This window comes from Phragmites australis, chromosome 5 (assembly GCF_958298935.1).
Source record: "Phragmites australis chromosome 5, lpPhrAust1.1, whole genome shotgun sequence".
Classification (NCBI taxonomy): domain Eukaryota; kingdom Viridiplantae; phylum Streptophyta; class Magnoliopsida; order Poales; family Poaceae; genus Phragmites; species Phragmites australis.
The window spans coordinates 34,088,239-34,149,186 of NC_084925.1; the positions used below are offsets into that span (position 1 = coordinate 34,088,239).

General features: G+C 43.8%; 2 protein-coding genes across 2 annotated transcripts; both read left to right on the forward strand.

The window, feature by feature from the left end:
* The first annotated feature begins 17,243 nt into the window (after positions 1-17,243).
* LOC133919357 (protein CNGC15b-like) lies at positions 17,244-20,459 on the forward strand. Its single transcript, XM_062363734.1, has 7 exons — positions 17,244-17,385; positions 17,869-18,436; positions 18,551-18,763; positions 18,837-19,126; positions 19,205-19,316; positions 19,410-19,646; positions 19,763-20,459. The coding sequence occupies exons 1-7, from the start codon at positions 17,357-17,359 to the stop codon at positions 20,372-20,374; spliced, it is 2,061 nt and encodes a 686-aa protein (XP_062219718.1). The 5' UTR covers positions 17,244-17,356; the 3' UTR covers positions 20,375-20,459.
* A 13,385-nt stretch (positions 20,460-33,844) lies between these two features.
* On the forward strand, positions 33,845-38,172 carry LOC133919358 (UDP-xylose transporter 1-like). The gene is made up of 8 exons (XM_062363735.1): positions 33,845-34,076; positions 35,700-35,876; positions 36,072-36,256; positions 36,338-36,405; positions 36,758-36,890; positions 37,132-37,293; positions 37,448-37,720; positions 37,815-38,172. The coding sequence occupies exons 2-8, from the start codon at positions 35,762-35,764 to the stop codon at positions 37,899-37,901; spliced, it is 1,023 nt and encodes a 340-aa protein (XP_062219719.1). The 5' UTR covers positions 33,845-34,076; positions 35,700-35,761; the 3' UTR covers positions 37,902-38,172.
* Positions 38,173-60,948: the final 22,776 nt, after the last annotated feature.

The window sequence follows — 60,948 nt, forward strand, 5'->3', positions numbered from 1 at the left end:
ACCCATGATGATCTAGTAAGCATGTGTACATGATTTCTATAATTATTTGGACTATAACAGTCAGTAGAAAGTCAATGGGTAACATGAATATATCCAATGATAGAGAAGCAGCCTGAATATAATAGAGCTTGGCGAAAAATGGTCCTGAATATTACATTCTGTTTTAACTTCTCATCATTTTAGTAGTATCTCAACAAGTAGATGATAGTAAACTTATCAGGCAAATATGCTGCTTATATCCAAATACCATTGAGTTCTGTATTCTGAGACAAACCATGCACTAAGGGCAAACTTATTTGAGTAAATATGTATTGGAGGACTTTTTTGCCCTTTTTGAAAACTCATATTACAAATGGACCCCCTCAAAACTTTTTCTGAAAATGGACCATTTTTACGACGCCCTAAGCTTTGGCGTCATAGGTTCATGGCATGGCGCCACATCAATTAACGTCATCCTGCTGTCACGTAGGTTGTGTTTTCAATTGTGGATGTTGAAGCTGATTTGGCTGCACACGGTGCAGCCATCGTTATCACCATTGGTCCAAGGCACAATGTCATGCCCTAGGCACTTATAGCCGTGTGTGGGGGCTCCCATCTCTTGTCCCTCTATTTCCTATGCCCATACCACCAGAGAGGAGACCGAGCCCATTCCCTCTCCCCTCACCTCCCCCACACCTATTCCCCTTAAATCCTTTCGTGGAGTGGCTTTTCATGTGGATTAAACGGATCAAGGTACTCTCCCTCCCTTCCCTCCTTAGTACCAATTGGATTTGAGTGATTTGGTTGGCATTGCAAAAAAAACCCTAGGTTTGAGGTGAATCCTAGATGATGGATTATCATAGTTAATTTGGAGGGAGTTCTTTAAGTATGAGGAGTTGTTACTTGGCTTTGTTGTGCTGTAAGAGACCTTAGGTTATTGGATGTTGAAACTAGGCAATGCTTGATGTAGTGGTTACATGTGGTATTGTAATAATGCCCTATTGTGTTTGTACATGTTGTTGATGTAATTAGATGCTTTCATGTGTTAGGTTGCATGACCTTTTCCCTTGGAGATCCTCCCTATGGTGTTGTGCGGTTATTTTTCTTGTGTAGTGATAGGTACAAAGTGGCAAGGTTCGATGCTTTGAGCATGTGCAGTAAGAGGTATTGGATGTGTCCCAACTATGAGTTTGATCTGCGAGAGCGCATTGTTTAGATTGGCCATATGGTATGAAACTAAAAAACTTGTTTCTCTGTAATTTCAATTTTATTTGATGACCTAACAATTTGTGTATCCTTGTAGCCGCCCCCTTCACTATATGAATTTGAGGAGTTGATTGGTACCAAGATCAGTGAATTTGACAATCAATACCTTGAGATAAAAAAGAAGTGGCAGGAAGAGGCCCACGAGAACAATGCAAAGATAAGTATGGAGGAGGAGGCCGAGAAGTGTATGACGATCGCAGCGAAGCGAGAGGAAGCACGAGAGGGCACATTGTGCGAGGGAAGCCCCTCCAAAGGGAAGCGGAACTAGCCTCAGTGCACGTAGCAGAGGCTATGTGCTTGTTGGAACAATTTGTGTTGTGTCATGCTAGTTGAATTTCATTGTGAAACTTAAGGATCACCTGTTGAACTTTATGATCTCTAGCTTGTGAACTCATAGTTTCGGTGCCTATCGATGCACCTATTGGTAATGGAGTGTAATATGAATTTTTATGTCATGTGTTATGTCGAATGGTCGATTTTGTTTTTATGGTTCGGCATATTGTATGTTAAATGTAGTTTGTCGATTGATGCTCACGCATTTGTCCAATTGAGAAAAAAAAATCATGGTTGCACTAGAATAAAGGTTGACGATAATCGATTGCAACACGGTTACACAACACTTAGGCATAATAATATGAGCTAGGAAAAACCCCTTGGAGCCCATTTGGTAACGGAGTTGTTAAGGTCGAAAGGCATACTCGTCGGGCAGAGCCCTCAACAACTTATGTTGCTCTTCTCTACCAAGTCCAGAACTCTTACTTCTGAATCCATCATGATTTTTATGTAAGCTTCTCATTCATTCTCACTAATGATTGGGGCCATCATCTTGATGTGTGGTCCATTCAACGAACCCACATCAATCCTCCCTTCAAAACCAACACTAGCCCCCTCTTATATCCATCTCAAACGCTCTTTCACTCGAACACCCAAACTTAAGAGGTATTTTCAACAAAAAGCAACACCTCCTCTCTCATGTCAACAAATTGCAGACTATCATTATCGGCCCTCATCACAATACCTCCATGGTGCAACCCCACAAACCTAGCCATCTATATCCATACAAAATCACATAATCTCTATCAATTCAAATAAGCATTACAAAAAATGCAAACATTATGTGTTACCGTAAATACTTCAATATTTTACCAAATTTTTAGAACCACTATAAATAACCACCTAAAATAGCTCAATTTCATCTACAATTTTGCAACCACATTCATTAAAAAAAAAACAAGACCCATGACCACCCTTGCCTACAACCATGCCATACTTTGGTTCCATCAAAACTGGTAATTCTAAGGGCTACAAATAGCAACATAAAATTACCTACATCAAAGACTAATTCGCTCCATTCAACAGCAAAAACAACACAAATCCAAGCTACAACTCTTACATTTCACCAAAACCTAACAATTCGGGTTCACTCCAAATTACACAAAACCGAGCAAATCTATTGGACAAAATTGTAGGAGGGGGAGGAGATTACCTTTTTGAACCAAATCCTCAAAAAGACGGCTTCAAATCATGTGGATCTGGGGGATCTTGAGTAGGGGAGGAGAGACGAGGCCGAGCGCCCCTGTTCTGTTCTTCGTGCAATTGGGGTGGGGAAAGGAGGGAGGGGAAAGAGAGGAAGAGGGGCTGCATATTTAATGCCTAGATCACGTCGTCATAATCTTTCACGACGTGTCAGTTAACAAAGACGCTAAAGGGTATGTTGTCATGCTTTGCCACATCACCCACAACATCCATGGCACAGACTATATGGCAACCCAAGGCCCCTTGCTACGAACCTACGGAGCCAAAGGTTAGAGGCACCTTAAAAGGGTTCATTTGCAAAAAAATTTCCTAAGGGATCTATTTGTAAAATAAGTTTTCAAAAAGGGCAAAAAAGTAAAAAAAAAATTGACTATGTATTGAATATATTATCTGGAATGCAAAACGAGAAGGTTGCAATATGGTATCACTATCACAATGTCACTATGCAAGAATGCTATACAAAAGGTGAAGGGTGTAGTAGTACTTGAGCACAATAGTTTGGGACATGTGACACAATCCAAAATTTCTGGCTCGATGAACCAAATACAGAACTATTTCTTATTGAACCAACAGAAATTCTTATTGCAAACCTTAAAACCTTGGGGTAGATTCATGTGATGGATAGATGCTATGAAACAGACATGTAAGCTAGGGCGGCTTGCAGATGCCATGAAAAACAAATCTTTCTTCAATTGGAATCGATAGGGGGTTTCAACCTATTTTGTACGAATCAAATATGGCAAGAAGGTTACCTGCCAAATTGAAAAACCTTCCTAGAAATTAGGCTCAAAGTAACTTCGCTAGCCCCTCTTTTCTTACATAGTATAAAAGGTAGTATCTCACAGCAGTGCGGTCTAAATGGAAACCTTTCCTTCGGGGTGAATCTTCCCCTGGTGTATAAATCCATGGGTGATCACACCTAATTTTGCAAAAAAAAAATCCCAAAAACATATTGAAATGTTATGTAAACAATAGTTGCATGGAAAATAATATTTGACCTCACATGAAAAATGGAGCGCTACATTTAACCCTTTTTTTACGTGGCGCTACATTTAACCTTGATTTCAGACTCTTGGACGACAAGACAACAACTACATGATAGCTGTAGTAAACCCTAACAATAAAAGAGAAGCTACAAACATAATTTTCACCAACATACAACTCTTAATAATAGGAATGCAAAAAAAAAAATCAAATACAGATGCATAATACTCTTTCAATATCCTATCCACATTTTCTCTAAACAACGAGCCAAATATGAATACCATTTGATCAAGTACAAAATTCAGAAGGTGTTGAATATAAATCCAAAGAATTCAGATGATATGGGTTGGCCAAATCTGACATGGGGTAAAGAGACTTGAAGGAACAGAATGTATCCAAAGAATTATATTTGGATAGGAGCACATGGAAATTAGCAATCCACATACCAGAACCACGACCTATGGAATCGATATTCTCTTTACTATTGTTACTACTACTCATACATACATACATATACATACATACATACATACATACATACATACATACATACATACATATATGTATGTATCCTTTTTTTTTAGCTCTTGTTAGGTTTCATCTCTAGCCTACCTCAACTTGCATGGAAAAAATAAAGGCTTTTCCCAAGAAAGTTGTTGTTGTTGAATATGAATATGATTTTGAGAAGAATGCTAGTCGAATGCATGCAATAAGATGTATATATAGTTACATTTTACAGAAAAAAGGCTTTGTATAATAATTGTGCATCCAGAACATTGGTAAGGTTTAGCTATTGGGCCTATATTGTTTCGGAATTCAAATCTAATAAGATATTTTATGATGTTGCATTTTTTTTCCTTTCACGTGGATATACCACAAATACTTTCTAAATCCCAATTACAGTTACAACCTAGAAGTTTGATATTAGGATTCAATTCATTATACCAAAAGAACTTGTGCCAGAATACCCACATGCAACAAAACAATAAAAAAATTTACATGGAAAGAGCAAAACATCTAAAAAGGCAAAAATAAAAGGCTTTATGAATCTAAATGTTGCTCCCTAGCACCATATTTATAATCTGTTTGCCCGAACCAAATGGGTTGTAAAGATAATCTTCAAAGATACACGTTTGCTCACTCACTCTAGTATATTATCATCTGATAGCTAACAAAGCAGGACGCGACTATATGGATGAGGTGCTAAGCAGACAGAGATGTTCAATACAATCCATATTTACAAATCCCCGTATACTCATTATGTTGCAATAGCGTTACAACGGTATACTTCCTTCCACAAGATATTATCCAACATGCGACATTATATTCTTCAGGTGACTGCAGGAAAGAAAGATCAATGGAACAGGTGTCACTTTGAGGAGATTTTAGGGGAACTGTATAAAACTAGCAATGTTTTTAAATATTCATATAGGTGACGTAAGAACTTCAAGCTTTTATTTGTTGGAACACTAGTTTCTATATAGTATTTCTATTTTCATCTATTCAAAAATAAATAACAAACCGTCTCTTTGTCTTGTCGAGTTTATTTATTGTACATGTGCATTTAAATGATCATATAATACAGCTAATGAATGTTGTATCATATAAAAAAAAAGGGGGTAAAAACTGAAACCAGATAGTATTTCACAACAGTTAGCGACAATGTTCAATAGAAAAAGGGTGACCTCTGAAGAAACCCAAGAGGATAACTGATAGTTCTGCAGGGGTGAACAAACATCACCTTGACCATTTGTGGTAACTTCCCGTTTTCCAAAAATAAGGAAAGAGAAATCCTACATGATTCTCGACTTTTGAATAACTATGCAAAGACGAATCACTTTCAGAAAAGATGATGTAACATACATCTCTTGTGACTAATGCGAAATAACCAAATTACTTGGAAAGTTGTTAATCTAGTTAGTACTTTATCTAAAAAAGTCAGTACACGAGTTCCAAAATATTAGAAAGAATATGTAATGAGAGTCCATATGTAATATAGTCAAAACCCAATAGACCAACAATTTGACACATTTTGAAATTCGCTACACTTCATGAGAAAGCAAAGCAAACATAGCAGCACAGTTCGGAAGGAGGACAAAACATGTCAGAGGGTGAACTCCTCAAGCGGGGATCCAGAGAGACCCCCTTTGAGATTCGGCCAGGGGGATGATTCTGAATCCGTTTTTGCGGGTGAAATAAATAGGCGTAAATGCGATGCAGGTGGAATGGAAGGATCGGATGCAGGAAGTAGTAAATGCTCAGGAGGTTTTTAGACAGGTTCGGGCCGCACTGAGTGTAACACCCTACTCTTGTGTGTATGCTATAAATGCTCTGAGAATGTCTCTCTGAGTGTTTGCTGTGTACAAGAATGTTTGTCTAGTCTCGAGCTTCGTGCTCCTTGTTCTTGGGTGCTCATCGGGCTTGTTTGTGCTTCACTAAGTCTGGCCTTTGGTTGTACTGAACCTGCCTTCTCCGGGGTGCCCGCCCAGCTTAAATACCCGCCAGGGCGGTAGCGTGCCCAGAAATGGATGTCGCAAGTTCCAAAGCACCATAAATGGAAAGCAACCATTATGGGCTGCTGCGGGAGGTGACGGGGAGGGTTGAAAATGCGCCCCCGTCCGGTCTTGTATTGTTGGTGATATGCCCTAGAGGCGATTGAGTTTGCGGATTGGATCTGCTAATGGGTTTTAATATTGATTAAAGGACCATTAGGGTTTAGAGTCATAATGGGCTTTAATGTTGATTAAAGGCCCATTAGCGTGCTCTATATAAGAATAGGCAGGGGCCAAGGCGCATTGAGTTTTTTAAGAAACCCTAGCCGCCTCCTATTCCTGAACTCCCTTCGAAACCCTAGCCGGGCGCGCGGTGCTAGCACACCGGCGCACGGCGATTCCATCCTTGTACGTGTGGATACCGTAGAGGCGCTGCTACTATTGCAGTGCTGATCTACTCGGGACGTACTCGCGAGTACTCGGAAGGTGCTCGGGACGTGCTCGGGACGAGGTTGACGATCGACTACTTGACGCGCACGACGTTGGATTGGTCTGCTCCAACTCTTCTTCCGCTGCACTGCTCGTCAAGTGGTAACGATTCATGATCCCCTACTCGCATGGCTTCCTGGTTGAACGCGGTAGAGAAAATTTATTTTGTGCTAGCGTAGCCTACCCGCAACCCTTCAGTGGTATCAGAGCCATCCTGCGTAGTTTTTGATCTGGATCAGTCACATATAGAAGATATGTGATAGAAATAGATTAGATCTATTATTTTTTATCAGTTCATATGATGGATTGATCAATGCACGGTTGGTGAATTAGAGATCGGATGAGATGCCAGTCGATGAAACCACATAGCCAAAAAGATTAGCTCGATCTCCCACCTGTTTTTGCGTGCGACTTGCCCCTACCGGCTGGAATCACCATCGGGGCTAACTGCGTGCATCGCGACATGGTCGGGAGAACAGCAGATCGAGGTCGTGTGTGCTGTCATCGTTTCTGGAAAAACCTCACGCGATGATCAATGGGATTGATCTAATGGAAATTGAGGCATTATGAATGACTCGGAATTGGCTCGATACGATCGATCCGATGAGATTTTCATAGCGATTTCATAGATCCGATGGGACCGCCGTTGCGTACACGCATAGATTGTTGTAATAACATGATCCCATCACGACATTAGAATTCGATTCTACGCTTAACTCGTTTTTGCAGAGAATGTTGTGACTGGTATGGCCTTGTGATATGTGATGCATGTGTGTAATTTTTCATGGCCTGCGAGTCATGGTTAATTGCAGCCCAAGGCTGTCATGTTATTGTATAACGGCCTGCGTGTCGACTTGTGATGCTTCTTCTCATGTAATTTATCTAGTGCTATTAGGTGTAATAGACTAGTACAAGATCATGGAGATTTGAAGCATGATGACCCGGAGGACAGGAACCGTGGCGATGGAGATCACCATGTGAAGGGGCCATACTATGTCACAGTTAATATGATTGCCTGTGATGTTTTTATGTTCCTGTCATACTATTCTTTCATGTTTTATATGTGGTGGATATGATTTTCATGATAGATTAGTTTCCCTCAGAAAAATCAAGAGTAATTGATGCCCTTCCAATAGCTGCACCTACAAAGGTTTTGATCATTGTGTGGTAGGTCTGCCAAAGCAGGGTGCCATCATTTATCTTAACCAGTTAGAGTGGATGTCGGACATCCACACGCATAGTATTGGTTTACTTGATAAAGCTATCAAAACGGTTTTGGGCTTTGGGGCATGGTGTTGGGCGCCGGGGCATTCGATGCCACCCAACAAACAAGAGTCACATATGGATGTGATTAGCAAGGCGTTGCTTACCTATGTCACTAAGTTTCTAGCAGTGATGCCAAAGCTCACTAGAACTTAGTTGAATATGGATCTTGATCCTCTATATGTTGTTAGAGGGAAAACACATATAGTGGAGTATCTTTTGTTAAATTGTTTAATAGAAGATTCACATAGGCATAGTGCTGAACCTGCATTTTCTGTTGTAGATCATGGCACCGGCCGCTAGTAACACTTCCAGTTTTAATTTGCGATCGATTCTTGAAAAAGAGAAGCTTTCTGGAACAAACTTTATTGATTGGTATAGAAATCTGAGAATTGTTCTCAAACAAGAGAAAAAGGAATATGTTCTAGAGGTCCCCTATCCTGATGAACCAGCTGATAATGCTCCTGCCGCGGATCGGAGGGCTTATGAGAAGCACACCAACGATTCACTGGATGTTAGCTGCCTCATGCTTGCCTGTATGTCCTCTGAGCTTCAGAAGCAATATGAGAACAGGGATGCCCATGATATGATTGTGGGACTTCGAGGCATGTTTGAGAACCAAGCTCGGGCCGAGAGGTACAACACCTCAAAGTCCTTGTTTGCGTGCAGGTTAACAGAAGGCAGTCCAGTCAGTCCTCATGTGATCAAAATGATTGGTTACATTGAAAGCCTGGAAAAACTTGGTTTTCCCCTTAGCCCTGAGTTGGCTATGGATGTAATTCTCCAGTCGCTCCCTGCGAGCTTCGAGCCGTTCATTTTGAACTTTCATATGAACAGCATGGAGAAAAGCATGGCTGAATTGCATGGGATGCTAAAAACTGCTGAGGAAAGCATTAAGAAGAGCTCTAGTCATGTGATGATGGTTCAAAAGGATAGCAAGAAGAGAAAGCGCAAGGACAAGGCTAAAACTTCGGATGAGATCTCGAGTTCTAAGCCTAAACCTGTTGGAAAGCCCAAGGCTAGCCCTGCCGCTTCTGACACTTGCCACCACTGCCATAAGACTGGTCATTGGCGGAGGAACTGCAAATTGTACTTGGAAGAACTCAAAAAGAAGAAGGGAAGTAAGACTTCCTCTTCAGGTATAAATGTTATTGAAATTAATCTTGCTACTCGTCCTGATGATTCATGGGTATTTGATACCGGATCAATGATTCATACTTGCAAATCGTTGCAGGGACTGAAAAGGACTAGGAAGTGTGCAAGAGGCGAACTGGATGCTCGCGTCGGCAATGGTGCAAAAGTTGCTGCGTTGGCCGTTGGCGTTTACTCCTTATCGCTACCCTCAGGATTAGTTTTGGAATTAAATAATTGTTATTATATTCCTGCCTTGGGCAAAAACATTATCTCTTCTTCATGTTTGGAAGAAGACGGTTATGAATTCATAATAAAGAACAAGTGTTGTTCGATATTTTTGAATGGTATGCTCTATGGTAATTGTCCATTAGTAAATGGATTATATATATTGGATCTTGAGGATATAACTATCTATAACATTGATACAAAGAAGCCTCGGCTTAATGATTTGAATCCCACTTTTGTTTGGCATTGTCGATTAGGTCATATAAATGAGAAGCGTATGCAGAAGCTCCATAAAGATGGTCTTCTACATTCATTTGATTTCGAATCATTTGATACATGCGAGTCTTGTTTACTTGGCAAGATGACTAAGACGTCTTTCACTGGTCGAAGTGAGAGGACAAATGAATTATTGGCCCTAGTACATACAGATGTATGTGGACCGATGAGTTCTACAGCTAGAGGTGGTTTTCAGTATTTCATTACTTTCACCGATGACTTTAGTAGATATGGTTACATCTACCTAGTGAGGCTTATGTAAAATGTTTGTCGTCTGATAAGCTCACTCCCAAATCTGATAAATGCTTCTTTGTGGGGTATCCTAGGGAAACCAAAGGATATTATTTCTATAACCGGGAAGAAGGCAAAGTATTTGTCGCCCGGAATGGTGTCTTTCTTGAGAAAGAGTTTCTCGCGAAGAGAGTTAGTGGGAGCACGGTGCAACTCGAAGAAATTCGGGAACCACTTGAAAGTGTTTCAACTCCTATTGAACCACAACTCGGTATGCAAGATGTTGCAGAACCTGTTGTCGAGACACCAGCCCCACGTCGGTCGGAAAGGTTCAGTCGTGCACCCGAGCGGTTTATGTTCCTAACCACGGGGCAGCGCGACATATTATTGTTGGACAATGATGAACCTAAGACTTACTCGGAAGCAATGGTGGGACCAGACTCCGAAAAATGGCTTGGAGCCATGAGATCCGAGTTAGAATCCATGAGAGAAAACCAAGTTTGGAACTTGGTCGATCCACCTGATGGTGTGAAAACTATCGAGTGTAAATGGGTTTTTAAGAAAAAGATAGACGTTGATGGAAATGTTCACATCTATAAGGCACGATTGGTGGCGAAAGGTTTCAGGCAAATTCAAGGTGTTGATTATGATGAAACGTTTTCGCCCGTCGCAATGCTAAAGTCTATTCTGATTCTCCTAGCAATTGCTGCATATTTCGACTATGAGATATGGCAAATGGATGTCAAAACGGCTTTCCTTAATGGAAACCTAAGTGAGGATGTGTACATGACACAGCCTGAAGGTTTTGTCAATCCGAAAAATGCTGGGAAGATTTGCAAGCTGCAAAAGTCCATCTATGGACTAAAGCAAGCTTCTCGGAGTTGGAATCTTCGTTTTGATGAAGTGATCAAAGGGTTTGGTTTCATCAAGAATGAAGAAGAGCCTTGTGTTTACAAAAGGACTAGTGGGAGCGCACTTGTGTTTCTGGTCTTATATGTGGATGACATATTATTGATCGGAAATAATATTCCAATGCTCGATGCTGTCAAATCTTCATTGCAAAAGAGTTTTTCAATGAAAGATTTAGGAGAGGCAGCATACATATTGGGCATAAAGATCTATAGAGATAGGTCGAAAAGACTAATCGGATTAAGCCAGAGCATGTACATTGACAAGGTATTGAATCGGTTCAATATGCAAGATTCCAAGAAAGGTTTCTTGCCAATGTCACATGGCATCACTCTCAGCAAGAATCAATGTCCTAAGACATCTGATGAGCTCGAGAGGATGAGTGCGATCCCGTATGCTTCTGCTATCGGGTCCATCATGTATGCTATGTTTTGTACACGCCCAGATGTCTCCTATGCTCTAAGTGTTACGAGCAGATATCAATCGAACCCAGGTGAATGTCACTGGGCTATAGTAAAGAGTATCCTCAAGTACATGAGAAGAACTAAGGATATGTTCCTAGTCTATGGAGGTGAGGAGGAGCTCGTTGTAAATGGTTACACCGATGCTAGCTTCCAAACCGACAAGGACGACTCGAGATCGCAGTTTGGTTTTGTGTTTTGCCTTAATGGAGGTGCGGTGAGTTGGAAGAGTTCCAAGCAAGAAACGGTTGCTGATTCCACAACGGAGGCCGAGTATATCGCAGCTTCGGAAGCTGCAAAAGAGGCTGTTTGGATCAGAAAATTTGTTTCTGAGTTGGGTGTGGTCCCTAGTGCGTCCAGTCCAATGGACCTCTATTGTGACAATAGTGGTGCCATTGCACAAGCCAAGGAGCCTAGGTCGCACCAGAAGTCCAAGCACATACTTCGGCGCTATCACCTCATTCGAGAGATTATTGATAGAGGTGATGTAAAGATATGCAAGGTGCACACGGATTCGAATATTGCTGATCCGTTGACGAAGCCTCTCCCACAGCCCAAGCATGAGGCACACTTAAGCTCTATGGGTATTAGATACTTGCGGGATAGACTCTAGTGCATGTGAGAGAATGTGTTCTGTCTATGCTAATGTACTTTTGGATAATTGTTATCTGGTTCCATGAATAATTATCATTTACATTGATCAGCAAGTATGTGACTTGTTTGTGAAACTCTTTGTTTTTATGATGTTATTCTAAATAGTCCCTAATCTCATATTATTGTGTGGGACAATAATGATTTATAGATTAGCACATTTGACTGAATGATGATCATGTTTCACGGATCATAGATATGGAGATATCAATCAGTAATGTGGACACATGTTAGAGAACATGATGTTGGATAGACCCACCCTGAGATATTGCTGGGATTGTTATTTTTAATGTGCCATCAGTTGTTATCTCAAATGGTGTACCTACAGAATCCTTTGACCTGAGATCATCATTGATTCCAGAATGTGTAGTAACACACTTAGGGGCTTCCAAACGCTATTCCGTAACTGGGTAGTTATAAAGGTTGCTTTCGGGTATGTTATGAAACATGTCGTGGGATGTGAGTGATCAAGATGGAATTTACCCCTCCTAAATAACGGGAGAGATATCTCTGGGCCCCTCGAGGTAGTTGGATTGGAAAGTGCATGGCCATGCCAATGTGATTAAAGAGTTAATCATAGTGAATCCACTATTTGATCGAGTGAATGGTCGAGCTATCACAAGGGTGGCACGAATCTCGCCTTGAGCTTGACTGGTATCGTGTGGTAAAGGGATTGGTGCATGAGTATATCAAGGTTCAGCCGATATGATCTTTGTGTGCATTCGGGAGTCAATATGTCCTGCTAGGTACCGCTATTGACTTGCAATTCGGAAAAGGGTTTCCGGATAGCGGCCGTTTACACATGAACCTAACGGGTCACACACTTAAGGGGATGGAATATAAAACTTGTACTGACTCTAGTGCAAGTGGGAGATTGTTGGTGATATGCCCTAGAGGCGATTGAGTTTGCGGATTGGATCTGCTAATGGGCTTTAATATTGATTAAAGGACCATTAGGGTTTAGAGTCATAATGGGCTTTAATGTTGATTAAAGGCCCATTAGCGTGCTCTATATAAGAATAGGCAGGGGCCAAGGCGCATTGAGTTTTTTAAGAAACCCTAGCCGCCTTCTATTCCCGAACTCCCTTCGAAACCCTAGCCGGGCGCGCGGTGCTAGCACACCGGCGCACGGCGATTCCATCCTTGTACGTGTGGATACCGTAGAGGCGCTGCTACTATTGCAGTGCTGATCTACTCGGGACGTACTCGCGAGTACTCGGAAGGTGCTCGGGACGAGGTTGACGATCGACTACTTGACGCGCACGACGTTGGATTGGTCTGCTCCAACTCTTCTTCCGCTGCACTGCTCGTCAAGTGGTAACGATTCATGATCCCCTACTCGCATGGCTTCCTGGTTGAACGCGGTAGAGAAAATTTATTTTGTGCTAGCGTAGCCTACCCGCAACCCTTCATGTATGTCATCATGCCGTTCTTCAACGGGCGCCGTAGGGAGGGCCCACCGGGCAGCCACCGAGTAGCCCGGTGTGCCCACCCGGTCAGAGCAGGCCTGACACAGTAGGGCAGCAGGCGGGGCGCCTTGGGCTTCGCGATGTTATCTCGAGGCGCGCCGGATGTCCCGCGATGGGACCCGTGCATTAAATGTCCCCATGCCTCCCTGCCAAGCCGTGGCAGGGACTGACAGCAAGCGTGTGGGAGCAGTTGGAGGTGACAGGCCACGTGCCCTCTTAAATGCAGCATCGGGCCTTTCATTGGTTGACACCTCACCGTTGGGCCTCTGTGGGGGCCACCGGCGAAAGACTTCTCAGGCCCTTGGAGAACCGAGTGCTCGGGGGCCACTGTTCACAGCCCCGAGCACTCTCTCCTGGATATGCCCTTTCTTGGTCCTCGAGGAACCGAGTGCTCGGGGGCCACTGTTCGTAGCCCCGAGCACTCTCTCCCAGAACTGACTGTTCGGGTCCTCGGGGAACCGAGTGCTCGGGGGCGCTGTTCATGGCCCTGAGCACTCTCTCTCGGAACTGACTTCCCTTGGGTCCTCAGGGGGCTCGGGTGCTCAGGGGCCACTGTTCGCAGCCCTGAGCACCCTCTTCCCGGTACTTGACTTTTCTTGTCGTCGGGGGACTTGAGTGCTCAGGGGCCACTGTTCGCAGCCCCGAGCACTCTCTTCCCGGTACTGGGTCTTCTCGGGTCATCGGGGAACTCGGGTACTCGGGAACCACTGTTCATGGCCCCAAGCACCCTCTCCCGGGACTTGGTATTCTCGTCCCTCGCGGAGATGATCCCCGCGGGAGAGCGCTACGTGGCGACCTGCTGATCTAGCCTCGGGACTCGGAGACCCCTGGTTCCTGTGGTACCGACAAAACCCTAACTACACAGGTCAGTAAGAAGGTACTAGCGACACAGTCGCAGAAACTACAACAACAAATAGAATACTATGGAACGGAAAGACGTGAAGAAGCAGCGGAAGGATACTGCATAGGTAGCGATCCCGCCAATTGAGCATGTGGAGACCGAAGGCAACATTGTAGAGGAGGTTCCCGCGCTCGACCCAGCTCATCCTGCCACACGCAAGACCCGATGCCGCTGGCAGTTTCCTCTAGCCCTCTTGTTCAATTGGAGGAAGTAGAGAGGGGTTTGGAAGCTGGAGTTGGATTGTGCGATTGCTACGGCGAACGGAGATGACGAGCTTGATGCTGCAGCCTCTACATTGTTCCCTGCCTGGATTAGCTGGGCCTATTGAACGTAGGGCCTAGGTAAGGGTAGGCCCAAATGAGAGTTAGCTTCTGGCTAATGCAACAACAGAAATTACAATAGTCTACTATGTTTTTGGGCTGGATTTTCTTTTCCCTTGAGAGTTAGCATGCTACCTGCCGTGTTCAAAGCAAAAGCACGGCAAAATCATCTAAGGTGTGCTTTCACAACTGTTAATACACATTAAGTGAAAAATTGTTTCAACTGGATTTGTAACCCCTGCACAAGGATGAAGCAAGGAAATTGTCAGACTGCACTTGCCATCAGCTTAGAATTTTCACTAACTGAACTTGTCAACCTAACACTGCATACCACATAATGCCAGGATGGCATGACTGAAGATAGATCACCCTGTGCTCTTTCAACTCCCAACTTGTGTTTCACAAAAAGAAGAAGAAAAAACTCCCAAGTCACAACTTGTCAATAGGACCGATAACTTCTATCAGAAGAGTGAATATGCATCTCAATAATTTATTTCGAAATATATATTTTTTTTCTATTTTGTCACACAACGTACCTCAAAAATAGATCACAACAAAATACAACACAAGACACAAAAACCACTGCGGAAATAGAAGAACACAGAAGTTCCAAATTGGATTCGGAAGTTCCGGCCTATCAGAAGTTACGGGTTAAACTGGAAGTTCCAAGTTGAACAGAACATTGATTTAAAAATTCAAAATCCAAACTAGAAAATTCAATCAATTGTGGGTCTCATGATTGGAATCGAACACTAGATTTCACAGCATGGTAATCTATGACTCATCCTCACACAAGGCTTGGATCTTAAGAAGAAACACCCGAATATCAAAAAGATGAACACTAGGTGAAGATAATCTCTAAGTTGATAGCTAAGAAGCAGTGAATTCAATACCTAATTGTGTTCATTTGTACGTAAATTTTATGTCTCTAGTAACGAGAAGAACCACTCCAAAAAGGTGAGAAATTTCAGCTTAAGCACGAAAATGAAAATAACAACCGAAGGACAAAAAACTTGTAAACTCGTAAGGGAACTAATAGAGAGAAACTAGAAGGAAGTGAATACAAATTTCATTGTTTGTAGTGGTCAACCCTATTTTACCCTATTTTAGACGGATTAAAAAGATTTTTCTCTCAAAAGCTCTCACTTAGTACATAGGCTAAGCACTTATCTTCCTCTCTTTTAAAACTCTAGCACAAAGCTCTCATATGTGTGGCACAAGGGGTTCAAGTGGCTCCTCCTCTATTTATAGCATAGGTTATTTGATCTCTAAGTTTCCTAACTTGTTTCCAAAACACATCAGTACACTCCTACCTACCACCGATGGTATTTTGGTCAATTTTCTCCTTCATCCATGGAACGATCTTGGCGCCTTCATGACTTAGCTTCGCCTCGACGCAAGCTTCGCGATGATACCACATGCACTTCTATCCTTCCCATGGTTTTGAGGCTAAACTGTAAAACCCTTGCACGCTTCTCAAGGCGTGACACACTGCCACTTGCTTGATCTCAAGCAAGCATCCCGATATCAATACGTGTACTCCATCTTACGATCTTGACCACTGGCAAGTATATCCAGCTCTCGATCTCTCGAGCCGTCTTATCATTTGCACCAGCATCCCCTTCGATTGATTTTATCAACACGCCGTATTCATCCATCTTCCATGCTTCGCTTGACCTCCACGTGTATAGTTAGGATCACCCTTGACTCCTTCTAGCCCCCTTAATCGTTCAACACCAAACACCCCGCTTGGCCCCGATCATCCTACCGTCGACCGCCAAGTTACATTCATCACCTGCACACCCTAAGACAAAGCAAGCACATATCTCCAACTCCAACTTTAGTTAGTCCATAATCAAAAAGCTCAAAAGAAACCCCAAATTGGTTCAAAGCACATTTCAAATTAAAATCGAATCCCTGAAAATTGTGATACCCAAAAGTTCCAGATGGACCTCCAAGTGACCCCTCTCTGTCTGGTTTTCGCATCAATCCAGAAGTTCTGGATTAAATCCGGAAGTTGTGGCTTTTGGTTCACCCGGAAGTTCAGATTAGGACTAGAAGTTCAGAATCCTGATTGGGCCGAATGTTCCGGATTCTAGACTAAACTTCAGGATACTAGACAGAACTGAACTTCAGGCAAAGCAAGCTTAAGTAATCTGAAACATGACAAACCAAACTTATAACCTTATCAATCATTTATAATATATAAATTAAAACATATTTTAACTTGGTTTTTTATTGTCGAAGAAACTACTAAAGCCTGCAAGTCACATGATTCAGGGAATCATAGAAAGCGAAACATGGGGGAGGTACATTCGCACCTCTCATCCTAAATTACCCTGATAAGATAATGTTAATTTTTTGCTCCAACTAGATTATTTTGAACTTTATTTAGGAATCAGTCCATAAACATGAATGGATCTTGAGGCGTTCTACATTTTGCGCATAACCAGAGGGCCAGAACTAACATGGAGAGCATTGTATATGCAGCTAACCTAGCCACATGTGGCTGGTGTTTGCCTGTCCAAATGAATCTTTTGGTTGCAATTTGCTTTGGTGCCTTTAAGTGTAATCACAAGATCCCTGTTAAAATTAGTTGCATATGGCCTTTTGGTTCTTATGGCTGAGCACAATATTGTAGTCACTTTCTTCCCCATAGTTGAAGAACTACTGGTGCGCCAGTTTCCACATCCTAGCACCACTTTTTGCTTATAAGTTGTAGGTCGATGAATACCTTAATGTTTCTGACCAGAAGCTGTGAAAGATCACCATGGCATCCAGTACTTCACGAAATGTCAGGTGAGCACCTTCCCGCGTGATCAAATCTAACCTCTCTTCTCAGGTTAAAATTTCAATCTAGTTCTACATTTTAATATGTTAGGATTTACATGTTACAAGTACAACTTAGGATCTCAACCACTGCTAACTTCCAATACTGTTTAAATGTCCACTTTCAGATTGCTCAAATACCATTTTACTGAACATAGGTTTCAGCATGCTCCATGTGTATAATGGAATTCATAGTTGGAGTAAAAGACGATATAAGATTGTTTTTTGTTAGCAAAAAATATATCAGCTTGTTATTTTCCCTTTCATTAGTTTTTGTCGCGTAAGTAGCACAATGTATGAACCAAAACTAATCCATTGGTCGATTTTCACTCCCTTCTTAATTGATCGTCAAAGACTCTTCCTGTTTCGCGATAAAAAAAAAGGTCCAATGGAACACAAAAAACGTTTTTTTAACGACATCCCAATTCATGTTTCTTCTCTGCACCATTTCAGATTTCAGAATGACATCGAGGTTCAGCACTTCAAAACAAGCCCTTTGGAGAACCTATCCAGCAGAAAGCACAACAAAGCTCACGATCCAAGGAGATGCCGTCTGGGATTCCGGGGCGGCTGGCAGGAGAAGGCCTGCAGAAACCCGACCCTCAAGGACCGGGTGCTGTCGCGCGCGTTCTCGGAGGAGCTCGAGTCCCTGGTGCACGCCGGCCACCGTCTCTTCTTCGACCCGCGCGGCCACCTGATCAATCTCTGGAACAAGATCTTCCTCGCGGCGTGCCTGCTGTCGCTGTTCGTGGACCCGCTGTTCCTGTACATGACGGGCACGCAGCGGAACATGTGCATCGAGTTCAAGGACTCGTTGGCGCTCACGCTCTCCATGATACGCTCGCTGCTGGACCTGTTCTACGCCGCCCACATCCTGTTCCGCTTCCGCACCGCGTTCATCGCGCCGTCCTCGCGCGTGTTCGGGAGAGGGGAGCTCGTCATCCAGCCCTACAAAATCGCCAGGAGGTACCTCTCGAGGACCTTCTGGTTCGATCTCATCACTGCGCTGCCACTTCCGCAGGTAACATGAGATTGTTTCGGCCTCTGCTGCGACTTGCAAGAACTGAAACCTCTGTAAAATGCTCGGTTGTGTTGTCGGATCACGTTCTGAACAGTGAGGTTTCTTGGCACGCAGTTAGTGATCTGGATCGTTATACCTAAGCTGAAGGAATCGACGACGGCGAACCGGAAGAACATCCTCCGCTTCAGCATCATCTTTCAGTACCTCCCGCGGCTCTTCCAAATCTTCCCGCTCTCGAGGCAGATCGTCATGGCAACCGGGGTCATGACGGAGACGGCGTGGGCCGGAGCCGCGTACAACCTGATACTCTACATGCTCGCAAGCCATGTATGCCGGGCACTCCCTCTCGTAATTTCTTTTGCTCTGATGGACGCTGAACTTTTCGGCCGGACGAGTGCAGGTGCTGGGAGCACTGTGGTATCTCTTCTCGGTGCAGAGGCAGGAGGCGTGCTGGAGGGAGGCGTGCCTCGTCGAGAGACCGTCGTGCCAGACCATGTTCTTCGACTGCAAGACGGTGAGCAGCAACAGGACGATATGGTACCAGCTGAGCAACATCACGAGCCTGTGCACGCCCAGCAACGGGTTCTACCCGTTTGGGATATACAAGGAGGCGCTGGACGCCAAGCTCACGTCTTCGTCCTTCACCCAGAAGTACTTCTACTGCTTCTGGTGGGGACTGAAGAACCTGAGGTAAGGGGATTCATGCTGACAGTTGGTTGATGTCTCGTGAAATCAATTTCTAACTAACGTTACGAAAAATGGACACAGTTGCTTAGGCCAGAATCTGTCGACGAGCTTGTTCATCGGAGAAATAACCTTCGCAATCGTCATTGGCATTCTGGGGTTGGTGCTGTTTGGTCTGCTAATCGGCAACATGCAAGTAAGCTAACTCTGTTCTGCAGAGACTAAAAACCGTGACGACTATTGGTGCAGGAACTGTTTAATCTGACATGTCTTCTGTCTCGATCAACAGTCCTATCTCCAGGCAACGATGGTGCGGTTGGAGGAGTGGCGAACGAAGCGGACGGACATGGAGCGGTGGATGCACCACCGGCAGATACCCCAGCCGCTGAAGCAGTGCGTGAGGAGGTACCACCAGTACAAGTGGGTCGCCACCCGCGGCGTTGACGAGGAGGCCCTGCTCAGTGACCTCCCCATGGACATCCGCCGCGACATCAAGCGGCACCTCTGCCTCGACCTCGTCCGAAGGGTGCGTACATTGTTGGTTGTTGCATGCATGCATGCAGCATGCACTGGCCGGCACCACGTCATTGCATACGTACAATGCATCGAACTCAATCAACTTGATGGATCAAGAACGCGCAGGTGCCTCTGTTCGACGAGATGGACGACCGGATGCTGGAGGCGATCTGCGAGCGGCTGCGCCCGGCGCTGTACACGCGGGGCACGAGGTTGGTGCGGGAGCTGGACCCCGTGGACTCGATGCTGTTCATCATCCGCGGTTACCTCGACTCGTACACCACGCAGGGCGGGCGGTCCGGGTTCTTCAACTCGTGCCGCATCGGCGCGGGGGAGTTCTGCGGTGAGGAGCTCCTGACGTGGGCGCTCGATCCGCGGCCCGCGGCGTCGCTGCCGCTGTCCACACGCACCGTGCGTGCCGTGTCCGAGGTGGAGGCGTTCGCGCTCGTGGCGGACGACCTCCGCTTCGTGGCCTCGCAGTTCCGGCGCCTTCACAGCGCGCACATCCGCCACAGGTTCCGGTTCTACTCCCACCATTGGCGCACGTGGGCGGCGTGCTTCATCCAGGCCGCCTGGCGCCGGCGCAAGCGGCGCCGCGCGTCCATGGAGCTCAGGATGCGCGAGGGCGGCGAGACGCTGCCCGGAGGGAGCGTGAGGTGCCGCCGGCACAGCATCGAAGGCAAGGGGCTGATCAAGAAGCCCATTGAGCCGGACTTCACGGTGGAAGAAGAGGACTGATCATCGGAATTTTTCCTGTTCAGCTAGCTACTTTTATCTGAACTCTTGACTCTTGAGCACAGTTATATTGATGTTGTGATGTAAACTTTTCCGTGTAAATGCACCCACCCTCGTCGTGCTTGCCTGCTACCGCCTCATATCCCCAGCGATCCTAGCGTCGAAGTGGGCGCGTGACCTCGGCGTCGAGGGTGGGCAGCAGAACTGCACGGGTGATGTGGTCGCTGACATGCAAGCGCACCAAAATTAGCCTACGTGCCAGTGGCGATATCATACATATAATTACTTCAGAAGAATATTGGACGACGTTGGTATTCTTCGTTGAAATGTAGAAGTGTTGTGATATATATGGAATGAGGAAGGATTTGGTGGTATTTTGGGGCACCAACATGAATTTCGTGGTATGGATGTAAGTCACTGAACATCCTCCTACTTACTTCTCCCTCTTCCTCCAAGCCATTCAGTCATTCATTCATTCATCTTGTGTCGTCGACTTATCGTCCTCCACTTGTCATATCCTACCCTCTACTCAACCCACATGGCAGATATTGGACGACGTTGGTATTCTTTGTTGAAATGGAGAAGTGTTGCGGTATATATAGAATGAGGAAGGATTTGGTGGTATTTTGGGGCACCAACATGAATTTCGTGGTATGGATGTAAGTAACTGAACATCTTCCTACTTCCTTCTTCCTTTTCCTCCAAGCCATTCAGTCATTCATTCATTCATCTTGTGTCGTCGACTCATCGTCCTCCGCTTGCCATATCCTACCCTCTACTCAACCCACGTGGAGTGTAGATCCACTTGGGCTCGAACGGTTTTCATCTTTTGCAGTGAAGGAAGCCACAGCTTGCTTCGATCGACTCACTGTTCAAAGTGGTTTTGTTCTGCACGATCTTTTTTTTTAAAACGATAGAATCCAAATCGTGTATACTGGCATGATACCCCGATCCATCCAAATGGTTGCGCCAAATATTTTGGGTGCCTCTAGTTAATTCCGCTCCTGTTTCTGTATAATCTGCGATTTTTTTGGGTGTGCTCTGAGTGCATTGTTTCAGGATTGTTTGGTTTAGGTCCCAAATGAGCCAAACCAAAATTTTGGCACAATCAAAACCTGGGCAAGTAAGAAATTGGGAACAAAGAATGTTGTATAGAGCTAAAATCTTGGCAAGAAATTGCTCGGCTTTGGTTGCCAATGTATGGTGTTGGATTTAACTGCCATTGCAAAAAAATTGTGGGCATAATCCAAATCTTGTTACCAAACCAAACGGAGGGCCAAACTCCATTGGCGTTACCAATATTTGGCTTGCTTGTAGGTAATGAACTGAACAGCCCGTCAGTCTCGTAAACCTGTGATGTATCGCGTCATGCGAATCTGAGATGGAGCTATTTCAGACAATTTTTGTGGTGGGAGTAAGATAGGGTTTACACCCTATTTGTCTTAGATTAAGAATCAAATTATTGCCAAAATAAGATCCAGTCTAAGGGCGTCCACAGTGGAAATAAAAAGTCGGTAGTAAAGATTGCTATTGCCAACTTTGTCATTATGGACATAGGTAGTAAGGTGGGTAGTAAGTATGAACATACAATAGAGCTACTACCCGATTACAAGGAATAAAAAATCCATTAAATCTCTTATTTCTCTGCAGGAAAAGAGCAGTGGTTGGGAAGCTCCAACTTAATACCACTATATTGTGTGAATTCCAATAGCAAATAACCACTTTATGTAGATCTAATCCTACTACCCAACCAGATAGCATACATTGCTCATGTCCTAAACGAATTGTGTTGGTCTCAGATAAGCTAGGCACAATTGGATTGTAAAGAGTAAGCGTACTCTAAGCGTACTCCTTTGCGCATAACGTAGAGAAAGTTGGCATTATTTGCTACAGCCATATCTTATGTAGTCACAGCTATGCTAATATGTGGTGCTCCACCATAGGTTCAGTGTGAAGTTGGGTAAACTTGATGAGGTACTCTCTCACCGATATGGGTCCTTGTTTCAAACTAAGAAACTCATTCCTCTTTAGCTTTACTTCACCTGCAGTGACATGATGTATATGGAAGTTGTTCCGGAACTCTGCTCATGTGATCTCTTGGTGATCCTCGTGGCGGCAGTGCATGTTGTCCACTATTCTTGTACTGGCCCAATGAGCTGATGGGAAGCGAAAAGAACTCCTTCCCTTCCGGTACACTAAGCTATCTGCAGCTTGCTCTCAATGGTCTTCAACCAGTCATCAGTCTCAATAGGCTCAACTGCCTGGGAGAAGGTGGGTGGCTGAGTACTTAGGAAAGTTCAGAGTCTGAACTGCGGCTGCTGCGATGGTACTTGCTAGACTTAAGGTTGTTGGTTTATAGCCTGCACCAGACCTTGGAGTATTATCATCACTTGGTTGGCATCCATCAGAGGGGATGAGGGTGGAAGATTGCTGGTTGGCGTTGGTGTTGTTGTTGACGTTGTTGGTGTTGGTGTTGTTGGCACGCCTGGTGTTCACCGTCTGTTGGTAGCCAAGATACGATCGGGGAAACATAAGAGAAAAGCAAGGGCGAAAAAAACAGGACAAGAACAGGAAAGGACATATTAGAATAGATATAGCACGAAAGAAAGAAAGAGACTCCCAACTATTATTATAATATTAACTAATGCAATGTAGAGGGGAAACCCCCACATTACACTAACACTCATACAAAGATCCAACTCATTACAAGGTTCACACTACAAACACAAGCAACAAACACAGACTCGAACAAACGACACACGAGACTAAACGATTTATTCAGCTAAGGACATCCTCCTAACTCGACTCTACTCCTCGCTTGTTGTGCCTGAAGGACCTGCTGCATCTACCAGACGAAGCTTCTTGCGCGATGGGGAATAGGATGGTCCAGCCACGGGTGCCTCAGGAGTCTCCTCGGGGAACTGGTCGGGGTCCTCCAATAAAATCTGCAATCATGGATGCTCTACTCCTACTCTGCGTGACGCTAATGTATATCCTCCAGCTCGTCGAGGGCTCTGTCGAGCTCGGCGTACAGGACATCAGTGGAGCGGACCTGCTCTCTCAGACGGAGATCTGGCTCGTTGTTGACAGGCGCGAAGATGACCTCCAAATTGCCGGACAGGCGTTGTGGGAACTTGCCAAAGTGAGTGAGGCGGAGGGCCTGTCTGTTCTCCCTGCAAAGAACAACCAGAGCCAGATGGGCGGCATCCTCAATCCCAGCCTCGAAGGTAGCTCTGAGGGGCTACGGTGGTGTGAACACGGCAGACTTGGCGAAGACCGTTGTCAGTGGGCTTCTCAAACATGGTCATCTCAACTGACCAAGAGTAACCACGGCCTCCAAACGGAACTATGTCTCCCTTGTAGAGTGCAGCGTCGTGGTTGCCCAAACCCTAAAGTAGGTACCAAAGTGTGCAGGCGAAGTAGCCAGTGAGCTATCGGTTGGAGTAGAACTCGGCAGGTGGTTGATGCGCCCAAACAACACCAACGGGGATCTCCTGATCAGGAACTAGCACACGCTTGCATGGGGAGATCTTTGTGCGGGCCATCTAAATTTTTGAAGAAGACAGAAAATTAGTAATAGTTTTATAAAGAGCAATAGACAGGGTAAGAAAAAACTGAAAGAAAAATGAATTTTACAAAAGTAGTTTGTACAAACATAGGTCCTTAACACGTCCTTTCTATCTAGGCTGCGTCCTACAGTCACCCTGGCTCTGATACTATTTTTGTAACACCCAGTTTTAAAGGAACAAAATCGAGCATAACACATGTATACTAGGATCAAGTTTCATACATACGTTACATCATCAGTGTATTATCACAGTGTCATTATAACGATATTAACTTATTAAAAAAACCTGAGGGTCTAAAAGAAAACACAGCGAAACAAGAGAGCTTCAGTGCTAGAGGATCTTCCATCATCCATAGGTGTCAATCGGGGGCACATCAGCCTAGAACAGGAACTTCAGGTCGAACTCATCTTCATTGAAGTATGCAGCTTCATTGACAACTTCTGAACAGCAGAGGGATGCAAGAAAGTGGACTACGAGTGTGAGTACAAAATGTACTTTGTAAGTGTAGAAAAATATACTATGGGGCTTAAATCAAAGAAAGGTTAGACACTGGTTAACTGTACTAAGCAACTATGACGTATAACTTCAACAACATGCATCATATTTACTAAGTGAGGAGACACAACTATGATAAGGGGAACAACTCATCGGATTTCATCCGACTACCGAGACTCACCAGTTAATTTCAATACCCGGCTACCTGACCAACTATACCAAAACCCTAATCCCAACTAATCATGAAGAAGTCCAAGCCGCTCTTGACCGTGAGCACGACCGATCCATCAGGTTTATACTCTGTAGAGTTTGCACAACTTTCCCCACGAATCGTGATTCCCGTGTTGCTTCACAGTTCTAGGGTGTGGAGTCGGGGTGTCACTACAATACCTTTACAAAACTCCCGCCGATCTGTAGGCACACATTGAGGTTTCTGAAAGTGCATCTAGGCACCTTTGTGAGTTTTGGCTAATTGATGATAAACGATTAAGGGACTACTGAGTTTATCGAGATTATGAACAGGTTTTAGTCCCACTGAAAAGGTTAAAAGAAGTTGGCATTCCTAAAAAAAAGAGAAGCGGCTTGAAGAAACTCAGTAGGGTTTAATTAATTTTACATTTGAACTTGAGTTTAGGAATGTCGTACTATCAAGAGAGATGCATTTTGATAGTCTTGCTGGTGCCTCAGTGCTCAAAGTATCTATTTAGAACCAAAAGTTGAGAGACATAATCACCCACAGACACCGGGAAAAGGGCAGAGTTGTCTAAACCCGGAGTCTCCGAGTTAGCCCGGATACCCCGAATTCTGTTGGTGTCCTAGAATCTCTAAGTGAGACTCCGAGAGAGAGTTTCTGTTTGACATAGGTGTTAAAGCCGGAGTCTCCGGGTCCTGATGCTTCCGGACCCTCCGGGCAGGCTCCGGACTAAGATCTCGGCTGTTTTCACAAGTGTTACTCGGAGTCTCCAGGTTAGTATAAAAGTCTTGTAATGGCTAGTATCTGACAGGGTTTGGTGTGTGTATTTTGTGCTACCCGGAGTCTCTGGGTGAACCCGGATACTCCGGATCTGTTCAAAATTTACTGTAACGGCTAGTTTTGGGGGGAAGGGTATAAATACCTCTTCACCCCCTCCATTCAATGCTGCTGAAATACCTATGAACAAGCACATCAAAAGCATTTAATAGCCCTCCCAAACCCCTCTAGTGCTTTGATCTTTGCAAGATTTGAGAGTTAGGGTTTAGGGAGTGAAATCTAGAGCAAGAGAGCAAAAATCCAATCTTTGAGCATTTGAGTTCTTCGCCAAGCTTTGGTTTGCATTCTTTACTCTTGGAGCTTCGTGCTTCTAGATGGCAAGGTGTCACCTATAGAGCATCCAATCTTTGTGAAGTGCCACGGGAAGTTTGTATCACCCTTGACTTGAGTAAGAACTCTAGCTCGATCTTTGTGGTCGCTTTGGTGAGGATAGAGTTGAAAGAGACCCGGCTCTTTGTGAGCTCCTCAACAGAGACGTATGTACTTCTTTGTGAGGTGGCCGAATTTCGGGAACAAATCCTTGTCTTCATTACTTTCTTGCATTTTATTTGTTCAAGTTGATATTTGGGGATTTGCCCCAACCTTGTTGCTTGTGAGTATTTGGTGCAAGTTGTTGTTAAAAAGAGCATATACATCTTATAGAGCCTGTGGTAACTCGTAGATCAAACTAGACTTGTTTAGATTCACTTTGATTTCGAGTTCCTGCATAGTCCGGATAATCCGTGTGAACTCGGATACTCCGGAACCCGGAATATCCGGATTGAGCTGGAGTTTCTGGGCACTGTCTGATCCGCTACGAAGTTTATTTTCCAGAAATGACTATTCACCTCCTCTAGTCGACATCAAGTACTTTCAGCTTCACCGCTAAAAGACGATTACATCGCTGCAGAAACCCCTCTTGTGCCACCTAACCATCCATTGGTGCCCACAGAACCGGAGGGGTGGCTAAATAGTTAGCCAAGCCGTACCCATATAAGTCTCGTGGTTATGCGGTTTAGCCAGGTTACATGCTTCAAGAATCAGTCATTAGGATCCCACACAAGAACAACCACAAACCAATTGTGCATTACCCGCACATGTGCATTCCCGCACCATTATCATACAAACATTTTGTTATGATCCCTATACCATGTTGCTACAAAATTATCATACCTGATTCTTGTTGCATAATTATTAGTCAAGATTAACATTTACGCAACTATAACAGAACTAGCATATCTACCCTTCATTAACCATGACCCATCAACGGCGATAAGGAATAATCATACAAAAGCTAGTAAACACTAACATGGGATTCCAGTTTAGACAAGCATGCAATAAAAGAATAAATAGCTACACATGAATCCTAAAATAGGAGCTAGATGTTTAACGACACTTGCCTTCGACTGAGGGTTGCTCAAAGTCTTAAAAACTTGATCTTGCAGATTCCCGAACTAATCACCTCCAAATCAATAAATCGGAAAAAAAAACACTCAAGAGAAACTACTAAGAACAATATACCAAACAGTATTAAGACTAGTTAAAAACCCTATAAATAGATTTTACACGTCGCTACAAACATTTAAGCATGAAAATTGTCTAAATCGGAGTTATGAGAAAAAGTTATAAGCTTTTAAAGTTCCAAAGATTTTTCTACAAGTTTTACTTAATTTCAGATAATAAATCGAATATTTTTTATACTGAAAATCTTGATTATAACATCATAAAGTTAATATAAATTATTTTTCTATAGAAAAATCTGTAGAAAAAGATCCATAGACCTATAGACAATGGTTTGAGGGCTGATTCATGGTCCACGGTGAACCGATTATAAAAAAAGATATATAGAATGGATGCCCTTGTGGCTATTGCATTTTACCGTCACTGGGTGATTGTAACTGATTGTCATCCATTCGTTATTATATATAAGAACAGGTTAATTACAAATTCAGATGCAACTGTAGCGCTAAAGCATTGCTTCATTTAGCAATCAATGCACATGGTACAGCAGAGGACTCGAGGCCTCGTGGAAGAAAAAAATATATTATAAACTGCAATGTCGGCAATGACTGAAACCTAGAACAATTTCCCTTGCTTGCAGGAGTACTCGCCTCAGCACGAGGAAATCGCGCCGAAGATGAAATGGGAGATGGAACAGCTGAGCTACTATCAGAACCACGAGGTCCCCAGGCCAAAGGAGGGGAAGATGATTAGACCATCTCCAACTATATTCTCTTCATTTCGTTCTCTTTCTGATTCCCTTCCCCGTTCTCATTCCCTTTATTTCCTCTCATCTTCAACAGCTTCCCTTCGAGGGGAATCGCGAAGGGAATGGAGATAGAATCCCGTCCTGAAGAGAATGACCTTGGGAATCCCGTCGTGACGAGAACCGTGAAGGGAAACCGTTGGAGCGCTGAAGGGAACAAAAATCCCGTCGTGAAGGGATTCTGGTCCCTGAAGGGAAACCGTTGGAGATGGTCTTATGGAAACGCAGCGGGGAAGCAGGCTGTGGATGTAGTACTTAGGCTACTAGCCCTAGTAGTGACCAACAGTCAGCTAGCTAGTAAGGATAGGTTTGCATATTGGCATGACCAAAACTTCTAGTGTCTCACCTCACTGTGCCAAAACTTCTAGTGTCTCGCCTCACTGTGTCCTCCTCCTCCTCCTGTGTCCTGTAACTTCGGTAGAACCTGCTTAATCCGGAAACCGTCAGGTTGATCCTTCGTGTAAGATTAGCCTATGTTATCGGTACTGCAAAATTAGTATATAGAGCTAAATTGGTAGTACACGAATACTCTTACTACCGGAATAGAACTCCTTTAATACAAAGGAGGTGACTCGGTCGCTAGACGAAGAGAGCTGAATTGGTTCTGTCTGAAGAAGCAGTGGACAGTTGGGCTCTCAGGTCCAAAATCTCCAAAAACTAGTCGTCCTCCTCACCGTCAACTCCCAAGACATTCTTGTTGCGAAAGTCAACAAGTATTTAAGAATCTGTAAAACTTCGGACGTCTATTTTTTAATTTTTTTATCCGTAAGGCCTTGTTGGGAACCCATGGGCTGGATCCCCGCCGGTATATGGGCCCGCCAATAGGCCCAAAGAGTTGGTCCAGGTCGTAAACTTGATCGGACGGTCTAGTGTGGATCCCCGATCCACTGGAAGCGCCCGAAAGGCCGAAACGGTGAAACGGAGTCCGTTCGTGGCGCTGCCGCGGCAACCGGCAAAGTACGCCGCGGCCGCCGGCCGTGCTCGCGAGGAACGTCCGCATGAAACACGAAGAAACGTCCGCGGATATAAGCACAGAGTGGAACGGGTCCAACCGGCCGCGCGCCGCCGTGGGGCGTGGGCACGTCGATGGCTTGACGCCGTCTTTCTGAGCCGTGGCATCCGATCCGACGCTGCGAGACCGTCTTGGCGAGCGTCCGTCCTTGAGAAGGCAACGAAGACACAGCTGTTAGCTAAGCCTCCCCCTCGTCACGCATTAACGATGCGCGAAGTGAAGCTTCAGACGTCGGTCTCATCTCGAAAGTGCAACAGAAACCTGAAATGGCATTGCTTTTTTCTTCTTCTCGATTTGTAGTTCTAGTCTAGATGGGGATGCCCTAAGGCTGAGACATGGGCGATTCTGACACCTTGACATGTTGCGAATCTAAACTAGGAGCAAAGGGGAACTGAAAGGTCCTTTTCTTTTTCTGAAACCAACGGGAACTTAAACTCTGAAACTACCATCGCCGATCAGTCGCGTCTGCTTCAGTTTGGCGATCCACATCGAGTGCCTGCGAGCTAGTTGCATCTGCATGCGTAAGTTTTTGTGTCACCGACAAGCGGCTCTAACTAAACAGATGCAGTACTCGTGGAGCACTAATCTACTGTATACCATTGTGGACCTATACTGAGGCAGAATTAACATACCATCATCATCATCTTAAATCACCACTACTGGCATTTTGATCTTTTCCCTTACAGAGCATGCAACGCAATTATTTCATGTTAGTCAAACGGAGGATCATGGGAGCGATAATTCGCTGCGCTGAACTCGTGATTTGAAAGCACGATTTGACTCGGCACCCGGCTATGGTAAGAGTGCCTCTTTTCCTGCAGGGTCAGAGAGTCAGAGGTACAGCCGACTGGTGTGAGGTCTCACCGAACGGCCAGAATAATGGAGCTGGTGCTGTTGGGCGATTGCCTTTGCTTGCATTCACGGAAAGCCGGTGCTTTACTACTACAACCACCTACCTCCTTCCAACCTTGCGCCCCAAGTGATAAGAGGAAGTTGTTTTCCATGTCAATTATTAGATTGGCGAAAGCTTTGATGTTTCCTGTTTGTCTTAATTTATTTTGATTAGTGGATGCGCCTTTGTTAGGTCGAAGAATCCGCTTTCGAGATGCGGCACTTGAGCTATACAGTTATATTTTATTTGGTGCAGGGGTCTATATGGATCCATGCTTTGGGCATTGCCTGATGCCACTCCAGCTGAATTTTGCACTGATCATCAGTTCAGTCAAAGTCTCAGTTAGCATAATACTGCAGAAGAGCAAGTATCGGTGGCTTCTTCATAGTTCTGTTTTGCAACAGCTTCATCATTTAGAGTATCGACTTAAATATAATGCTAACTGAAAGCCCTGTTCAAGAAAAATAATAAACTTAAAATGGCGCATGATTTGCATCATGCCTAGCACCTACCATCAGAAGGTAGCACAAGAGAATATCCGAATTCAGAAAACTCAGACTTTCTTGCCTTACTAATAACTATACACGTATTACACATGTAAAATAAATCTAGTATATAGTAGTTTGAAAAAATATGAAAAACAATTAATAAAAAACTGAATGTGTTTTTAGAATATATGGAAGGTAAATATTGAACGTTTAGTGCAAGACCCTTTTCCCTGGATCTCCTACACCCCATGTATTGGTCTTTAGATCAAAATAGCTGATACGCATAATACAACAATTATAGTATCACAGTCATATATCGTACATAAAAGTATTAAGATTGTATAGTACAAAAGGTCTCTAAACTATACGGTATATTACAGACATGGGCTACCGGCCATCAAAAGCACAGCAAAACAACTACCCAAAGCCACATGTAGTCAGAGTGACGACGGGGAAGAACTTCGTGACCGAACGTCGCTGTGTGAAAGGGGGGCACAAGGGTGATGACGTGCTAGCTAGGAGGGATCAGGAGAGGATGGATAAGCTCACGGGCTCCAAGATGGCGAAGGGCGGGGCGGTGGGCGGTGGTGCGATGGTGTTTGCTCGACCTCAGCTTGGGCGTGCTCCCTTCGGGCCCGTGGATGAGGAAGTGCGACGTGGGGGAAGACGACAAGCTCTTGGTGCTTCTCAGCTACTTGTGAGGAAGATACGACGATGACAAGGCAATGACAACCGGTATAGATAGGGTGGAAGGGGGGAAAGGGGACTGGGCTCCCCTTTTTATAGCGAGAGGGGGAGGAATAGAGAGGCGGTAGCTCGACATCTCGATGAATTGGACGGCAATGAGGTTTCACCCACCTTAAATCGAGCGGCATGTTAACTCTACGTCGGCCATGTGCGTGCGGTAGACGCCGAAGTCACGCGGTGTCAGGGGTGGCTCGGGCTGCGTGTGAGAGGGTTGAGAGAGGAGAGAGTGCGCAGAGAGAGGGTGGGTGGCAAGAAAGTCACCGACGCATTGAATGACCGTCAGCGGAGGCGAGACAGCGCGGTGGGTGCGTTGGAGGAGGGAGACGAGCGCGGCATTGACGGGTCCACAAGTCAGCGAGGGCTAAAGCCAGCAGGCGCGTGTTGTCGCAGGCTGGCACGCGTGTGCGGGATTTGGGCCAGGGACGCGTCGCGGCGGCCCACATGTAGGTGGAGGGGAGAGTGGTGTGCTCGGCCGGCTAGGCTGTGCAGAAGATAAAAGAGAGAAAAGCAGCTCGAGAAGAGAAAAAATGATTTGGTTTTTTAAAATGAATTTGGGTTTGGCATATATTCAAATAAAAGTATTTGAATTATGATTTGGTTTTTAAGTTTTGACTTTGGGAGAGGATTTTAATGCAAAAGATTTTAATTCAATTTGGATTGGAGTTGAAAAAGAATATAAGAATAGATTTGAATTTGAGAGACATTCAATTCAAATCTCCACTAAAAACCCATAAAAACAAATAAACCAAAATGCATATGATTATAATAATTACAAGGATTAAATTAGAAATTAATTTGGTGCATTTTGGAATACTTAGTCAAAATAATATATTGAATATATACATACTAGTGTGTGTGTATATATTCAAGTATATATTTTCTTAATTTTATATTGTTTTAAATATTTTTTTTTAAATTGAGTAAAATTTGATATACTCTAGATGCTAAAACTCGAGACGTTACATCTAGTTATGGAAGGCAAATAATAGGATATAAAATGTATTTTTAGAGGAAAAATGGGATCCAGCTTTGCACGGTGATTGTCTGATCAATACGAGTGGACGGTGGAGATCATCCGAATTAGCCACAATTGGTGAATTATATTAGAGTACAGATATAGATGATGTCGTCTGTATAGTGTGCCACTAATCATTAACTGATCATCTTTTGTTAAGGATAAGTTAATCGCCCATTTGTTCTTCACATCATATGATTAAACGTATGAAAGAACTTGATTATGTCGCGTCAATGAAGATCAAACATCTTCTTCGCATGACCTTTATTAAAGCAGGAATGTTGTAGGGCAATTGGTGGCGATGACCAACACTTACACTGTTGGAGTCGTTATTAAGGACCTCTTACGCCCCTAGCTCTGTCAGTTTACACTTGAGGACCATGGATTTTCGAAAGGCCCTTCAGGTCGCTAGGCTCCGAAGCTCTCCGGAGCCTCTGTTCTCCAAAGCCTGGACGGGCTCTCCGGAGTCCCTGTCCTTTGCAGGACAGAGCAGTCTCCCTGGAGCCCGGAGGGTGAGCTATCAGGTCTTGACAAAAAAATCAGCTAGAGGAGGCACAACAGGCATCTATCGCTTGTAAGAAAGTGATCGATATTTAATACACATACAAGTAGAGGCTATCCTGATATCCTAGCGCAAATGGTGGTCGGTCTGATACCCTGTACAATGTGCCACTATAATAGGCGACCGGCCCAATACATCTTCCTTAGGACCACTTGTACTATTGTAATTATCATAGTAGATAATATCTTTTAAGTAGAGGTAAAAGTATTCTACCTAGACACATGATGTATGATTCAACCGATCCTAGGTCCATGTGGTATAGCGATGGCTAGTATCGCTATCTCTATAAAGGTAAACTTGTATACTTACACCCTGACGGCATTATTAATACAGACATTTGACCATCAGATCAAAGGGAAAAACCCTTCTTATCAATATCAACAACACATCCGGTTCTCTTTTTACTTCTTCTTCAAATTTAGTCTCCTCGTGAAAGACTTTTTCTTTCGCTAACGTACACAAATTAGTTGTAGTGCTAAACTGGGCAATGAACCTGACAAAAAATTCTCTTGCAAACTCCTATGCTTTTCCTAAATGAAATATGCGAGTGAATTACGTGAAGCGATTGCGATATTTTGCATCCTTGGAAATCTCACAACTTTTAGAAATCAACTAGTACTACTTTTATCTAACAATAGGAATCTTCAGACTAGATTATTCTCACTTCATTTAGACTATAAAAAAGCTCATGGTTAGCCACATAACCATGAGCCCGTGACCCCACTCTAGGTCATTTAGACTGCTTCAGGCCTGCTGTAGATGAAGGGGGAAAAAACACAATACGGCATCCACGTTTGGCCTCAACGCCTTGTTATTTGTAAGCAGTGTAGTTATGCTACCAAACCAGGTATCCATGTTTTGTCATTATTGTCATGCTCTAAACTACGTGCAACAGGGTCTGAAGATCAAGACTACAGACCCACAGTTTGGACTCAACACCTTGTTATTTGTAAGCAGTGTAGTTATACTATCAAACCAGGCCTCGGTGCCCCAAAAACTTATTGGCTACACCAGTCTCTATGCAATTCAAAATTCATCAGATTCAGCCTCCTATGCAGCAATAATAACACTACACTGATCAACAGTTCAGCTGATAGTCTCATATTCGAGATCCAAATTTCAAGTACCTGCTACAGCTAGGAGCTGAATTGAGGAGGGAGCTGCCGGTGCGCATGCTGGGAAATTTACTTGCCAATCCTAGGCACCTGAGAGTGATGCAGAGTCTCATTCGCTACTCTGCTTATGAAATGGTATACGATCCTTCCTCCGTTCAACAGTTTCTGGTTCCGATGTCAGTGGTCTAGACTCCGTCGAACATTTGGTGGCGAAGCTGTTGCATTCCTGAGTGCACGCTGTTTTCTCTCTTCCTTGTAGCTGGCACCAGCACGAAGCAAACATGAAACACCGGCGTCAAAGCATAGACCAAACTGCCCACCATGCACCCACACACGCCACCAACACCTGCCCCTACCAGGCCCACAGGCGCCTGGACATAAAAATGCCTCGCCTTCTCTTCTTCCTCCAACGTACCACCGCGCAGAACCAGCGCCATTAGAAGCCACACCTCCATTCCTTCTCGCACGCACCTGACAATTCCCAGCAGGAGGCAGACAGGGAGGCGCCCCTGTCAATCGGAAAGATCAATTTGAAGTGAGTACTGCTCATGCTGCCTTTTTTTTTACCCCAAGACTTCCTTTGTGTCTGGTTGTTCATGAATTTGGATTTTGCGTGTGCTTCTCATGGTTTCTTATGCTTACAATAATTTTCAAGATAAGTAGGCGAAGCGTGTGAATACTCCCTAAATACTAAATTTCAGCGTGTAAAAAACATATGATTAGGCTTCTATTTGGTGCTTTACATATTCGAATTGAGCTGCTCTCTTCTACTTTCTTTAGTAATTGCTTGGTTTGAGTACATTTCTCTGCAATCTGCCTGCCCACGGATCATGAAGCAATGAACTAGAGTGATAAGACTAGCGAATTTGTATAAGCGGCCGGGGGATCTTACTCCCTCCGTTTCACACGTGCCATCTCGCAATGTTTTTTCTGTGATTCATGCAATACTTTTCGTTTCTAAATCTATTCTAATTATGTGAATTGAGATCTAACATACCATCTAATAGGGTACGTGTGGTCATTTCTCATCAATTTTTGTTTTTAAAATTTAAAGCTTCCATTGAAGGAAAAAATGCATATAATTTTCTCGTTTGTTTTCTTAAACGCTTTGTTCTTACCCCTTCTTTTATTCAACATCTTTGCAACTTGATCAATCATTTCATGGCAGGTAGCTAGGATTCCTTTCAATTATTGTACTACCTCGGGCCAGAGTGAACCATTGATCTATAGGATCTCGTGGGTTATTTCTGTCAACTATTGTCTGCAGCCATGTTAAAACAGTCAAGAAAAGAGAGTGTTCTTCTCGTTTCAGGACTGCTGATTTCCATTGTGTTTCTTCTAGCACCATGCGGTAGTTCTTCAAAGGGCAATACAGGTGTGCGACTGTGCTTGGATACCTGGATTTCCAAGTCGTCTCGTAGAAACACTTGCACATGCTCTTACAAACTCGCTGGACCTAATCTGCCAGAAAGGCCAAAGTCATACGTCCAGGCAGGTCCGTGTCCTAGTTTTAGCTGGACAGCACTCTCGCCGCTTCGCTACGTACGCGTCATCGCGTGCGTCCGTGCGGAACGCGAAATAGCAAACCCCCAGGTTTTTGCCGGCGCGTCAGGCGACACTACTACCATACCATGTTTCTGCTCCGCACTACTACACTTGCATGCGAGGATGCTGTCGTGAGCTGAAAGCCTGCAGCTGCAAGCATGTCTCCACTCTCAACAACTTGGTCAGCTTGGTGGCACGACAGAACGATCTGGCGGAGTTGGGCAAGCATCCTACGCCACCGTTCGATCGGAATCTTTCGGACATTGGCCATACTCATTACGTTAGCCATTTGGCATAGCTTGTTTGGGAGGTCACAGACAACATCTGTCTTACCTGTTCAACGTCAGCCTATTTTATTCCTGGAACACGGTCACTGATGCTGACAAGGCCGATTCAGGCATTCCCATGAAAAGAGCGGGAGCTCCATCTGTCCCTTGTCTAGTTTCATTGTACTGTGCATGCACTGGGAATGATCTGAAAGAAGATTGAATCAACAAGTTACAACTACATGTGGGTGTGGCAGGCATTTACAAGTGGTCTCAGTACAAACTTCACATGATTTATGTTCTTCAGTCAATACCTTGCATTGATAATGATTGGTGTATATATGCAGCTTCAGGTAACAGATTCAGAATCGTCAACTAAAAAGGGAAGCAGATACAGCAGCTGGCCAAGATGACCGCCGGTTTCCAGCTCGGTGTGATTGGGTCTCTCGCGCTCTCCGTGGCATCATCGGTTGCCATTGTTATCTGCAACAAAGCCCTCATCAGCACTCTAGGCTTTCCATTTGGTAAGGACACCCCCCCCCCCCCGGGGGGCCGCCCGGCTCGGCATTTTACAAGTATGATGAAAACCTGAGTAACGTCAGGACATAAATCATGGGCGTTCAGCTTAATATATTCATGAACTACTATGCAGAATTGAGAATTACATATATTCAATTCAATACTTACTGGAAAGTCATTTGTATTTATGATTAATGCAGCTACAACATTAACAAGCTGGCATCTTATGGTGACCTTCTGCACCCTGCATGTCGCGCAGCGCATGCGCTTTTTTGAGCCCAGAGCAATTGATGGACAGACGGTAGTCTTGTTCGGGTTGCTGAATGGCACCTCAATTGGCCTTCTCAACCTTAGTTTAGGATTCAATTCTATCGGATTCTACCAGGTCAGTGCTCTTTTTATTCTAAATCAGTATCCTTCTTCTAGAATGAATGTGGCAGATGCTAAAATTCAGTATGTTCTGCAGATGACGAAACTGGCCATCATACCTTTCACAGTACTGTTGGAGACTATATTCCTGAAGAAAAGATTCAGGTTAGAAAAATCATATGGAATACTGTCTATCAACTAGAAGTACCGATTGCATTTCATTCAGGCTAAAACAATGATAAAAGTAGGCACCGGAAAGTAAAGCATTCTACATGCCAAGATTCCTGTTGACGCAATTTTTTTTTTTTACTTTATGATGACTAGAACAATTTTCTATGACTATTTTGACAAGAACAATAATCCATCAGATCAAATGAGATAGGAAAAGTCTAAACAATATAAATTGAAAGTATGCTTAGCTTTGTTTATATTTCTGGTCCCGGACAGTATCATTTCTTTTAAGGAAACTAGACCGTTTCCCTTCCTATGCTAATACGATGCAACTAACAATACACAGTGAGACTATCAAATTTTCTCTACTGGTCTTGCTACTTGGAGTTGGCATCGCTTCCGTTACCGACCTCAAGCTAAATCTTCTTGGGTCTATCCTTTCTGGCCTCGCCATCGCCACGACTTGTGTTGGCCAAATTGTATCCTCCACTTGAAATATTTCTGTTCATCATTCAGGGTGCACATACTGCATGTTTATCATCATAATGAAGAATTTTCCAAGCTGTTTATGAAGTTCAGATTTCTCATTTCCCATAATTAATCATTTTGATACATCATCAGCCAAAGGTATTGCCCAAATAAAGTGGAACTCTGAACATGATGCATCCCAGACATCTTGTACTATTGCCATGATGTGTCCTTAACCTGTCAACTTTGAAGCTCACAAATACGATACAAAGGAAGTTGAAGGTCTCTTCGACGCAGCTTCTGTACCAATCCGCGCCTTACCAAGCTGCCATTCTGTTTGCGACTGGCCCCTTCGTGGATCAACTCCTTACCAACCGCAGCGTCTTCGCCCACAAATATACTGTTCCGGTTCTGGTATGCACTGTCACACATGTTACTCGACGGTTAAAAACTTAAGATACATACATATGCCTGCCATTTTCTGAAAAGATGGTTCCAAGCACAGCTCAAGTTTTGGGTGCATGGATGACAAACTGCAGAATCACCCGGTTCATGAACTCTCTTGCAGGGTTTCATCATCCTGTCCTGTCTGATTGCGGTGTCCGTGAACTTCAGCACGTTCCTCGTGATCGGAACGACGTCGCCGGTGACGTACCAGGTCCTGGGCCACCTCAAGACGTGCCTGGTCCTGTCGTTCGGCTACACCCTGCTGCACGACCCCTTCACCATGAGGAACATCATGGGCATCCTCGTCGCCATCTTCGGGATGGCGCTCTACTCTTACTTCTCGGTGCGGGAGGGCAAAAAGAAGTCGGCGGGCGACGCCCTTCCAGTGTCGCAGGTATGAAATGATCTCGTGCCCATCACTTCCATATCCTCGAGGTTTGAGCTCGATCGGTTGTTCACTCACTCGATGCACCTGGGTGTTCCTGCAGATGCCGGACAAGGAGACGGAGCCGCTCGTGGCAGCCAAGGACAGTAGCGACACGAAGAAGGAGAACGGCGTATCGCACGACTGCTAAAGATGTTTCGCATGTTTAGCGTAGCCCAGCTCTAGTATCGCTACTTGCGCCTGTAGCCTACTGTTTGAGCTATTCCTTTCATTTCTTTGATTCTTTTTTTGGATTCGGGGGGTGTTTAGGGAGTGTACAATATGATGCAGCAGCACTTATCAGATGTTTCCTCTATTTAGGCCGCAAGGTTCAGACTTTAGCGGAAGCAGACTAAGATTGTTTTTTTGGCGAAAATAAGTTGTTTTTTTAAGAAGGGGTGACTTTATTAGATTAAGTAAAGCACAAATATTATAAACAGGAATTGGGACGAAGAAAAATATAAAGAAACAACACAAGTCGTGTTACCAACATCCCGAGCTTCATCTCCGATTCACTGTCGCCGAACATGGTCGAAGAAACTAGAGCCAAACTCTGCACTGACGAGGAGTCATTAAAGACCATTAGACTTTTCGCAGCCATCAAGAGTAACATCCTGCAACTAGGATGTATCGAGAGTGATGAACGTATCAGGCAAGCTCGACAGCTAGAAAGTAACCCGACACCGTCAAACACACCGACGACTTAGAAGGGAGAACTGGCGTCTCCGACGAACACATCGTCGATCCAGACTTAAAGCTCGTATCTCTTCATAGAGATACAGCACAACAAACACATACACATACTCATGACCAAACATCTTTCAAAACACAACAAACAAACATAAACACTTAAACTATAACTACTAAGCAACATAGTAGATAAATTAATCCAACCGTTGAAGAGTCGGACCACCCTTCAGCTCTAACACTAAAAGGCCACCGAATCGGAATCGGATCCTCTAACTTCACCGACGGGTGAAGTCAGGTAACTTCAAACCTTTGTGGACCGTTGGATCAGGATGGATGGATCAGATGTACTGCTACAGTGTAATGGAAACAGTAAAAATCGGTACAATAAATTACCGGAACTGTTGCTACAGTAATTGACATCAGGGAACTGTTTGTTTACTAACAATTTACTGTTCCCTCGTGACTTTATACCCTGAAGTCAAGGGATCCGGATCCCACCGAATGCCTCGGAGTCGTCTCTATGGGCCGCTCTTGAAGTCTCTCGAGAGCACTGTATTAAGTTAATCTGATAGCTACACGTTTTTCCTTTTTTCGAAGGTAATTGCTAGTTGCGACGCGTTTTGCTTCTAGCGTCTATGCCACCGTTTTTGTCCTCTAGTGTTATTACACTGAAATTTATCATTTTTTATCTATAAATTTTTCATTATTCTTAAGGACTTGTAAGTTGGCTTCTAATGAATTTGCACCGTTTTAAAAAAACTAGGCCATTTGCGCGTGAGATGTGCCCATGCTCCCGTATACAAAGCCCACGTGCACGCGGGCATGCGATTTTATCGTCAGTTCGTCGTAAGCTGGGCAGGCAGCGCGAGCACAATACCTGACCTGATGCGGGCCAAAGCGAAGCGGCGGCAGCAGGATACGGGCTGGAAGAGCTCAAGATCCCTACGGCGAGCGCTGCGCGTCCCCGACCGATTGGTGCCAGCGCACAGGCTCAAGCGGCCGCTGGAGCAGAGCCAGCCCAAGTCACGTCCGTCCCGTCTCCTCCGCGCTCTAGACGCTACGAGCGTCGCAGCACGGTGCGTTTTCCGCGGGCGGTCTGGCAGCGTGAGAGGCGGCCGGTTTGGCTCCGCTGTGCAAGAGCAACCGCGCGTAGGCCGAACCGGCACGCCAAGATTGAGAGCCTAGCCGGTCCGCTTGATTGACGACGGTGGCCCAAGTAACGTCCGGGTGGTTTCTGCTTCGGCGGGGAAGGAACCAAACATATTTCGGCCCTCGGCCAGGCCCAGCCCGCAGAGTGCTTAGTCGAACGTGGATATCTCGGCCTGGGCTGCACGGTACGGCCTTACTTAGGCCGAGCGAGAAAACCTCTTTTTTTTAAGAAGTCTATTTTTATCCTCGCATTATCACCAAATCCGATTTTAGCCCTCTAACTCTAAGACCAGATATTTTACATCTTAAACTTTCAAAACAGTTTACTTTTCACCCTTTTGCTGGTTTTATAGGCTGTTTTCGATGACGTCGTGACGATTTTACACATGTGACAGACCAGTCAGAAAAAAATAAAGAAAAAAAATCAAAAAATGGAAAAAATAGGAAAACCATAATTTTTTAAAAAAATCAGAAATATAGAAAATTTCAGAAATAATAAAAATAGGAAAAAATGAAGAAAAAAATAGAAAAATCAACAAAATAGTGAAAAATAAACGGTTTTAAAAATTTGAGGTATAAAATATCTGGTTTTAAAATTTAAGGACTAAAATCGGACTTTGGTGATAGTTCAAGGCCATGGACTTCTTCCTTATTTTTTCCTTTTTACGACAAGGTCTCGTACCCTATGGACTCTCGGCTCATTTCCATTTATTCCTCTATATTCTTTATTTATACATTTTCAAATACTTGTTATTTATAACACTTCAGTCACAGTAATAATAGAACTATGACAATAACAACAACAATGTATTGTTGCAAATAACGCAATCTTTACTCTGGAAAAAAAATGCAGGCATAAATTCAACACATGACGCTACACATAGCACGATGGCATGCATGCAGAGGCAGACCGATACAGACACGAGGAGCACACGCACAGGGACAGCTTAGCATAGATGCAGCTACACGCACAGGATCCCAATGAAAGAGCTCATGGCGTTTGATGTCATCACCATCATGGCATGCCTTTTCGTTTTGCTTTGCTTGCAGGTTTGACCTGTGCCCACTGCACAAGCACACCCAGCATCAGCATGTGCATCAATCCCTGCACCGCGTGCATGCATTAGGACGCCCCCGGCTGCTCGCATCTTAACGACCTCCCATGCCGCCGTGCCTGCATTAACAAAACAGCGGGTCAGCCCCTGGCGCCGCGCGGATCGCTCGCGTCGCATGGTTCCCATACGGATCGCCGCCCGCTAGGTGCTCGCTCGGATCCCGCAGCTGGCAACAGGCGCGCGGGGCGGAGAGGCGGAGGCACGGGCATGTGGGCGCAACCGGCGAGCCGGCGCCGGCGACTCCCTGTGCCGGTCACGTGGGACAGGCGGAATACACGTTTCCATGCTCTGGCCCCCGGAATCTTTGTTCCGAGGCCGACATGATCCACCGCAACCCGCCCCGTCGTCCATGCTTAGTTCCTCGTTGGATCACTCTGTGCTGTGAGTTCTCGTTCTCTCTCACGCTCGCCTGCTTCTTGGTATCTGTGAGTCAAACTTGGTGTTCGAACTGAGAGGGGCAAAGGCCGAGGCGCATGCAGCGAGGGGGTTTCTGGCGTTGTTTGCGCTGTTTCTGATCCCGATGCGGTCTTTGCTCCGCGGTTCATGCAACGAAGAGTAACTTGTAGAAAATGAGATGAATATTATCTACGTAATCTACCTCGTACAGCTCAGGTGTTCACACTAGGCATTATAGATTTTTAAAAAAAATAAAATAAATAAGAACATTCAACTTTTTGCATCATGAGATGCATACGTCTACAACTAATTATTATAAAATTCCGATATATATGGTCAACATTATATGGGAAGGAAACAAGATAAAAGTATTAAAATATCAAAAGGCTTGTAATCTATAACTGCAAAAACACCTGTGCTTGACAAAAATCTCTATTGCCACTGTCTCCAAAGTATGACATGCCTTAAGAAATTTTTCCATATGATTCTTTCTGTGTATTTAGAAACTTATTCAGTAAGTATCTTTGAAAAATGTCCGTAGAAAAGATATATTCGTTTTTTATGAAACACTATATTATTATGATAAAACTAAATAACTTAAAAAATAACAGCTATCTCAAATAAGATTCTTTTCTCTCTATGCACTCCTAGATCCCGTAACCAATTGTCATCTCAGCTCATATTATATTGATAGCATTACTCCTTTGGTCGGTGGACAGAGCCAGCTTATCCGCATCCCGTGCGGCCGTGCGCATGGTTGACTACACATGCATCTACCTCATTTTATTCCCCTTCAACCGGGCTGACGCGGCGCAGCATTCGCATGCGCAAGCGTTAGCAAGAACAACGGTTCGCGTGGGTAGGAGCTGAGGGCGGTGACGCAGTGCGCACTGTGTGTAGGCGCAAGAATACAGCTCTGAGGGGCAGGCACCGCACAGGTTGGCAAGCATTGGGGACAGAACTGGACAGTACACCAGTACTGAGTTGATGCACTAGCTGGAAGACAAAAAACCTGCAAACTCGCCTGTCCGAATCTACAAGATCAATCTGGCAGATGCCCTGTGTCTCAAAAAAGACACCACTTTTAAGGGTCTGTCGCACCGTTTCTCGATCTTCAGTGGTATATACAACTGATTAATGAAAGGCTCAAGACTCAAAAGGGAAGACGACGACGACGATCGGGAGAGCGATGTGCCAACTAACGAGGAGCGGGAAAAACTGAGGCGATGAATTCTTTTCCTTTTCCTTTTTCGCTCACACGAAGCAGTTGATGTACAAGTGTCTGCATGGGGTGTTTAAGTTATATCACGTTCACATGAGGAAAGAACTGTTCGGCGCCGATCGTCACGTCTCTTTGCTAAAGCTACAATACTACATGTGAGTGTGAGGAGATATGCAGACGTGCAATATCTTGTGTGACAGACAATAAACAAGTAAAATAACAAGTTCCCTTGACACGGGTTTTTGGTAGTTGATTACCGGCAAGACGGTTAGCCCGCCAAGATCACCGGCGTGCTTCCCCCCCCCCCCCCCCTATTTTTTGCTACTTATCATTGTAAGCAAATTCTGATAGCAGCATTTGCCACGGGCTTAAGGAAATCTCGGACCACATCGCAAATTCTTTTGCGTTGTTTCTTTGATCTGAACAGTGAGCGCCACTACTACTACTACCAGGCGAGAGTACCCCACCAAGGCACCAACAACCACTGCCTCGAGTTCGGGCCCATGGGAGGGAGGCGAGACGGGTCCTGGCGTCAGCAGAAGGCGACGCCGAATGCCCGCGGCACGCCTCGCCGGCGACAAAAAAACCCCGACCCCACCCGCGCGCACGCCTGGCTTGGCCCGGCCCCGCCCCGCGCTGCCGCGCACGTCATCGGCGTAGTCCACGCCCCGCTCCTGTGGTCCTGCCGTGCCTGCCCGGCTTGTCTGGTTGTTGTCAACAGACCCCGGGCCCGCCCCGGCCACTGGTTGGTTGGGCCATCCACTCGCGCGTGCGGAGGCGTCCACGCCTCCACCATACCATTACCGCCGGTCGGCGGTCGTCCGGTCCGCGCTCGTGAGGTGGGCGGGTGCGCACGCTAGCGCAAGCGCGGAGCCCCATCCGCTTCCCTTCTCCGTTGCCGGCGGCGCCGTTATGGGATCCGCCCCGCGCAGCGGGGGTTAGGAAACCGGTAGCTGCGCCAAACGTGAAACGAGTTGACTTGCCATATTCTTGTGCGTGGGGATTTCAAGTGAAATCAATACATCTCGGAAGAGCACTCGGATTTGTTAAAGAAAATCTCAGAAGCAGGTGCATGTTGTGTGCTTTGTATAGAAACCATATTAGTATTAGTCAGAGTAAGCTAATGCAATAGTCTGAAACCTTGAGATCAATGGAGGTAATGTTCTGAGATTTAAGTCAACGCATCGTTCCTTGATTTCCTTCCATCAGTTGTGCCGGTAGTTTAGGGTCTATTTAGTAGAGTTTTAGCTTCAATAATTATTAGAGTTAGGTATTATCAGCTTCAAAAATTTATGAAGTTAGAGTTATAGGTACACCGATGATATTTTTTGGATCATTTTATTTCTATTTAAATTTAAAATATAAGTTTAAATCATTTTATTTTAGCATACAAATGCAAAATCTAACATGTAGCTAGGAGTTGAAGCTATATCAAACATGATCTTAGTTACCCGTTCTTAAATCTTTTGTGCACACTCTGCAGTGAAGATGTTGTATTAGGTGATTAACTGGCTACATGAATTCCGGATGAGAATCGTCGGTTTGACTTCCAAAGTTTCCATGCAGGCGAGTCATATTTAGCCACCCAATTTGTTAAACTGTTAGTACATCATCATCGACCTTGCATCATCCTGTGCTTGTGCTTGCTACAAGGAAATGACACAAGAGCATATAACTAAAGCAATGTACTTGACCTTAAACAACTACTCCATTTAGGTGGAGACCGGAAATGTGTACTTGGTCAGTCATCGGGGAAAAAAAGTGTACTTGGTTAGTCTTAAACAAGTATTTTAGGTCGCGTTAACAAATTTCAGCTGCAAAGTCTTAAACAAGTATTTTAGGTCACGTTAACAAATTTCAGCTGCAAAGTAAAGTAAACGTCTCAAGAAACAAGTTTCTGAAATGAGTTTAAGTACCGTTGCCGGTAAACAACTTCGTGGCCGACTAAGCTAAGCTATCACAGGAAAACCTTGAAGGAAGCGAAGTACACCAAGTTACTGCAAAATCCTGACGCAGCAACAATAGACGAATATATATATGTGTAATGTGTTGGATAGGTTTGGACTTGTTGATCACACGTCTCTAAAATCACATTAAACGGATGATATGACAGTATTAATCATACCCCCAAAATGGGCCTTCTCCATGCACGCGCCCGGAGATAATATGAAATGACTTCCGGACCATTTTTTAGGAACGCCCAGGTCAAGAATGATTGCGAAGAAATTTTGCAACTTGGATGGTATACGATAGGTTGATACAACCTTTTGGACTTTTATGCAAACCATTTGGACCATAGTTTGGATGTTGGACTGGTTATTTTAGAGAAAATGCACCACGAATCCATAAACCTGCATGCATTGAAATTTCACATGGTTTTCTAATCTTGCAAACTAATATAGCAAGTCTTTAAGCTTGTACGTAATATTATTTGTCTCATTTAGGTCATTTTTGGTCATTTGATCGAAAAATATCATGAAAATAACGACATGAGGGAAACGATTGTTGACGTCAGCATGGTGTATTCTGACTAGCAAGGTAGCCCTCGTATTTTTGCAGTTAGCGTTGTTAGACTGTACTTTTGTATACTCTGTTTGATTGTAAATTTATATTTATATGATCAATTAATAAATATATTGTCTAGTTTTTTAATTTTTTTAATGTTTCAGTCAAACATAGTTGTATAGACATGTCTTGATCATATAAAGACGCGAGCCATGCTCTTCACCTGCTTGCCGCCATGATCGCAAGCTGTCTGGCTTAAGCCTAGCTCTTGCCGGTTGTATCGTGACATGTTGATCCTTGGATTCGTAGGTGCCTCTTATCATCATCATAGGTCATGGCTCCACTATCTGCGGCCTATGATTATGTCTTTTTGGTTTACTTGACACAACTTCCCCACGCTGCATAATAACAAACTTACTGTTAGATTTTGTTAACTTCCCTAATGAAAAAGTCAAACGTAACTTCTCACCACATTGTAGCCACAACCGTGAGGTACTCAAACCAAACCAGGCTTTAGTGTCCTCGACGTCCCTCATCACTATTGTAGGTCACTGCCCAACCATTTGCAACCTCTGGATTGTGGTTTGCCTCGTTGCCTATCTGACACCATGATCTTGTGCTATGCAGCGGCAAATCTATTATTTGTTTTTTTAATTTTACAACAAACTAAGTCAAATATAGCTCTTCACCTCTACAGTTGCAACCACAATATGTGTGGCCAGCTTACATGTCATGTCCTGTCAATCCATGGTTTTGTCGGTGTCCCTTAGTCATTGTTGCAAATCGTGGCTACACCATCTGCAGAATACAGGCTGTGCCTTACCACATCACATGTCTGATATTGTGGCCTTGAGTTGCGCGGTCCAAGCCCTATATAACGATGCCCATATTTTCCTCTACCAATCAAATCATATGTCTCGTCCTGCCGATCTATGGATTTGTTGATGCCCCTTTGTCGTTGTTAGAGGTCATGACTTCTATCATCTGTAGTCTACAAGTTGCATGATGCGCCTTACCCCGTCGCATGCATGATATCGCTACCTTGTGTAGCATGGTCCAAGCCCAATATAACGATGCTCATATCTTCCCCTACCAATATGATCCTTTTGTTGGGAACTAGTGTTGCTAATAGAGTGGTGAGCCTTTTAAAAGGATCGGTGATGTCCTAAAAGGGGGGTGAGTGTGAATTATAACACTTAAAACTAATCAGCTCTAAAAACTTTACAAGAAAAACATATATCAATTTCTATCTAAATGTACTCTAGGTTCATCTAGTGTGCCTACTCTACCATTCAAAGGTTTACAATCTATAGTCAAACTTAGCAAACTACTCTATAAAGGTAAACATACAAGGATAGATCGCAAGAAGTAAATGCGAAAATGTAAAGATGGTAGAGAGAACAAACTCCGCATAAGGGATTTTTATCCTGTGGTATCGATGACATAAATACCACCCCTAGTCAATGTTAGAGCAACCACCTACCCTATAACTCCCGGATGACACCTAGTCATGACCCTTGAGCTACCAAGGCCTCAAGTGGATAGAGCCACCAAGCCACCAAGGTAAGACATCATCACAAGCCTCTCTTTCGGTCACTTGCCGCCGTCTCCACTTTGGAGCTTGAGCAACCAAGGCAAGAGTCTTCATGTTCCCATACAAGAGTCTTGCTGCCACTCCACACCAAGTTAGAGGATCAACAAGCTTGAGCCACCAAGGTTCAAGGTGCTGGTGAGTCACCAAGATTTCAAGGTGCCGGTGTACCACTTGATACACTCTAAGATCACTCCTTAATCCACTCACTAGGCATCAACACCTAACAATAACTTTCTCTAGGCCTATTAGCACTAATCGCTCTCTAATATTGTGTTTAATTGTCTTGAATGATCACTTTAAGTACTTTGGTGGCTTAGATGTCTTCTCAAGTGTATACGAGCTTCTCTGAACTCCAGCACTTTTAAATGACCGAGTGGAGGGATATTTATAGCATCAACCTCACGGACTAGCTGTTGCCCCAATGGTCACATTTTGTTGTACCATCGGAAGGTCCGACGTGTGCAACATTATAAACGCTAGACCATCCAGTGTGTACTCTACGAACTAGTAGTTGGAACTCCACTTTCTTTCATGTGAACACCGGAAGGTCCGGCGTGATATCCTATTTGAACGTCGGAACATCCTACGTGCATACAATGCTAATCGAGCTATTTGCACCCTCTCTGAAAAAATGGTCCGACGTGTTCATTTTGTGAATGCCGGAACATACGACGTCTATTAGATTTTGCCGCAAACTTTATGTGAACGCCGGAGTATTTTTCTTTGTGAATGGCAGAGCTTTTTCTTTGTGAGCGCTAGAATATCCGGTGTGTACAATTTCAGCAGAAATAATAATATGTATTTTGGCATAACCTTTTGCTTTGAACTCTAATTTTGATGATTTTGGATTCTATGGAAAGCTTGTGAAGAACTCTATAAGATTGTGCAGAAATCCATCCTATTTGATCACATCAAAATTCACGAAACAAGTTTAATTCATTTATCTCTTTGTCCTGGCTTCTGTGACTTCTCTTTTGTTGCATCCATGAGACCTACTAAAATATATAGTTGACAAATATGTTATTCCCATTGACTATGTTATCATTACTAACCAAAATCACATACATGTCCTAAGAGGACCATGTTCGCTACAATCTCTCCCTTTTTTTTGACTGATGACACAATCAAAGCAAGAGGCAAATCATAAATGATACCAATTGTAAATGATACAAGGTCTTACCTCTTTGCTTAGATGTATGGTAATAATAACCAATTGATACCAATATAAGGGAAAAATCCTATCTTGTCATACCTTGTTCTTACCTTCACTTTCTACCCGTTTTGTTGTGACCACCATGAAGACAATTCTCCCCCTTAGTCCACCTCCCCTATCTCCCTCGACCGACCCATGCAAGAGCTAATTGCTTTCTCACCCCATTTGTCAACCTTGGTGCCCTTAGACATTTTGCTTCCTTGCTCGTTCTTCCCCTAGGCATGTCATCTTGCTTCATATAATTTGAACTTGCTTTGATCGCCAAAATTCCACCCCATTGTCAACAATCTCAAAAGGCTACAAACACATGTGGAAATGAAGAGAAAATGTTAGAGCACATGGGAGAGATTTTCATGAACTATGATCCAATAAAATCATACCAATTGCAGGGATTCAATTCAAAGTTATGATATCAATTGAATTAAATGAGCTATGTGGATACCATTTGAAATTAAAATACATGAATCACAACTCATGAAAATCACAAAATATAGTCTAAACTCCCCCTATATATGTGCATACATATGATAAGGGTGAAACATATGCACAACTTAGACAATATGAAGAGATAGAAAGTTTAAGCCATATCATACATGGAGGTAGCTTAAATGTACGAAAGAATTGACAATAATACCAATTGACAAATAAACATTGTATACCTCTGGGGACTTATATATTACTTCATGAGAATACAAAAGATATCACTTGCAATACATGTTAGTCTCAAAATAACAATCCATAGGATATATTCCCTCTAAATGAGTGCATACAAGTGTTGAATACTTGTGAGACATATGTACTTGTCATTGATAACAATAGAGAATTTCCTATAGATTGGACTTGTGGCACATAAAGAATATCAATTGAAAAAACATGCCATGCAAATAACCTATAATTAATAAATAATGTAGGTGACTAATAGATTAATGAGAAACACAAGCAACATACGACAAGAAAAACCTACACTAGGTATTACAATAAATTGAAATATGCATATGCAATCCTACATGATAAAGGTACTAGATGCAAAAAAAAAGCATGAAGAAAAATCTAGCTACCAATACCTCTTTTAACTTTGGATAGGGGATTTGGGTATACGATGATCAAGATATTCATTAATGTTCCCAATCTTGTATACTTGGCTTCTTTAGTTGAACCTTTACTTCATCTTGTATGCCAAGTCTCCAAATCCTTGTGCCGACCCATGGACTTCAAATCTTTGGAAACCAAGCCGATTAGGGCCCCTTCATGTTTGCAATGACTTACTCAGGCATCCAAATGAGTTGGTTCCATCCCTGATCATTTCTCCTAACTATGTGTGCAACTACTTTGCCATTGTCCGTCTTCTTGAGCTTGTAGTGGTTGCTTTTGGTCTTGATCTTGTAGTTGGCTTGGTGTAGAGGTTGGAGGTCTTGTTGGAGAGATTCATCATCATCTTCTTCTCCTTTTTCTCGTTCTTGACTTGTTTGCATTAGAGAGACTTATGACCATCTTGATGGCACTTGAAACATGTCATGGTTGACCCCTCCACAAGGTTCTTCTCCATGGAATCACGGTTATCTTGAGGAGGTTGGATATGCCATTTTCCCTTTAATCTTGTTAAGTCCTCCTTGAGCTTCTTCACTTCTTACTTGAGCTCATCATTTTTTTGCGCCATAAGATCATTAAATGATTCTACAACAACATTCTTAACACATGTCTCATTACAAAGGGATAAACTAGATAAATTGATTAAATCATCACAAGAAGTGGAAGCACCTTATGATTGAAATTAAAGAGAGAGGTAGATTGTTTCAAAGGGACATTAGATTGAGATTCAATACACTCAAATTTTGCTTTAAGCTCTTCATGCCCCTTGTTTAGCAATTCAAATTTGCTCAATAATTATTTATAATTATACACAAAGGTAGTATGAATATCATTAAGGGTATTGAATTTCTTAAGTTCTTTAGATTGCTACTTTAAGGTCCTTTGTTGCTCATTGATCAAATTAAGAAGTTCTTCTTGAGAGGGTGAATCCTCATTGGATTCATCATCACTTACATCGCTTTTCATTTCTTTGGCCATCATGCACTTGTGTGATAAATTATATGATGATGACTTGCATGATGATGACATTGAGAAAGAGCTTCTCTTGGAGGAGTGGATGGTGAAGTTCTCATCACTTACGCTTGAACTTTTATCTTTACTCACCCATCTTCGTATACTTGCAAATGCTTTGCATCTTTCCCTTGTCTCCTTCTTGTTCTTTGACTTCTTCTCCTTCTTGATATGATCAATTGTGTTGATCAAGTTCTTCATGTAGACTGGATGATCAATCTTAGCGTTGATTCTCTTGAGGTTCTTCTTCACTTGTGAGATGAGTTTAGTGACCATGGGATCCATCTCTTCATGACTTGAGGTACTTTGCTCATCTTCTTTATCACTCTCTTCATATTCATCATTATCATCTTTACTTGAGCTTGACTCTTACTCTTGTCTCCTCATATTTACCTTCATGTGTGAACATGAAGCTTGCTTGCTTGTGAGAGCAAAGTCCTTGGTGCCGGATGAGGAAGAAGTTTCAACCCCATATTCATGGTCATCTCATGAGCGGTGATCTTACCAAGCACTTGACTTGGATTCATCTTCTTAATATCGTTGTTGTCATAGATGATGGAGATTATCAACTTGTACTTTGGAAGAAGAGCTCGACTATCAACTTGTACTTTGAAAGAAGAGCTTAAAATATTCTTCTCACCACTTGATCGTCTTCAATTTGCATCAAACCTAGCCCATTTATCTTATTGACAAGAATATTCAAACATGAGTACATGTCATTAACATTTCATGAGGAAGTTGTTCGATGTCATTAGGCTTAGTAACTAACACATGATATTTTTCATTGTGTACGTGCTTTGTGCCTTCATGTATTTCAATGATACTAGTCTAAATATGATGTGCATTGGAGAGGGTATATACTCGATTAAAAGCATAAGTACATAGAGATTATAAAAGGATACTCTTCGCATCTAATTACCTCTCCTTGTTTATGACACGTGGTCTTATCCATTCCTCAGTGACTCTCCAAACATCTAAACCTTTGGCTTTCAAATAAGTAGACATTAGAATTTTCCAATAGGGGAAGTGGATGCCATCAAAAAGTGAAGTACTATGGGTATCTATCCCTATCCCGGACGTCACAACTCTAAGCGGTTAAATCTTATCAAGAGCATAAGGCTCTGATACCAATTGAAGAGATCGGTGCATCGAAAAGTGTAGCACTATGGGTATCCATCCCTACCCTGAACGTCACAACTCTATGTGGTTAAACCTTATCAAGAGACAAGATTCTGATACCAATTGAAGGGATTTGTCATATTCTAAGAGGGAGGGGGGATGAATTAGGGCACTTAAAACTAATCAGTTCCAAAAACTTCATAAGATAAACTTATATCATTTTTCTTCTAAATGTGCTATAGATGCATTTAGTGTGTCTACTCTACCGTTCAAAGCTTTGCAACCTATAGCCAAAGTTAGCAAACTACTCTATAAAGGTAAACATGTAAGAATAGATTGCAAGAAGTAAATGCAGAAATTTAAAGATAGTAGAGAGAGCAAAGTCGGCACAAGAGGATTTTTATCCCGTGGTATCGATGACATAAGCGCCACCCCTAGTCCATGTTGGAGCAGCCACCTAAGCTATAGCTCTTGAACAGCACCCGATCATGAATCTTGAGCCACCAAGGCCTCAAGTGGGTAGAGCCACCAAGCAACCAAGGTAAGGCCTCACTGCAGGCCTCTCTTTCGGTTACTTGCCACTGTCTTCACTTCGAAGCTTGAGCCACCCCGGCAAGTGTCTTCGCGTCCCCATACAAGAGTCTTACCATCGCTCCACACCGATTCAAAGGGTCAACAGGCTTGAGCCACCAAGGCCCAAGGTGCCGGCGAGTCACCCAGACTCTAAGGTGCTAGCGTACCACTTGGTACACTTTAGGATCGCTCTTTGATCCACTCTCTAAGCAGCAACACCTAGCAATAACTCTCTCTTGGCCTATTAGCACGAATCACTCTCTAATATTGTGCTTAATTATCTTGGATGATCACTTTAAGCACTTTGGTGGCTTGGATATCTTCTTAAGTGTATATGAGCTTCTCTGAACTCTAGCACCACCAAATAACCGAGTGGAGGGGTATTTATAGCCTCAACCATGCGGACTAGCCGTTGCTCCAACAGTCACATTTCATTGTACTCACCGGAAGGTCCGACGTGTGCAACGTTACAAGCACCAGACCATCCAGCGTGTACTCTCTATGAACTAGCCGTTGGAACTCCACTTTCTTTCTTGTGAATGCTGGAAGGTCCGGCATGATGTCCTCTTTGAACGTCGGCATCTTACGTGTATACGATGCCAACCTAGCCATTTGTAACCCCTTTGAAAAAAATGGTCTGACATGTTCATTTTGTGAAGTCGGAACATCTGGCATGTATTAGATTTTGCCGCAAATTTTTTGTGAACATTAGAATATTTTTCTTTGTGAACTCTACAATATTTTTGTGAATGCCGGAGCTTTTTCATTGTGAGCGCCGAAATATCCGGCATGTACCATTTCAGAAGACACAACAATATGTATTTTGTGCATACTTTTTCACTTCGAACTTCAATTTTGATGATCTTGGACTCTATGTAAATCTTGTGAAGAGCTCTATAAGATTGTGCAGAAATACATCCCATTTCATCCTATCAAAATTCATAAAACAAGTCCAATTCAATCCTCTCTTTGTATCGACTTTGATGACTTCTCTTTTGTTGCATCCATGGGACATACTAAAGCATAAATTGATAAATATGTTAGTCTCATTGACTATATTATTATTAATCACTAAAATCACATACATGCCCTAAGAGCGCCATGTTCGCTACATCTTTGGTTCCTGGAGGAATCCGAAGGCTAGAGGGAAATGTACACAAAGTGGAGAAGCCATTGCTGGAATTGGTGTCACATGTTATGTTAGTTACAGTTATGCCCTATTTATAGGTCGTACTCAACCATTCCCTGTTATAGTTTATGATTACCCTCCAACTGCTACATGATCAGCATATTCGAGGGTACTATGGTACTTTCCTAAGTACATTCAGATTATTTATGATCTTTCTTTTCATGGTGTTCGGTCACTACCAATGGTCCTCCTTTCGACCATGCCTTCTCCCTTTGCTCCGTCTTTGTGTAGGACCTAGGTCACCCTTTGGTTGGACCTCCAAAGGTCTTTGCTCAGCCACACCTTTGGCGTCCCTTCATGCGACTCCTTCACGGCGAGCGAAGCCATTCGGCTGAGCTCCAAAGGCCAAACGAAGGCTTCACTCGTTCTGGTTGTCAGAACTGTTCCTTCAGCGCGGAGAGTTCAAAGGGTTCCTTCGGCTAGCCGATGGGTTCCTACAACATGATAGATCCACAGAAACTGAAAGTCTTGTTAGTTTGCGGCATCCCTGGAGGTCTTCGACCTGATGTCCGAAGGGGCATGTGAGACCATTCCTCAATAGTAGCCCTCCACTGGCAAGGTTCCTCCTCGATTGGCTAGACCCATGAATTAGATGGTATCACCTAACGCTGTCCCCATCGACCTGTCGAAGGCCTCTTGCTATACGTGTTACCTTTTGCTAATCAGCCCCCCTTTCTTATCCGAAGGGTCTAACTTTTCTAGAAGTGATGGTTTTATTCTGGCGAGCTGGTTTAAAATTTGGGAACGTCAGTTACTATTTGTTTGTCTTAACTGCCATTAATGCAATAGTTTGATTTCCAACATGCTCCTTCTCAACTGCTTTTCAGTTGGTGTTTTGACCGCTATCTATATACCACCCCGCAATTCATTTGTTTTTCTTGAGCCTCTGTGTTCAAGGTTGTGCGCTCATCTCGCTATGCTCTGCATGAAGCTATTTGCGATCCTTTCCATTTCATACCGAAGCCAAGGCAGGTTGATCCGATGGCTTCAAAAAGCAAATCCGGTAAGCCAAAGACCTATTGGATTGGATGGTCAAAGGTCGACAAAGGAGTCCTGGCCGGTTTGAAGAAAGAAGGCATGATAAGTGATATTTCAAATGTCAAACTTCCCAAGGACCAAGAGACTCTGACACCAAAAGACGACGAAGCCCTTGTCCTACTGGATTGCTTCTGAGCTAGACTTCGCTTACATTGCAACGAGATAGTGGCAAAGGTCCTCGAGATGTTCGAGATCTTTCTGCATCAGCTAACGTTGAACGCCATTGTTCATCTTAGCCTTTTCACCTGGGCGGCATGGTTAAAAGAAGTGAAGGCCTCAAGTAGAGCCTTTGTTGCTGCCCACCAACTCCATCACCAGCCGAAGTTGGTTTTTGTGGACGACGTTCAGATTGAAGCCCACTACGGTTGTTTGAAATTCTCTTATCGAGTATGGCTGGCTACACCTCTCGTGGCCTAAAAAAACAACTGGTTGAAGGATTGGACACACTGGTGGTTCTACCATAAGGTAGATAAGTAGGATTATCTTGTGTCTAAATGCCAAGATTACAATGGTAATCGCTCCCCAGACATGCAGCTGAAGACCTCCCAGCGAGTAGCGTTTGAAGCCTTTACAAGGTGTGAGAAGCACCTGAGCACTCGTGACCTCGTCGAAGAGTTCCTTGCTATAGGGGTCTGACCACTAAGCGAAGGATAGACCATTCCATCCTTCGGACAGAAGGGGCCAGAAGGATTTTGCCACCCCCAGTTTGATTTTAGGGGAAAATCTGGTATGTTTCTTGGCCCAACTCCTATTAACCTTCATTTTTCTTCTATTTTCTTCAGTTTTTTTTTGTACTTTACAACTGCTATGATGATCCCCAAGGTGGAGGCCAAATCCTAGCTTCTTATAGGGGAACTCACCTTAGCCGAGGGCCAAGCCTATACCGAATAGGCCCTCGGCCACTGACTCAATTGAATCTTGGAGCTAAGGGGCCTCGCCTATGGAGATAGGCCAAAGCTGTCTAGGTCCTTGTCAGGCCATGTTGAAGAGAGTCGCCCTTCGAACACCGGCACTGGTGTGACCTTAGCCACCTAAGCCTAGAGGAAGAAGAAAGGTGGAGACCCTTCGACATAAAAAACCAAGAAAAAGATGGCCATTTCCTTGAAGAAAAGACCTCGCCAACTGGCCTTTGGCAATTCTAGGGGTGATGATGACCTTAGGGTCCTCGAAGCCATTCAAGTGGTACCCCTTTGATAAGCGTCTCCGAAGGATATATCAGATGTGCCCGTTCCTTCGCCAAAACACGCTCCAGCTTCTACGCGAATTTACTTGACCCCACTCATGATTGATAGCGATGACAACAGCAACCAGCTGCTGGACTCGCGAGTTGTTGCCTAAATAGTGGAGGAGGAGAGGGAGACCACGTTTGGGCGTGATGAGAGGGTTGAAGGGGTGGAAAATATTGAAGAAGCTAGCGATGAGTCGGACAGCTCATCCTCCATCTTGGACCCTGGCTCCTCCAAACGTCATAGAGCTTCAGGGACCGAGAAGGAGGGAAACGCTTAGCCACCACTGTGCCATTGCAGTGGCAAAGACTTTATGCCAGTAGGCGCCTCACGCAATGCTAGAGTTATTAAGGCTGAAGCACTACGACTGAGTTCATTTGAACCGACAACTGGAGAGGTGAAGGACGTGAAGAACATCTTTGATAGCTTCGCCCTACCCAAACTCGAGATACAACTGACACATAAAGCCGTTTCTGAACTCGTGGACGCCTTTGACATCGTGATAGCAAAGGTACCTTTGTTTATAGTATGCTCTCCTTCACACACTCGTACTTATAATCTTGCTACAGGGCTTGCTTCTCGTGCGCGCTATGTGCAAGCGTGCGGAACAAGCAGAGGCTCACATGAAGGGGGGCAGAGGCGATGACAGACATGCTGCTTCAAAGAGTGGAGAAGGCCAAAAGCAAGCTTGGCAAATATGTCCAACTAACGAAAATGGTCATTTTGACACACAGGAAATGGAGATGGAGGTAGACACCATTCGTCAATGCGTAGAGGCGTCCACAACACGCGTGTAAAAGCTTGATGCCACCTTCGCGGCTGACAAACTTGAAAATCAACGCCTATCCAAAGTGTTACGTGAGGAAAGGCAACTTGCTCAAGATGCAGTCCAAAGACATGTTGAAGTTTTGTAGCCACTGAGGGATAGCGAGATTATTGGCAAAACTCTTCAAGAACTGGATGCTTCAGCCTCAACTCCAGCCTTCGACCATGGTGACCTCGACGGCCTTCTTGGTTGGATCGCAGAATCGTCTGAAGGCCTTTGGCAAGTAGCCCACTTATATGGCAATTTTTGCACCCTAATTTCTGGCCAAAGTCTTATACGATCTTTGGAGATGACAGGCTGTGACCACCAAAAGGCGCTCCAGAGCCCTTCATTCCGCTACCCACCAAACATGATGACCGGGGCGGTGTTGATGGCATCGAAGACGGCTACCAAAGCTTTCACTAGCAACTACTTCTACCAACACGGGCGCAACCTCGCCCTTCGAGAGGTGGGGAACAACCGACGAAGGATAAGTACCTTTTTTATTCTCGATGCATTAGAATTGTTTTATTATTCTCTCACTTATTTCTGTATGTCTTTTGTTGTAGGCTACCACGAAGACCAGGGATGTTTTGGACACTACAAGAACCTCTGTCCCACCTACTTCGTTGCCCATCCCTTCATAAAGAGCTACTGAAGCACCCAATGTGCCCGAGTGTTTGGAGCGGGTTTGAGCGAGGGGCAACATTGTGCCATTTTTTGTGTTCGAAACATTTGATGTTACCGAAATCTTTGTAATATATTTTTGCTCCATTTCTTGTTAAATATTTTGACGATCTTTGCTTCTTGTGCAGGTCCTTCTTTCGGGTTCTGCACATGTAGTGAAAGGTGTTTTCCCTATAACTATGATGCGGGACAACTTTTTCATGTCATGGATGTGCTGGGATTCATTCTACTGGCGCCACCCTGACTTAGAATTTGATATATATTGACTTAGAAATATGATGCTAGAAAAGCCAAGTGGAAAGCATTTTGGAAGTCATTTATCCCTTCGTACTTAGACATCCAAAGGGTTGAGTGGGAAATCTGTAGGATAGAGAGCGAAGATTCCTACCCACCATTAGGGCTCCTTGAGCTGAAGCCTGAGCCGATGGATGAAGAGTACCGACCTTGCTCATGCACTTTTGTTATCAGCGACAACCTCAGCCTTCACAAAAAGCACCATTAATTGAAGGTCATGGCACTTCGCCTGTGCCTTCACCTAGCACTTCTTCGGATAGTTACGTTGGGTCCCTGCAAGACCTGATGGAGCCTTTTCCCACAAGCGAGGGATCGCTTTCCAACTTGGTCATAGTCAAATGTATAAACAGTTCATAGACCCATTAATGAATTTGCAGAATGAATTCTCGCTATTTTTTGTTGCATTTTTTGTTGAACCTTTGCCCCCCCCCACTCATTAGCCGTAGGGACCTTCGGCCGCAACGTGTGCGAAGCATCGATAAAAAAAACACCGTCCTCCCCCCAAGAAGTCATAGGGAACTTCAACAACAACGTGCGTGAAGCGTCAATTGAAAAAATGCCATACCATCTGACTTTTATGTCATAGGTACTTTCACAGCAATGTGCGCACAAAGCATCGATCGAAAAAATGCAGTCACCCCCCCCCCCCCCCCCCCCCCGACTTTTAAGTTGTAGGACCTTCGACAGCGACGTGCGTAAAGCGTCGAATGAAAAAACACCGCCCCCCGCCCCGACTTTTAAGCCATAGGATCCTTCGGCGGCAACATGCATGAAGCGTTGATCGAAAAAATGCTGTCTAGTTGAGCGCTGCTTCGACAGATTTTTAGTGCTTTCGCTCACATCCTTTTATTCGAAGACCAATTTCATAGTGGCCGAAAGGTGTATTCATCTTTGTTTTTGTGATCAAAGTTGAATTTTTTATTTCATCATGTACATTACTCTCATTTCCAATTCGATTAATGCTTTAATTCCGTTCATATCAAAGTGTGTAGTCCCCACTTGGGTCTAGTGACACAAGCTTTTTCTTATTTGAAACCGGAGGTGTGTTGCCTGTGATTCGACGCGCCAGGCTTAGCATTACTTTGGCATGTATACATGAAGAATAAACACTTCGACGAATTGATATAATGCGTGTGCGTCTAAAGTAAAACTTTGGCACATGCATATAGAGAATAGTCGCTTTGATGCGTTTGACGCTTTTTCTTTCTGTGGGGGTGCATTGCATGGCAAGGGCGAGCAACACCTTGACTTTTTCATGTGAAGGTGTATTGCCTATGTTAGGTTGAGCAACACTTTGACTTTTTCTTTTCAGATGTTTGTTTTGACTTTGGTGCGGGGTTGACACTCTTAGCTCCTGTCTTGTTTATGATCCAAAGAATTGATTAAGTGTTCAGAGTGAGGGCAGATGCTCTTAGCCCCCGTCTTGTTTATGATCTGAATAATTGATTCAGTCTTTAGAGGGCAAATTTCATTGAGAGGAATCAGCAAAGAAAAGAAATCTTCTTCGGGTGACTGGATCGCACCGGAATCACAAGAGCATGCGCTCTTAGCCCTCGATGAGAGGTGTGTTGCCTTTTTTTTAAGGTCAAGCAACACTTTGCCTTTTTTTTCTACGGGTGTATACCCTTCTTTAAGTCGAAGGGTAAGGTGCGAGGCACACTTTAACGTTTCTTACCTCGACTTTTTTCTAGCTAGGCTTTGGCTTGCCTTATTTCGTCAAATGGTGTGCATCCTTCCAGCGAAGGTCGGCATCACTTCGACGATGAATCATGCATAAATTCTGTCAAAGCACATTCTTTCATAGGTATTTTCATATAATCAAAAGGGTCTACAAAGGTGATTGCCTCGTTAAAAACCTTACGTCCCGATGAGGGGTTCCCCCTGTGAGGAAAAGAGTACAACACCTATACATTACTTGATTTGAAATGCATAATTTAAAATTGCATAAACGTAAATTTACTACAAATGCTTCACCTATTACTACAAAGCCCTCCTTTTGACGTCTTCGATGACACATAATACTTGCAAATGTTGTCTGCATTCCAAGTGTGCGGAAGCTCTTCTCCTTCGAGAGTAGCCAAGTGATAAGACCCAGGCCTCTTTGAACTCTTCACCAGAAAAGACCCATCCCATTTGCTTCGTAGTTTTCCCACAGTCGAAGCATTAGGAAGCCTTCTGTCACATCTCAAACATGTAATCATGTCAATAAGCTTAATCATGCATCATAAACATCATGTTTAATTGTTGAGCATTAGAGTGCTTGCTAAATTCTAATGGTGACTTAACTTTGCGTCGAGTTTTAAAATACCCGACATTAGAGTTTCTAGTTTAGTTTACGTCTTGCCTAGGCTTTTAGGGTAATTCAAATTTAAATAGGGTTCGCCTCGTTTTGTTATCGCTGCACAAGAATTCATAGAATTTTGGAGCACTAGAGCACCCTCTCTTGGGCTAATAAAAGAGAGAAGGATTTTGAGGAGGGATAGAAATGTTTTCAGCTGAAATTGTTTGTCTTTCTAGCATGTGGGCCCACATTGCCGGGCCACACCCTCTCCTCTCTTGGGCTACAACAGTTCCACCCCTCCACCTCACCCCCTCACTCTCTCACGTGCTCTCTCTCTCTCTCTCTCTCTCTCTCTCTCTCTCTCTCTCTCTCTCTCTCTCTCTCTCTCTCTCTCTCTCTTGCTCACTCCAACCGGCCAAAGAGCAAAAAGGGCAGCAGCTACCTCTCCTCCCTCAAGCTCTCTCATGTCCCCTCCCCAAATCCCACCTCAAGAGCAAGGATTTGAGGTATGCATGTCACACCACCGCATTCCCCACCTCTTTAGCTCTCCATCCATCCAAGATTTTTGTGCATGCATGAAGATTTGGAGGTTTTGCAAACCATTTTTGTCACCTTTGCTTCACTGCATTTTTCAGCAGCACTTGGTCCTCTTCTTCAAGCTTTTCCTCCGTTTATCCCCTTCACCGACGTTCACCAACATCAACAAGGGTAGTGGGGTATGTCTCCTAGATTTTTCCATGTGAGAATGCACTAATTAATTGGCGTTTGGATGAGATTTATGGGCTGCAATCTAGAAATGGTGATGCACCGATGTTTTGAGGTTTTCGAGATATGATATGATGATAATCTTGGGATAGAAGGGTATTAGCTAGATTATAGAAGTTCATACTTGAGTCAAAATCGTGGTTGCATAATAAATTCATTTAACCTTTATGGTCGATTTCTTGCTACGCATTCTCAAATGCATTCTTCTTGGAGTCAGGTTATTGCTACATACACAATATGGATTAAGTCTTGCGAGTACCTTCATACTCACGCTGCTTGTTTGATTTTCATGTGAGGAAGATTTAGTTTTTGGTTACTTCAAGCCCGTTGACGTTGGCGATGGGCAAGAGTAGTGCTACCTACTTAGAAGATGTCTTTTGGTGTGGTGTTTATGGGCACATAGCACTACCCATCTTTTGTCGTTCATATGTTTTTCTGTCGCATAGTGACTCTAGCCCACTAGGAGATGAAACTGTCTTTTATCCTCCTAGTGTTCGTTATGTAAATTATTGTGAAATTATAATCACTTAAAGACTTTCAATCTAATTTTATTACTCGCTCTTTTTTAAGTCTTAATATGGTGAATCATGCTGTAAAGGTATGTGTTCCGATCTTGTGTATAAAACACATACTGCGACTACTGGGATGTTATTCTAGTTAATCATTGAAGTTGTGAATATGTAATGATCGGTTTAATGATTAATTAGAATACTATTGGGACGGTTCCCTATAGCTTGATACCAGAGTAAGATTTAATAAAGTAGTCTAAATAACTTAGGATGGGTTAATAAAACATATCAACCCCGCTAAGACAACTCACTAAAGTTATCTTTGTATCCTAAGTGTTTGTTATATTTTATTCCTCATCTTGTCTTAGAACTCTTCGTACCCCTTCTTGTTGTTTACATGCCTACTTTTGATCTCTAACTCATCTCTTTCTTGATGGGTTAAGGATGACCGCTCTTGCGTTGGTGATGGCTACTCGTGCCGAGGGAGTGGAGGGTTTTCCTGCACTCCTCCGTGAGATGCTTTGGCGTGCAAATTTCACCTATGCATCGGAGTATGCGGTTTACACTCGAGGAATTGGGCCTGACTTGGTGGACTACTTGGCGACCGTGGATATTCGAGCATGGACCATCAAATGCAGGGCCAATCCCCACTACTTTGAAGCAATTGGAACTTCATAAGAAATGACAGTCCAAGCTTGTGGCATACAAGGCGATGGCTACCCTTTGTA

Excerpts from the sequence above, each read along its gene's own strand:
- LOC133919357 (XM_062363734.1), top strand. The coding sequence starts at position 17,357 with ATGGCATCCAGTACTTCACGAAATGTCAG. Across the intron at positions 17,386-17,868 it reads AGTACTTCACGAAATGTCAG|ATTTCAGAATGACATCGAGG; the intron begins GTGAGCACCTTC and ends GCACCATTTCAG. Across the intron at positions 19,647-19,762 it reads GCCTCGACCTCGTCCGAAGG|GTGCCTCTGTTCGACGAGAT; the intron begins GTGCGTACATTG and ends AAGAACGCGCAG.
- LOC133919358 (XM_062363735.1), top strand. The coding sequence starts at position 35,762 with ATGACCGCCGGTTTCCAGCTCGGTGTGATTGGGTCTCTCGCGCTCTCC. Across the intron at positions 36,406-36,757 it reads TTCCTGAAGAAAAGATTCAG|TGAGACTATCAAATTTTCTC; the intron begins GTTAGAAAAATC and ends AACAATACACAG. Across the intron at positions 36,891-37,131 it reads CGACTTGTGTTGGCCAAATT|CTCACAAATACGATACAAAG; the intron begins GTATCCTCCACT and ends TCAACTTTGAAG.